The sequence below is a fragment of the Plectropomus leopardus genome, chromosome 5, assembly GCF_008729295.1.
Source record: "Plectropomus leopardus isolate mb chromosome 5, YSFRI_Pleo_2.0, whole genome shotgun sequence".
NCBI classification, from domain to species: Eukaryota; Metazoa; Chordata; class Actinopteri; order Perciformes; family Serranidae; genus Plectropomus; species Plectropomus leopardus.
In genome coordinates this window covers 3178019-3250107 of record NC_056467.1, presented here as the reverse complement: position 1 = coordinate 3250107, position 72089 = coordinate 3178019, and the positions used below count along the sequence as shown (strand labels likewise).

The 72089-nt window shown below is 37.9% G+C and overlaps 3 protein-coding genes across 3 annotated transcripts in view; all 3 read right to left on the bottom strand.

Moving 5' to 3' along the window:
• Positions 1-9492, bottom strand: part of LOC121943616 (tubulin-specific chaperone cofactor E-like protein) — a 13560-nt gene extending 4068 nt beyond the window's left edge. The window contains 8 exon segments of the mRNA XM_042487179.1: positions 407-663; positions 2871-3052; positions 3391-3452; positions 3455-3529; positions 4763-4936; positions 7651-7721; positions 7822-7948; positions 9439-9492. Coding sequence (XP_042343113.1) covers positions 407-663; positions 2871-3052; positions 3391-3452; positions 3455-3529; positions 4763-4904 — 718 coding nt within the window. The 5' untranslated portion in view covers positions 4905-4936; positions 7651-7721; positions 7822-7948; positions 9439-9492.
• A 2644-nt stretch (positions 9493-12136) lies between these two features.
• LOC121942809 (alpha-2-macroglobulin-like) lies at positions 12137-38765 on the bottom strand. Its single transcript, XM_042486074.1, is given in 37 exon segments — positions 12137-12313; positions 12515-12556; positions 13986-14091; positions 15623-15691; positions 15776-15866; positions 16510-16628; positions 17791-18003; positions 18219-18406; positions 18494-18656; positions 20350-20424; positions 20768-20924; positions 22122-22197; positions 22552-22728; positions 23374-23457; positions 23746-23797; positions 23881-24002; positions 24889-25015; positions 25672-25897; positions 26109-26301; positions 26427-26517; positions 26629-26769; positions 28074-28223; positions 28886-29031; positions 29142-29205; positions 30028-30255; positions 31142-31309; positions 31398-31507; positions 31635-31752; positions 32678-32828; positions 32941-33025; positions 33109-33274; positions 34156-34176; positions 34636-34688; positions 36640-36796; positions 38344-38436; positions 38438-38525; positions 38655-38765. Coding segments are annotated over 37 exon segments (4401 nt in total). The 5' UTR covers positions 38741-38765; the 3' UTR covers positions 12137-12308.
• A 4025-nt stretch (positions 38766-42790) lies between these two features.
• Positions 42791-71069, bottom strand: LOC121942810 (alpha-2-macroglobulin-like). The gene is given in 37 exon segments (XM_042486075.1): positions 42791-43258; positions 44112-44153; positions 44436-44541; positions 44625-44693; positions 44780-44870; positions 44962-45080; positions 46091-46303; positions 47007-47032; positions 47035-47193; positions 47281-47443; positions 48676-48750; positions 50119-50275; positions 50531-50606; positions 51645-51821; positions 52041-52124; positions 53225-53276; positions 53390-53511; positions 53728-53854; positions 55322-55547; positions 57247-57409; positions 57503-57563; positions 57692-57850; positions 59015-59164; positions 60215-60360; positions 60728-60794; positions 62002-62223; positions 63113-63280; positions 63364-63473; positions 63577-63715; positions 65180-65315; positions 65396-65480; positions 65561-65726; positions 66415-66435; positions 67869-67921; positions 68902-69058; positions 69139-69325; positions 70834-71069. Coding segments are annotated over 37 exon segments (4365 nt in total). The 5' UTR covers positions 70920-71069; the 3' UTR covers positions 42791-43253.
• Positions 71070-72089: the final 1020 nt, after the last annotated feature.

Below are 72089 nucleotides of genomic sequence, written 5' to 3'. Positions count from 1 at the left end.
GGGTAGGATGTTTTTCTGTGCCGAAGGCGAAGACGATGTGACAAAGTGATGCTTTGAAGTCAATTTGAAGACGTCTTTGGATATCGTTTCTGTCCCCTCGACTCTCAGCGGAGCTCTAAAAATAGATTCACCGCTGATACTCCCCAATATAGAAACAAGTGAGATGAAAGCAGACGAGGAGAAACAATCTGTTGCAATACTCTACAAATAACATTTTAGGATATAGTGACTCACTTGTGCTAATTTTATCAGCTGTTATGAAGTCATTACATCCAGACGCTGAAAATTAGAAGCAATTCAGCGCTTTCTCCCAGAATCAAACCATCATGGGGCACTAAAACACTTCATTTTAATGGTTTTAAATGTCTTATACCAAAACACACACACATAATTCAGCCCAGCTGACCTGAGTTGTGCAGGTTGATGCTGCGTAGGTTGGGGAAGAGCCGTCGCAGGATTTCCTTGCTGTCCTGAATGGAGGCCAAGTTGTTGTTTGCCATGACCAGAGTGTCCAGGCTGGGGAACATGGAGCCAAACTTGCGGACTTCGGCCCAGTCCTGGAGGCTGTTGTCGGTGATGTGAAGCAGGCGTAAGGTGGGGCAGGTCACACTGGAGGCACTCACATCACTGTACTCGTTAAGGCAGAGGAACAACTCCTCCAGTCTGCAGGGCGACAGCAGAGGAAGAGTGTACAATTCATTCATGAATGTTGTATATTGCATTTTTAATATTCTATCTTATTATTATCTTACTTATATTATAAAATATAGTATGTTACACTATAAATGGACAGCAAATGGTAAATGGACTGCACTTGTATTGCGCTTTTCCAGACTTTTGACGACTCAAAGCGCTTTCTCACTACGTCACATTCACACACACACACACACACACACACACAGGTGGCCGAAGGCTACCGTACATACCGTATACCCAGTAACCATTCACATGCACTCACAATTTGGGGTTCAGCTGCCCAAGGATACTTTGACATGTTGCCCGCTCTACCTCTGAGCCACAGTGCCCCATACTATATCCATATATTATATATATATATATATATATATATATATAACATTACATTATATTCCATAAACTATTTTTACTCTTATTATTACTTATAATATAATATAATATAGTATCGTATCGTATCGTATCGTATCGTATCAAATATATTCCATTGTCAGAGTGAGCTTTAAAGGGACAGTTCAACCCAAAATCAAAAACACATATTTGTATTTATAGTGCTATTCATCAGATTGTTTTGGTGTGAGCTGCCGAGTGTTGGGGTTATCAGCCGTAGAAATGTCTGATTTCTCTTCAGTTTAACTGAACTAAATGGTACTGTGCTTGTGTTGCTCAAAGCGCCAAAATAATCCAAGACCTTACTATGAGCAGTTTCATGTAGGAACTATTTTCTTTCTACTGAACTACAGCCACCAACTGTATCAATGCGCAGAAGAAAGCGTGCATCTACTGCTGGCTCACCAAGGACCACTGACCTCGCTGATGTTTCAGCCATTGGCCACATGTGCAGTATTTATACAGTGTGGGACGGAAGTGCCTGGGTCCTAAAATAAAGAGTAAAAAAACTGTTTGGGTTGATCTGCAGATCATGTTTTGGTTTTAGAAAATCTTGCATCTCACAGGCCCACCTAAATTAAAATGTCTGGTTATGTTACTGCCTACAACACTGCATTAGGGGGGATATAAAACCCAGAGCTCATCTCATCATAAATGCAGAAAGAAAGTACTTTCTCGTGAAACTGCTCACTACAAGGTCTGCGGATTATCTTGAGTAACTGGGTCATGATTTCTGGAAAGAGACATTGATGTTAAATATTTCAAATGTATTTGTTTTTTTGCGCTTTTGAGCACCACAAGCCGAGCGCCGTCTAATTCCATAACATTGGAGAGAGGGCAGACATCCCTACGACCGATATCTCCAACACTCAGCGATTCACACCAAAACTATCTTGATTAATTAATAACACAGGGATTTTCACACAGAAACCGAAAAAAACAGAAAAAACAGCTAAGAACATGATTCGCCATAATGAAACGCTGTGGCTGTCAAACACTCAGCCGTTCTAGAGTCAAAGTCGTTCACTTTTTTTACATGACTGATGAGCGGGCTGTCGGTCATGTCACCGTGCATATTGGTCGCGCGCGCAGTGACAGGTGTTTTGTTGGAAAACCTCGTTGGAGCGAGACAGTTTGGAGCGGTGAAGCGGGCTGTCGCACATGTCCACGCTGGAACGTGGTGTTTGACATTTTTAGGGCACTGGAGCTGGCTATCACTCATTTCCGTGCTGGAGTGGGCTGTTGGACATGTCCGCGCACTGAAATGGGATGTTGGACATTTCTGCACACTGGAGTGAACTGTCGGACATTTCCACGCACTGGAGGGGGCTGTCGGACATGGCCCCGCACTGGAGCAAGCTGTTGGACATTTCCGGACACTGGAGTGGGCTGTCGGACATGTCTCTGTGCATAAATTGGTTGCGCACAATGGCAGGTGTTTTGTTGGAAAAGCTTGCAGGAGCGAGACAGTTTATAAAACTGCTCCAGTTGGAGAGCGCTGTCGCACATGTCCACGCGCTGGAGTGGGCTGTTGGACATGTCCACCTCTGCCCTTACTATGTTTTGGCATGAGATTTTCCTCGGTGTCATGAGAGCGTGAGACAGAGCCCAAAAGCCTGAGATGCACGGCAGATGCGTGGGAGTTGGCAGCCCCGATGGAGAAAGGGTTTTTTAAATAACCAAAATACTGTTTAACCGAAACAGTTGGTGATGCCTGTACTGTGCTGTTACAATAGTTTGCCAGCCTGTGGAGAAATTAAGAAGCAGTGATCAATTCGGCTGCTTACTCAGTTATCTCCCTTGTGAGCAGCAGCACGGTCTCCCAGGACACCTGAGTGTTGTTGAGGACGAGCCGTCGGACCCGGGAAAAACCCTCAGCACAGCGCGGCTCGAGGGTGTTTCCTGCCAGCGGGTTAGAGCTCAGGTTCAGAAACTCCAGGTTGGGGATGTTGGACACGATTTTACTGATCTGAAACAAGACAATTATCACACATAATACATTATTAGAGTTTCTTTCCTTTTATATGTGTTTTAAATAAATTTCAATCAATCATGTTCAATTCAATTCAATTCAATTCAATTCAATTCAATTCAATTCAATTCAATTCAATTCAATTCAATTCAATTCAATTCAGTTCAGTTCAATTCAATTCAATTCCATTAGGAAACCACAAATTTAAACCAAAAACTAAAAGACTGATCTCACTTTTTGAACATTGTGATACAGGGTTTGTTGACAATAAATAAAACACAGATATAACCAGCCTTATCATGATTAAGTAATGTTAATAAACCCAGAGACGGCACCTCATGCCAGTCCTGCAGCTTGTTGTGAGACAGGTCCAGCTCCATGACATGGGCACAAAAGCAGCGATCTCAGCCTGCTCTCCTGCCCGGCTGATCCCACAGCTGTTCAACACCAAAATACTGGGCAGGTTGAGACGGTCTACAGGAGAGGTGGGAGAGGGCGGAAAGGAGGATTAATGAGGATTAGTCTGACAGAAGGGACGGCTCATACAGAAAAAAAAGAGGGTTTTCAAAGTTTTTTCATGTGAGTAAAATGGATTTGAGATTAAACATAATGAGTCACAGGAAGCTGGGATTTGTTAAAGTCGCCCTCCGGTGAAAATCAAGTTTTTACCCTTGTGAGCATGTCCAGATGGTGTTTTTTAATGTGCTTTGATACATATCATTGACAAAATTAGCAGTTAATACCATGTATATATACCAATTACAGTCTTAAAAACACAGATTCAGACTTCTAGGATTTGTTACGTCACAAAACTAAGGAACCAATCCCGTCAAAACGAGAGGTATGAGAGGAAAATCAGGAGTAGCTGTTGTGATGTACAGATTTATCTGCCAGACATCGGTGTTGGCCAATTTTCCCCTAGTTGACTGTTATCTGCAAATACGATGATATTCACCGATGGCTGATGATTTTCCATTGTGCAACATTAATTTGCGTAGACTGCAAAGCAAAACAAAAACAAAAAACCCTGGAACACTGTCGTAATGAAAGAACACAGTAAACTATTGACCCATCAGGGGTTAACCCTATTGTTTTGCTGTGACTGCCACACTGTCAACAAGTCAAGTCAATTTTATTTCTCATATTCATTATCACAAAACACAGTTTGCCTCAGAGGGATTTACAGCATTCGACATCCCTCTGCCCTCAGAGGGCCTCACATCATCTAAGGAAAAACTCCCCAAAAAATGCTGTATCAGGAGAAAAAGGACGGACAGACGTGCAATACATGTCGTAAATAAAAATTAAATTACAATAATGACAAAAAAGAAAGAGAAAGAGAGAGGGAGAGATGCACAGCAAAACCATGTTGAACTCAGCAGGAGAGCTAGTCAGCCATGAACCGACGATACAATATTATCACGATACATAAATCACGATACCTTTTCATTTGACTTCATTTAAAAAAAAAAAATGCTGCATTTGATGTTAAAAGTCTCAGTTTCGATTTGCTAGAGACATTTACACAAAGTTATGTGCTGGAGTTTATTATATTCCAAATTCTAAATATTTACATAAAGATTTTCATTTTTATTGTTAATGCATATCGGTTCCAAATATCAGTTATCGGCCTCATAAATTACTAATAATCTGTATCCTGTCAGCTTTGAAAAAACGATATCGGTCGACCCCTGCAGTGTGGCTCACCTTTCATAGGGGAGCCTTGAGAACCTGCAGTGGGAACCACCACCACTCCCATACCGGGCCCTCTGCGTAACGGGAAGTTCTCCGGGCTGTACTTTTCGGTCATCACCTCCACAAAGGTACGACCGTCCTCTGGTGGCTCCATGGCTCCGTAACGCTGGACAGCGTCCCCCTCAGCTGGGAGAGGACAGAGAGAGACATCCACAGTGATGAGCCGTCAACACGTGGACAACTCAACTCACTGGCTAACGTTACCTACAAGTTACAATAATGTTTTAAAGAAAACATTTTAATTTATTGTTCAAAGATCGTTTTAATGATGTTTATCATTTTAAATAATGTTCCTTTAAGGTTAAAAGATGACAAAGACGTAACATTTTAACTGCAACATTCTAGAATGTTATTTTTTAAACATTCCACAATGTTACACGAGAACAAAGGAGAACGTTTTCAAAGCAACATTCACAACATTTTTGAGATTACAGAACATTTTTTAAAATTAAAATGTAATGTGATATGTTAACAATAACATAAAAAAAAACATTTTTAACATTTTTTATGCTTATAGAGAATGTTACCTTAACTTTAAGAAGAATGTTTTGGGAACTAAAAGAAAACATTACTAAAACATTGCATTTGTTACATTGTACCATTCTCAAAACGTTTTTATAACCAAATATTGTTAGCTGAGTAGTTGTTTAACAAAAAAAGAAGAGTTTATACAAGGATTGCCACTAAAGATTTTTTCTTATTGCATATAAGTCTAATGTTTATTTTCATGAATGATAAATTAATCTTTGAGTTATAAAGTATCAGAAAATTGTGAAAATTGTCATTGACAATCACTCAGACACCAAGATAACGTCTAATCTTTTTTATTTTGTTTTTGCCTAAGTTTAATTAAGATGATATAAATCTAAAATAGGGAGCAAATCCACGATTGATCAAATAATCATCGCAAAAATACACGTTTCAAAGTCAAAAATTGAATGCTACTTTTGCCACACCAGTTAAAAATATAAATACTTTGAGCAAGTAGAAACAAATATATCTACACACATTTGGCATTAGCTGTAAAATGTTTCTGTCATAGTCTCAATTACTCCTAAAAGAGTTCCCACAGTCACCAAAAACCCAGGATATAAGTCATGAAATTTCAAATTTTTGTTTTACAGGACTGAAAAAAGTCATGCAAATAGTAAAACTGTCATTCATATAATTTTGTTTTTATGTGTAATGTTATTAACTGTAGCTCTAATATGCACCAATGTGTGTATGTATATATATATATATATATATATATATATATATATATATATATATATATATATATATGTACTGTTAAGTTATTTCTAGCACCACATTCTCAGAGTGCAACACGTACTCTGGGCACAGATGGAGCAGCAGAACATGAGGTGCAGTGAAAGTGAAACTTAACTGTTAAATCTATTGAGTCTAAAGTTTGCATTCACTCGCAGCAGCTGCCTCTCTCATCCATTGACCTGAACTGATCAACATGTCAATTATCAACCCCACGAATAACAAACTGCTGCTGAGGAAAAAAAAACATATAAATATATGGAGTGCTCCGCCTGTGCTCTGTTCACAAACCCAAAAAAACCTCAGAATTTAGAGAGGGGACACAGACCGATACAAAGGGACACATACGTATTTAATAGAAAAGAAAAATAAAACGAAAGTTTGCTGTCATCATCCCATTCCTACTTTGTATATTTACTGCAATTTCAGATGGAGCTATGTTTGTGAGAATGGTCATGAATATTGTGTTATGGGTCCTTAAAAATAATTGGAAAAAAATGAAATTTTGTCAATTAAAGTGTGTGGGAAGCCTGTAAAAAATGTTAACTGCAAAGACTTTACACTGTAGAAAGTAGGGGTCGACAGATTATCTGCCTGACTGATTATCATATTTCATCAATTTGAGAAGAAAAGTTGAATTATTAGAAAATTACCTCAACTTGTTGAGAAATTCAGTCAACTTAAAATGTTATGACAGACCAGACACTAGCTTTTTTAAGTTAAAAATAATGTTTGTTTTTTTTACAGTGTGGTGAATATTAACTAATATTCTCATTTTCTGTCTCTCACACACAAACACTGCGGCCTGGTGTTCGGTCTGGACCTGATTATGACACTAATCATTTATTTCATTTATTTACGTGCAATACCTTATTCAATCATTACTAAAATATTCAGCATAAAGCATATTTTTAAATAAACCATTGCACTTCCTCGTGTCCTGTCTGTATAAATCAGCCGACCATGCAGAAACACAAGAGTGGCCATGTCTGATAAAATACTGCATTTCTTTTTATGAGAGGTTCGGATGATAATGGGAGCAGACGGGGACACGAGGAAGTGTCCTCAGCTCTTTATCAGCAAACCGCAGGGACGCTGTCCCATCTAAACATCCCTGAATTTGCCTGAAGGACTGAAACAAGAAAGCTGTTTTTTATGCTTTTCAAAATAAAACGGCCCCTTTGACTTAACTTATCACTGAAGTTTCTATAAATACAATGATGCGTATCTGTGTGTGTTTTAAGATGCTGGGTGGGCAGAGCCTCGCTGTGGAATCTGCTGCAGGGAAGCATAAATTATGTAGTGGTTTTGCAGAAATAAAATAAAAGGATCCTGTTACAATATGTTATTTGACTAAAATGCGGCGCAGTAAATTGTGGTAATGTAAGAAAGCAATTTGTCACTCTTTTGCTAATAAATAAATAATTTTTACTCATATGAGACAAAAAAGAGCACAGATCCAATACAACATGCATGCCAAGTGTTTAATAGAAATCACCTTTTTCTTCTTTTTGTATAATTTCCAAGTGAATGTGGTTAAAGCACAAAAGACATGACAGAAAGTGTCTTACCTGGAGAGACGTTTCCCTTGACTTGACCAGTATCACTGCTCACTGTCTTCTTCTGTGTTTGTACTGACGGCCTGTCAAGGAAATGAAAGGAAATGTCATTTAACACAGGACAAAGCTGTCTATTTTGAAGATGAAAGGGACGCTCGATAGCGCTGTCAAACAGTGTCTTACTCCAGAGTGGCTGGTGGGGCGGACAGATGTCTCCAGTAGAAATGCTGGTCCCTCTTTGGTCAGTTGTCAGTGTTTGCTCTGGACAGACCAGAACAAGGAGGACTTGGACGCTGTTCACCACATGACACTGGAGGACAAAAAGTCAAAGATCAGTTTCTACCTTGTTATCCATTTGCCAGCATCAATATAATCCAAAGAGCATGGAAGCACATTTAAATTCCCAGAAGTAGAGCACAGTGCTACTGTGGACAGCCAGACTGTCTGCACAGCAAAGATAGAAACCACACAGAAATGTCCCCACAAGGGTTAACAAAACAGGACACAATTATCTGTCAGTGACAATATACTCAGTGACTGATGATTATTCAGTAAGACAGACGTTTGAATAAAAAAGAAGAGAAGTGAAGATAAGTGTTTCTGACGCCGAATATCCATTTGAATTCTGGCAATTTCATGTCTCCTAGCTTATCAGCACATGTAGACATTTTATAGTTTATAAAAGAATTATAATAATCGATTAAGCATGAAGTTCTCTTAAATTCGGCATATATCTTTTTTACCAAAACAATACTTATTTCAACGAAATGTCCGGTTTACAAGCTAGAGCCTCTCGCGGGGTAACGGCTATTGTGTGAAACAATCGCGGCGGCAACAGCCATACAGATTACAAAAGTTAATATTTTATTGCAATATTTTTGCTACTTATTATGTAAGATACACGCCGACCTGACGTCTAACTCCTGCTGTTTCGTAAAATATCTTAGGTGCTTTTGTCACATTGAAACTCAGCCGATAAAGTACGGGCATCTTTAAGGACGCAGATTTTTGAATGCAGTTCGGCTCCTTCTGTTTCACGGTGAGCCCGCTATACCAAATGCCCTTTGCATTTTCGTAATTTTATACATTTATACTTATCAGTAAGTGTATGAATCAAATAGGTTTTAAAAGCTGGCGATATGTGATTTAGCACAAATTTCTTGTAAATTCGGCATACATGTTTTTGATAAAACAATGATTATTTTGACAAAATGTATACTTTTATAGCTGATTTCCTAGCTATAGCACCTCACCAACTTCTATCAGTTCGAGGAAAAGTGGTCCTGGTAACAACAGGCAGAACGATAATAAAAGTTGATATTTTATTGTCGTAAGTCAGACTTTTTTTTAAAGAATCTGCGCCGAACTGATGAATAACTGCTGGTGATATGAAAAAGGCCTTAGATTTGTGTTTTTATTTTATAAATAGGCCGATGTGGCTCAAACACGTATAAATTCACAGATTTCTAAATTAAGTTTGGTTCTTTACTAAAAAACATAACGCTAACCCTGTTCAGACAGTTACAACACTTTTCCAAATTATACCCCCGCTTAAAGGAAACAACATTTAACAGCTGAATAAAAGGTGCAGGCTGCCGGGTGTTGACAGCCAGGGTGCAGACAGTGTCCAGTCCAGACTCAGCATCAGTGAGTGTGACCCCCAGCAGCAGCTCGATGGAGCCCGAGATGGATTTCAGATGGCAGCGATATAAATATACTTTCAATAACCAGCAGCTAATGACAATATGCTCAGAGGACGCCCGAAAAAGCGATAAAACAGAAGGTCGTCGCTCTACATACCTCTGATGTCTACTTTGAATTTTCCTTGTTGATGAAAACAACCAGCTGTCATTTTGCTCTGCCATACATCCCGGAAGTGACGTACCTCGTTAGCTGAACATCTTTTTTTCTCCCCGTTTTTAGTTAATGACTTCCTTTAAACTTGTAACATTTTAAAGTGACACTGTTTTTTTAGTCTCTATTTTTATGGGATTTTATCGAATCGTATAAAATAAAATAAAAATAAACAGTGATTCCCCCTGAGACAATGATGTCATTGTGTTGCTGGTGCTGATAAATTTAATAATTTCCAGGTATTCAGGTGTTGAAATGTCTTTCTGTGGGCAGGCTGATGAAACTTTAATCCATTATTTTTTTAAGTGTAAAATAATTTGTCTATTAGAATATATAATATGGTACATAAAAATATATTTTAAAAAGTCATATATGGTATATAAATGGTATATTGCACCTTTTTATTTACATTTTATGTCCTTTATATTCTATTTTCATAATTATTGCTTTTATATATTTTTTTAATCTTATATGTTCTTTGTAAAGTTTATATTTTTATTCTTCCTGCATGTTTTGCACCAAAACACCAAGTCAAATTCCTTGTATGTTCAAGTGTACTTGCAGTAAAACCTGATTTTGATGTCATGTTTTTAAAAACTGCAACGCTCATAATTTTACAATTAAATATATAATCTGTTATATTAATAGTAATATTTGAACTGTGTTGTTAATTTTTTTTAAATGGGATAATTTGTTATCCATAAACAAAAATTTTAGGTTCACACACACACACACACATATACTGTATATGTATTACAAAATATAATGAATAAAATATGGGACAAGGATATCTTGAGTGTGTGTGTGTGTGTGTGTGTGTGTGTGATTGAGACTCGGATGTCCGCATGATTTTAATTCAGTTGGCTTCAGAGAGAAAAAAAATAAAAATAAAACTAGACTTATACTGAAACTGATAAAAACTCAACTAAAAGTAGACATTTTTAAAAAGTTTAAACTAAAGTGAAATAAACACTGAAAACAAGCTGAAACACTGAAATGGAAAAAAAAGAAAAACAGATTAAAAATGGAAGAAAAAGAAAATTCAATCAAAAAAAAAAAAAATAATAATAATAACAATAATAATAATAATAATGAAAACTGTAGTAACTCCAGTTTTTAGTAGAGCCCCTGACTTATAGTTTAATTTGTCAGGAAATAAGTGGGTGATGTTTTGTATGACCTCAGCACCACCTACAGGAAATCCAGGAGAAAAATAACCAGCTAATCTAATTTAACATGAAAGAACTAAGTGAAAATTTGTTATTTATAAGAGAGGATAAGATGTGCAAAACAGGGAAAGGCACTTTAAATAATTTTTAGGCACAGAGGAGGGAGCTATGTTTTTGATTTGGCTTAAGGGAGGGACTTTCAAGTTTAAATTGTAATATTTTGCATTTATTTTAATTACTATCATGTTTTTTTCATGTTTTCTGCCAAGGTGCACACAGCTGTTGATGACGCGTTTTTGTTTTTTTGTGGAAGGTTTGCATTTTGCTTCAGAAATTAGCTGTTTGTTTTCGTGGTGACTCCTGTGCTGTTTGCTCATTGGCATCTGTATTTGCTATGAATATACAAAAAATACGAATATGTATGTTGGAGGGAGGGTCGTGCATTTTCTCTCAGTCACTTAGAAAAGCTAAAACATTCGTCGCTCCATTCACGCTAAAACTTAAAAAGCCCTTAGAGGCCGTACACAAACGTTTTCGCGAGATCTCGAGATAATTGTGGCGAGATAAAAAAAAAACTGTGTTAACAACTGCAGATTTTACAATTCATGACCGTCTGTAAAAATGAAAAATAATAATAATTAATATCGATATTCCATGTTTTTTCTGCATGTAAAACAGAAAAAAAAAGTGGAATATTTATTTTCATTGGTCGTGTAAACACCTTAGTGAGAATGTTTTGCTTTTTTTTTTTTTTTAAAAAAAACAACTTTAAATACTGCAGCCTCAGTAAAATACTATTCATTGTATATCCTCTTCTGCAGGTACAACAGAACTACAGAGGACTGATACCTGTGAGATCTGATATCGATCAACCAACAGGCGAACAGTTGACAAACAATTATTACACAAAAAAATAAACGTGAAATGGAAAAAAAGGGGAAATTAAATAAAAATGGGGAATTTATTCGCAAAGTGGAAAATAATACATAAAAGAAAATAAATATGAAAATGAATAAATTGATAAATAAAATGAAAATTAAATGTGAAAATTAATACATTGATAAGTAACATGGAAAATTAAATAAATATTGGCATTTTCATCTTTTTATTGAGACATTTCTGTATTTATTTTTGATTTTTGATGGTTTCAGTCCTTCATACGTGACAGCTGCAGCTACTACTGATAATAACAGTAACAATAAATGTGATTCGTATATCTCTAATATAACCTGGTTATATATAAAATGGAAAATGCTTGTACAATTATACCATTAAATCTATTTTATTTGCCCTGATAGAGTCCGTGCTCTTTAGTTTAATCACAACAGTCAAGGTTTCAGTGTTATCTACGCTATCTAACCTCAATGACGATTCCCAAAAAACGTTTTTGTATTTCCACGTTTTCACACTGAGCTAACCTGCACAACTTCGGGTCTATTAGATGAAACAGTGAAAAAAATCAACACAAGACGACGTTTGAGTGGAACATTGAGAGAACATTATTTTATTGTCCGCACACCTTTGACGTCTGAAACAGCTGTTACGAACGAGGGACGAACAAGCGAATCTTTTCTTCGGAGTCTTTTGAAGTCTTTTTAAATTATACAGGAATCAGTGACAGCTCGAGAACTGACCAGATTTCATTCTTCAACCTGCAAAACAAACAAAATAAACATTCACTGCAAAGACTTCATTTGATTTTATTGGTTTATTATAATAACTTTTTGACTGCGATCCAAATACTTGTGAGTGGTTCTGACAAATTTAAGACATAATTTTGTGGTTTAGGGGTTAAAATGTTTTTCGTCGTAAATATTGCCGTAGTGCGTCTTTGTGTTAATTAAGATTGTTACCTGAGACACAAGGGTAGGTGTATTCTGTATCATCCTGTTCACCTGAGAGGAGACAAAGAAGAAGATTGGAAAAGACAAAAGTGAGTCCAAACTTACTATAATATTCTGTCAACACGTACTACTGCAAAATCCCAGTTCCAATTAACTGCTCACGTTGTTTTACAGCTCTATATTCGAGAATGAGATGGATGCAAGGTCACGGTGCACTTGACCTTGACCTATGAACACCAAAACCTAATAATTTCACCCCAGAGTCCAAATGGACGTTTGTGCCAAATTTGAAGAAATTCTCTCAAGGTGTTCTTGAGATATCGTGTTCTCTAGAATGAGACAGACAATGTCACAGTGACCTTGACCTTTGACATATGACAATCAAAATATAATTGGTTCAATGATGAGTCCAGATGGACGTCTGTGCCAAATTTGAAAAAAATCTGTCAAGGTGTTCTTGAGATATCGTGTTCATGAGAATGACATGGATGCAAGGTCACGGTGTACTTGGCCTTGACCTATGAACACCAAAATCTAATCATTTCACCCTGGAGTCCAAATGAACGTTTTGTGCCAAATTTGAAAAAATATCTCAGGGTGCTCTTGAGATATCGTGTTCACTAGTATGAGACAGACAATGTCACAGTGACCTTGACCTTTGACATATGACCATCAAAATATAATTGGTTCAATGGTGAGTCTAGATGGACGTCTGTGCCAAATTTGAAAAATTCACACAAGGTATTCTTGAGATTTCATGTTCATGAGAATGAGATGGACGCAAGGCTACAGTGACCTTGACCTTTAACCTATGACCACAAAAATATTATCAGATCATCATTGAGTCCAAGTGATTTTTTTGGGCTGTATTTGAGGAACTTTTCTCTGAGATGTTGTTTACAAGAATGGGACGCACAGAAGGAGGAATGGACAACCCGAAAACGCAGAGGCATAAAAAACAGCATACAAACATTTAAAAAGTGGCTGATAACACACTAAAATGTAAGTAGATTTAATTTCAAATTTAAGTTGTCATAAATGTACAGTGTCTGTCATCATTTCAACTTCTAATTAGTCACATTTTATATTATTATGACTATTTTTACTGTTTTCATATTTTACTTTTATAAAGCAGCCTTCATTTCTATGTATCCACATGTTAATAAATACATCAATGAAGACACAAACCTGCGTACAACTACATTTTAGTTTCTAATAAAACCATTTGTTAAATGTTCATAAACTTTTCGCAAGGTTAAATATATAAATATTGGCTCATTTGTTTACGAGGTTGTCCGGCATGCTGTGTCTTTCTCAAAAACGAAATTTCATTCCTTCTTTTGGGTGTTAAAGTATTAGAATCTGACCCAGTGTACGCAAGACAAAAGCTTTAAAATTATACAAATACAAATTCAACTGAGTTTGTCGTACAGCTCTACGTTTGTGTGCGTGTTTGCACGAAGGGATTTAGAGTTTTTACTTGTCTGGTAGTAGTCGTAGATCTTGACCACGGCCGGCTTCAGGTTCTGCACCGGGAGCTCCTGTAAGAGCACTAAGCTGTAGTTGATGGGAATGTCCTTCGCCAACTGTTGGAAGAAAAAAAGACGATACAATCAGTAACAAAGTGATTAAGTGATCCGAAAATGTTGGGGGCGTGTCCACTGGAGCAGCGGAGGCCACGCCCAATCGCGGGAGTATGCTAATGAAGCGTCTCGTTTTTATACTGCTACATTATCAGGCGCGGGGTTATGCTCAGAGTCGCTCCAGAGCGTCATCGAGCTATGGTTTTAGGCCCGCCCAAAAATCTTAAAAACAGGAAAATGGTGAAAAAACGTTAAGTACTATACGTTAACGTTAAGTCAACGTTTAGTACTATATAGTAAAAGGTCTTTGTAACATGTTTTCAACAATCAGTTTCCAAAATTTATAATGTGTATTGAAACAAATCTCTCACTATAAGCAATATTTTCGAAATTTCGATAAAACACAATTGCAAGATGACTGCGTTTCCAGTGTGCGTTTGAGTGATGTTACACGTTTTCTTCATTCTAGTAACCATGGCGATGGATGTTCAAAACATTGGCAGGTTTATTTCTGTTGCAGCCTCTCAATAGAGCTAATCTAATATGGCCGTAATTTCTTTGCGAGTTTAGAAAGTCTCCGTCTCGTCCTCCGTCCACACACGTCACAATGTCATGTGACTTTGTCGTACTTTTTCTTTTTTTATTTGAGTTGAATGGCGGTTGGCATCCATAAAGTCACATTACCGCCGACTATCATATAAAAAGAGTTCCAGTTTTTCAAAATATGGCTTTTTTGAATCGCCCTAAAATGCCAGTTTTTTTCCAAACTGACTGTTTCCATTAGACTTATTTTGTATTCACAATTTCAGTTTGAGAATCAGCACCTCCAAATCCGAGGTCATGGTTCTCAGCCGGAAAAGGGTGGCGTGCCCTCTCCAGATCGGAGACGAGATCCTTCCCCGAGTGGAGGAGTTTAAGTACCTCGGGGTCTTGTTCATGAGTGAGGGAAGGATGGAGCGAGAGATCGACAGGCGGATCGGTGCAGCGTCTGCAGTAACGCGGACTCTGCACCGATCTGTCGTGGTGACGAAGGAGCTGAGCCGAAAGGCAAAGCTCTCGATCTACCGATCAATCTTCGTTCCTACCCTCACCTCTGGTCACGAGCTTTGGGTAGTGACCGAAAGAACGAGATCGCGGGTACAAGCGGCCGAAATGAGCTTCCTCCGTAGGGTGTCTGGGCTCTCCCTTAGAGATAGGGTGAGAAGCTCGGTCATCAGGGAGGAGCTCAGTAGAGCCGCTGCTCCTCCACGTTGAGAAGAGCCAGATGAGGTGGCTCGGGCATCTAATTAGGACGCCTCCCTGGTGAGGTGTTCAGGGCACGTCCCACCGGTAGGAGGCCCAGGACACGCTGGAGAGACTATGTCTCACAGCTGGCCAGGGGACGCCTCGGGATCCCCGGGAAGAGCTGGACGAAGTGGTCGGGGAGAGGGAAGTCTGGGCTTCCCTGCTTAGGCTGCTGCCCCCCGCGACCCGACCCCGGATAAGGAATTTCAGTTTGCACAATTCAAGTGTTAATGGAAACCTGCCGACTCACCTCCTGAATGTACACCAGAACGTGATCGTCCTTCTGTTCAACTCGATCCACCATCGGGGCAACTTTGAGCTGTGAGGAGACGATAATCAGCGGGAAAATTCTTCAACAACTACTCGATTTCCACTAAAGGTTAAAGATATTGTAATAACTCACGCTCTTTATGGACTCTGGGTCTGGGATAAATCCAGAGAGCATTTTGATATCCAGGATCACCATGTTTGTAGAACTTTGCCTTCCCCTGTATCTGTAAAGCAACCGCAAAAATGTGATGTTAATCTGGGGCTTTGGGAAGACTTCATTTACCGTGTGAGTGATTCTCACAAAGCAAATCAAAGCTACGTCTTTAAGGATTTTAGGGACATGCTCATGAAAACAGAAAAAATGAAACTTCTATCTGAAAGTCCACTCTGTGTATTATGTGGTACAGTTCATGGTTAAGTACCAAAATAGTATTTTTAAAATATTTTATAAACAGATTTTTTGAATAAATTACTGTAATGCATCCTTAGCATATAAATAATCAAGCAAATTCATTAAAATGACAGAAATGTGTTTAAAACTGGACAGTTTAATTGATATTAGTTATTATATCATGTTACGGTAATAGAAATGTGCACATGGATTATAATTTCAAATTGAATAGTGAAATTAGATCCTCTTTGATATATATAATAATATTGTACTGTAATAATACTTATTTTTTGCCATGCGTTGTACTATTTTCATGAGAATCACCCGTTTAAATTTGTTTGAGCTAAATTTTAACTCCAAAACTGTAAATACTTCTCCATCTACCATCAGTTTCTTGTTTTTGGATGATAGATGAAGAGGACTGTTGGTCAAAAATTTCAGTTATTTCTTTGCATGTGGGACTGCGGATTACTTACAGGGCGTTGAGCTTCAGAGTGAGTTTGGGCATCCTGCTGCTGCAGTCGGCCTCGGATTTAACCTCGACCCTGAAGGCTGTGAAATCTGTCGGAGTTGGGACGTTATAGTGAAGAGAAATCTAGGGAAGAGGCACACAAAAAAAGTTCAATATTCATAATCAGAAGAAAAAGAGAATCTCAAGACTTTCCTTCGTTTAGATTGTTCATATTGACAATCAGGGAGATGATGACTTTGAGGATAACGCTATTCACTCGGGAATAAATCATCTGTTTGTTTTAGGAGAAAGTCGGGTTAAACACCAAACAAAAGCCGTACTCAAGAAACACAACATCCCTGCCGGGCATCTCACTTTGCTAACTTCTTACAGCAACATTAGCTGCTCTCTTTCAACAATGTTAGACTGAAAAAATGTGCATGCAGACGGAAATTCATCCGTGCTGTTGTGTCCGGAGATGCGGTGACTTAAACAAGCAGTGAATAAGAAAAAGCAAAAATAATAATACATGTAAATTGGCTAAATTGTGAGTAGAGTGGAGTAGAACCGACCTACATAATACTGTGAAATGTAAACAGCCTTTGCTGTAACTGAAACCTTTGCTTTTTATGGACTAAATTTTCCAGAATAATTCCCATTTTTACACCTATGCACAAAAATCATTCTTATCTTTTAGTTTAGTAACAGTTGTAGTAGTTTAGTTTGGTAGTAGTAGTTAAGTAAGAAAAAATGTCAGCACCAAAGGTATTAATGCATTTTAAAGCAAAATATTTCCCTCTATGCAGATGACGTGCTGTTATATATATCTGACCCTGACTTTCCATAAGGAGGAGTTGTTGAATTGTCTGGTGAAATATTTGGATGCTATAAATCTTTAAAAGTGAACCAGTGCCAACTAAAGATATGTCAATAGGACTTCAACATGCTTCAAGATTAGTCTTAAAGATTAATATTAGTCTAGGAAATGGATCACACATCCTTAATGTACTTCATAAGGATAAAGATCCTCCATGAGTGGAATAATAAAACAAGTTAAAATAAATACATGTCCTAAATTTCTATATACCTGTTTCAGTATTGCCCTTTCACTACTTAATAACTTAATTAAAATTAGTTAAAATGATCTATTTAAAACGAGAAACAACCCCAAATTAAACAAAGCATAAGTAGAGGTGCATCGGAGGTATTGCACTTTCAAACTTTCTGTATTAACGAACTGCTCACACTGGGGCACAGTTATATTCGCAGTATTTGTGATGTAGAGGGAGCTGCAGTGACCACTGACCTGCATTGCAACACACGCAGTGCCCTGCACTGTCAGGTGGTGCTTTCCTGTAACGTCCTTCAGCACCTGCTCCTGGTAGAGCAGCTTGTTGTTCTGGTTCACCTTGAACGTCAGCTTGTCGTTGGGAGACTGGACCGTCACTGTGCTTGAACCCTCTGGACTGAACACCAGAGTGGAGTAAAGAGCCAGAGCCTGAAGAGCCACCACAGTGTCCTAAAACACACATTACAAAAAAGACTTTATGTGCCATCGACATTTCAGTTACCTTCGTTTTTCATCATATTTGTCCGAAAAAAAGAGAATTCTGAAAACCATAACACAAAAACGATGTGGCATAAGCCAAATTTGTCTTTTTTTAAAGTAAAACTTAACAACATATTGTTTAAAAATGTATCTTACAGTTCAGCTTAACGCTCTTCGTGCTGTACCTGTGTGGAGGAGAAGCCTCCGTAATAGTTCTGCTGGCTCGTCAGCCACCTGACGATGCGGCTGGCGTATCCCAGGTCTTCGGTGGTAGGAGAGGCGCCGAGTTTGGCCAGCATCACATAGGAGCTGATCTCCACAGACAGAGAGGCGACGTCTCCCGTTGCTGTCTGAGACCAGTGGAGGAGACCTCCTAAAAACATCCAAACAGACGACCAGCCACAAGGTGAGCTACAGTCACAGTAATGAAGCCATGATCTCCTTTAGGAGGGCGACTCACCTTCGTGTATGGCAACAGAGTCGAGGTGATTCAGGAGGTGAGCACGGGTCTCCATGTCTCCCGCCAGGGTGAAGACGTACGCCAGCAGAGCCGTAGTGTAGGTGTTGCTGAGGTCACCGATGGACTCTTTGAGGCAAGACAGGCTCTCTTTCACCTCAGGCGCCTAGAACAGATCGTAAAAATACATTTTAGTAAACGTTCTGAAGACATCACTGATTTTATTGACCAAAACACAAAAAGTTTATTCTATTTCATAATAATTTTCTCTTAGAAAAACTAAGTCGAAGAACTTCGATGAACAGAGGAATAATACAAACCAATAGCACAGCATGTGTTTCTCACAGGACACAGGAAACAGAAATAAGGCAGGAGTTAAGTCAAGTATTAACGCGTACCACTTACCTGAATACTTTAGTGGTAGCCAAAAAAAAAAAAATGGCATCAACAAAAACAAACCACCACTAACAAATATCAGCGTCACATGCGGTTTTTAATGCGGTTTTTAATGCGGTTTTTAATGCAGTCTTTAATCCTAACCAACAGAACAGAGCGAGTTTAAGGCCACGTTATAAAGAGAACGGCTCCACTAAAAACGGAAAGTCTTTCCTTTTAAAAAAAATCAGCGTTCTTGTGATAACACTGTGAAATAAATCCTTGTGTACACAGATCTGCAAAAAAAAACCCGCATGCCAGGCCACTAGTTAGCGGACACCGTTCTCACAGCATCCGCTCACTGCCAGTTCACACGCTGACGGACAAGGTGGCGTTTTCAAATAATTATACTCTGGAACATGGTTTCAAAAGTTTACATTTTCAGGCCCCTAAAACGAAAACGAAAACGAAAGCCGAACCACAACAAAAGCTGAACGTTTAATGCAAGAACATACCGCTGTGTAAAATGGTGTTAACTCTTTACATTTTTTTTTTTAAAACAAAACTTTGCTTTGGATGTTGTTTGTTTTCTATTGTCTGTGCTGCCGTTGATTGTTTGACAGTCCTGTTACTACTGTGTGTTGGTTTGTGTTATCTCATGTTCTGGCACATATAAAAAGATTCTAAAAAGTTAATTTGTCAGTATTTTATAACTGTACTTTATAGGTGGTGCCATGCTGTAAAAATTTAAATATAATGCTCCTTTTAAGCCTTTAACACTCAAACTAAGAAATGCCTTTGCAAAATAAATATACAATGTTATAGACTATAGAATATGTTAACAAAAATAAAAAAAAAATCGAAATTTAAAGTGACTTCACACAATAATGAAAAAAATAAATAAAAATATAAAGATTACAAATAAAAAAGAATCTACTAAAAAAATTGTATAAAATATACAGTAAAGACAAAGTATCAAAGTTATAAAATAAAAATCAGAAAACGAAAGTAACATAAATCATAAAATAAATATACAAAATAAATATTAAAAATACACAAATAAAAATAAATACAAATAATAATGAATCTGAAATCTGTTTTGAAATGTAAAAAAATAGTCAATTTAATATGATAAAAATGGAACTGAATAGAATTACAGTATTATGAAATAACTAAAATGCATTATATGAAAAGATCTAAATAAAATGAAATTGGGTTTCATTTTTAGTAAAGGAATTTGATTGCAAAAAATGTCAACCACGCGGCTGCAATGCCTAAAGGGATACACATTTCAAGCAAATAAACAAACAAGATTTACATTTATCTAAAAACGGTCATTAAATATATCCAAAAGTGTACCAACTTTTGTCTGTGTAAAAGTTATTGATTTGTATTCATCTTGTAAAGATGTTTTTTCCATCCAGCATTTTACACTTTAAAAATAAAAAATATATATATTTTTTTACTGCAAAGAGTCCACTCACTTCCACAGACGTATTCATCTCCAGGAAGGCAGCAGTGATGTAGGCACTGAGCGTCACTTCATCAGAAACGCCACCCTGGAAAAAATCACACAGACATTATCATCGCTCCACTTCCAGCACAGGGTTCAACTCACAAAAGTCATTTCTAATCAGCTGTGACTCCCAAAAGCTCATGCATGAGTTGCATGTCAAATTTTCCCATGTTGTAAATTGCTGCTTGCATGTTGCAACTTTCCTGAAATTGGCCCCTGGCTGGTTTTAGTTACAACTGAGCAATAAATGAAAGTCATGATGGTCTGTTTGTGTTTAACTGCTGCTACAGAAAGATGTTACTCGGTGAAAATTAACATGTCTGACTGATTTAAGGTTCAGTTATGATTAGTCATTTTAAGTCTCTAGACTTGGGGACTTATCTTACCTTCATTCTGTTGTTAAAGAGGCTTCCTGATGGTTCAAAACAGCCACTTTTCCTTTGTCTGTTTTTCAGCCACTCCACAGACTTCTCAATCTTTGTTGGGTCGATGAAGATGAAAGACTGGGCTTTGGCAAACGATCTCACCACAAAAGCAGTCAACCTGAGCGTATTAAAAGACAGTTAGACAGAGTGCCTCGGCGGTTTTTCTGTAGGTCCGTGCGGAGGTTCTCTCGTCAAAAAGCCTTTAGGATTTTTCTGTTGGATTTTCGATTATTTGCAGGAAATAAACTCTGTGGCGAACAAAGGTTTGATACTTACACTTTTTATTCAGCAAGATAAATTTCACAAATTTACACCACTTTTAGGATTTTTGAGGCCTAAATGCAATCGCCAGAAGAAGAAAGCTACCACTCAGCTATAAACAAACTACACTACGGTCGCGTCGCCACCGCTTCGAGGCTGTAAAGTCGTGTTTGACACGGTTCAGCGTGATCACGCTTTGAAGTCTCATTCAGCCATTTGTTAACAACTGCCTTTTTTAAGATGCTTAAAAGTTTCAAAGTTTGTGAGTGGGGTGTTTATTGATGTATTTTACGTTGTAGAACAAAATGTGAAAGTCTCTTCAGCTTGTCTTAAACGCCAACCTTATTCCTACAGTGTAAGGAGAGTTAGATTCAAGAGTTTTAAAGACTGAAGTTTCAGACCAGTGTCACAATAATCAAAATTTCAGGGGAAAAAAACAATTACAGGAGGTTGGGGACAATGTTGGCCAAATTTCTACTGTAACCTAAAACAGGATTTTTTTTGTCCAATAGTGTAAACCGTGGCGTAACAGAATTCAAAGTGGTTTTCTTGGTGATTTTGTGCCTCTCACTGTAGTGAAATTCCTCTGCAGTCATTCCTATTCTGGTGAGTTTGTAAAATCTTTCTGCATAAAATATGTATTTTCTTGTACTGGTTTCAGTTATGATGCAAAATCTTAGTTAAAGTGGATTGAATTTGTACTTTCCCATGTATGCAAGGGTGACATCAAATGTAAGTGGCATTTCGTTTGTTTTTTAAAGAGATGTTACCATTCTAAGATTTAACATAAAACTGATTCATAAAATCCCATGCAATCCCATTCCCATTTTAAGACCATATAAATATTGATTTAAAGCATTTCAATACCAATTAAGGCCTTATTTTTAGATAAATACATTCAATGCCTTTTAAAACTTTTTAAGGATCCATGGGATAATAGGGTGAAGGACTGGCTAAAAACATGTTTTTCATAGCATGCTGATGACTGTAGCAGTGTGATCTACAGTACAATCACATTATCTACTCGGATGACGGAGATCAGTGATGCTCTTACCAGGTATTTCCCGCTCCTGTTCCAAATGTGCTGTAAGCGCCATCATGGTGCTTGTAGTTCAGCTGCCTCTGGTAGCCTGTATTTCAACAGAAACATGCTCATTATGGCATTTATGATACACACATTATGACATTTGACAGTTCCTGATCGCAAGTAAATCTGTTTACGATGTAAGCGTGAATGTACGTAAAGAAAAACAACATTTTTGGTGAATTTTATGCCTTTACTGAACAGCTGACAGTAGAGAGAATGACATGTGGGCCTATAGTGTGTTTCCTGTTGTCGGCACACAGGGGGCCCCTGATGTGTAATCTTTAATTGAGACAATTATACACATTGTCTGTTTTTTGTGCCAACAACTCCAAACTGTTACACATGGTGGATTTGGCATATTCAGGTTTGTTTTTATATGAAACCAGCAGAGACTCACCACTGGTCAGGAAGTTGGTGGCCTTTTCCTTGATGGCTGGAGTCAGCTGCTGTGTGTTTCTCAGGTACTGGAGGATGTAGATGTTGGGGGCCAGCAGCGCCATGTTCTGCTCGCCACATCCATACGGCATCCTCAGCAGCCCGTCCAGGTTCTGCAGAGCTCGGCCCAGAATATCACCTGCACAAAAACAGACTTTCTAAGCCTGATCACATCACTAACTAACCTGACATTTATTTCTAAATGGGCGTGAAAGACACAGAGTTTATATTATGTCATTACACCAACTGAAAAGATTTTTGTGTCACCATAATCAGATTTAATATGGCATTTTGATACGGCATTTTTTATATTTTGATCTGAAAAAAAACAAACAAAAAAAAACAATTTAATTTCTAATTTGGTAATATTATTAACAGAAAAACCATATGGATTTCACATGTGAAAAACATGCAAAGCACATGTTCCATATATTTTAATATGGAATTTCCATGTGGTTTCATTAAAATGTTCAAATTTGGATTAAAGTTTACTACGTCCAATAGTGTTTTAGCCAGCAAGTAGGCTATTTCCAAATTAATCTACTACGGGAGGGGGGATTTTCTCTGTGTACACTTTGTATCTCAGTTTATGGTGAAAACATGAGGATTCAAAATCGTTCAACAACACTGATATTAATGAAAACATAATATCTCCAAAAGGCGATTTTAGCCACAGATGTCTATTTTTGTTATTATTGCCTAAATTAACAAGAGAGTTAAGCCTGCTGTCATGTCAGAATTTGTTTGGTTAAAGAAACTCAATGAAAATGATTCATTTGTTTACCCAGGACTGATAGTACAGCGCGGGCAGATCCTTCAATAACGTTCTCAGGAAGTTGTACATCTGCCTCCTCAGTCAGAGCATTTCCTGTGTACAGATAGAAAACAAACAAATGCTTACTGGATCATGAATATAAACAGGTCAGACTGAAAATCTGACCCATGCCATACAAAGAACAGTGTCACAAAATTAGGTGGTTTTCCTTTTGGTTGATTAAATGTATTCAAGCGTTTACATTAAATGAATCTATGGTATCTGAAAGTGGTGAATCTCTATAAAATTGTTTACATGCGATCTCCCCAAAACTCCTCCGAACGTATACTATCCTTCTTGTCCGATGTTTGACGGGCCTTGCTTGGTATAAACCACACTTACCTTTTGGACAGAACAGCCAGTTGTAGGTCCTTGTCTTCTCAATTCCTTCAGCCTGAGAGAAACAGAAATATTGTGAGCGTCATACTTTGATCCGGTTGATGGAGAAACTTTTTCTCTCGTTTTTGAGTCACCAACCTTTATTATAAGAGATCGTGTGACCTTGTCGATGCGACCTCTGTCTGGCACGTTCACAATCTCATTGCCACACATAGTCTGGGATGTCACAGCCTCAGCAGTCACTGACACGTTCACAACCCCTGAGAAAGATCAACAAACACAGTGTATCTTAACGGGTAGAGCACCAAATATTAAGGCTGAGTCCTCAGCACAGCGGCCCTGCTTGGAGTCCAGACTGGGACCTTTGCTTCATGTCTTCTGCCCTCTGTCTTCCTTGCCTTTCTCGCTGAGTATCATTATATGCCGCCCCCCACCAAAGAAAAAACAATTTCACCAAAATTAATGAGTGCACGCATGTTTTTTTAATACTAGAAAACACACTAAAAATAAGCAATAGACTGCTTTCCCATTGCCAGTAGACCAGAGTTGTGTACACCGCTGTGCAGCAGAGGAGTGTGCTTCTGTGTGTGTGTGTGTGTGTGTGTGTGTGTGTTGTTTTTTTATTGGTGTGTCATGTTCTATGTCACGGACAGGCCAGAAAACAGGTTAGTAAACAGAAGAAAGCAGCATGGAGGCCAGTGAAAACTTTACGGCGGTTACTTAGTTTTTGTATCTCTTCAACAGTCTCTCTTGCAAACTTTATGCAGACTAATTTCGATCAATGTTTGAGCGCTGCTTGGGCGGACGGACTGTATTTTGGAGTGGCCCCATCATTTCGTCTCGCCAGCAAAGGGGCTAAATTTAGCACGTTCACCCAGGTGTTGTGTTCCCATCACTGCCAGTCAGAGCCAGGTCCAATAAATGCCTGTGACTACTGCAGAGTCATGTGACATGTGCTTGAATACCAATTGTAACCTTTCCCATTACATCCAAAAGTTTAATGTTAACAGGTGTTAGTGGGTTTTTTAATGCAGTGGGAAAAAGGCTTTTGATAGATCTCACTGATTTCGTAGAGATGAAAAAGGTTTCCCCACTTTGACAGCCTTCAACTTTTCATATTAGTGTGGATGAAAGCTTGACTCTCACCCAAAGCTGAAGGGGCCATGGTCCAGCTGAGGGTCTTGCGCTCATTGTCGCACAAACAGGATGTGTACTGGTCACCAGAGAGGGGGGTGAGGTTGTAATCTAAGGAGGGGGCTGGAGCCACATTGACCTGTTCAAGAGAGACAACAATATATTTTGAATCTGGAGATGTATAGCAATCACAGACAATTGTCCAGGATGCAGCATGAGATTGGATAACTGACCTTTTGAAGGTTCATCTTGTTAAAATTTTTTGTTTCAATTTTAATTTTTTTAGTTTTCAATTAAAAGCAAAACCTCAAATTATCAAGCAATTTGAAAACTCACCAATATTTCGAAAATGCAAATATTTACATGAACATAGGTAACCCTGTCACTGTGACAGAGACGGCAGGACCAGCAAGAACGTTCACCAGCGATCAATTACAGGCGTCAACAATGATTTAAAAGTGCTTTTTATACGTATTGATTCCACATTAAAAAGGGGAGTGGGTACACTCTGTTACAATCAGTTTAATGAGAAGATGACTTTGTTTTTTAGTTCCACTTACAGCCCAAACAATTAGAGTCTGTTATGCATCTATGTTTGGATTCATTTGGGTCAGAAATATAAAAAAGGAGATCATCAGCATATAAAGACAATTTGTGTTTCTCGGAGAAGAAAGAGCACAAGAGTCTAACTTGGTTACAAATTTTCAGAACAGGTATTATAAAACTATTTTCTGCACAAATATTGGATGAACAGAAAGTATTTTACAGCATTTGGTACATTTTCATTTTCATTACCATGATGCAGTTGGGCAGGTAGTTGAAGACGGTTGCCTTCAGTTCAAAGTGCTCCCCTCGGATGATGGAGTAGGGCAGGCTGAGCTCGAGGAAGAAAGGCTGGAAGACGGTGATCTCTTTACGAGGAGCCAAGCCAAATCCCTCAGAGGACAGACAGAAAGCCTCCGTCTCCCAGGTGGTGATGGTGTCTGGGACAGTTAAGGGCACGTCCTTTGTTCCAGTCTCCCTGGATCAGCAGATACACGCAAACACATTTTGGGAACTTGCAAAAACATACTTACACGATTCAGATATATCAACAATACACAATCATTCAGATCATGACTGTAAAATGATAAAGACTTTTTTCCTTAGCATTACAAATGACATAAAATGACTTTCTGAGCCATTAGGTTCAAGTCTTTGGGTCAAAAATTCACTTTTCACAACTCACTCACCCAACTTCCACCAGGTCCCATATCCAGGTTTCAGGGAAGAAAGTGCGGACTGTCTCTATTGGTGGAGGATCAGGAGAGCCTCCACCTGAACCTCCTGCAGACCCCGCCTCACCATACACTCTGCTTGACATCACTTGTACCCTTGTTCTGGCAACTCCAGGAGCAGGCATAGCGTCATATGCTAAAGAAATACCTGAAAAAAAAAACAGAAATATTTTATCTCAAGAGGATGAAAGCAATGGCACGGTGACCTGTTTTAACGCTGGAAAATCTTCTGCATGTGTCACTTGATAGAGAGAGAAAAAAAAGCTACCATACCTCTGCGGCCCTGGTGGTACTCTCTTCCTTTATACTTGAGGCATGCAGGCACCTGGATAACCAGGTTAGTTGCCATCTTCAGCCCTACATTCTAGATAATCCAACAACACACAGGTATTACGGAAAAGTTGATTATATGTCAAACAACTAATCTTACAAGTAGAAACTCTATGTAGCACATTGATTTTTGTGCAGGAATTACCTGGAGAACTGTAAAAGCATCATCTCTAGCTTCAGGGTGTGGCAAAACGTATCTTCTTGGTCTCACATGCAAGCACTCTACAGGATCTCGAGCTTCATATGGAATATAGGATACTTTTCTGACGGGCAGCAAGTTAAATATCTGAAAAGAAAGGTGTGGTTCAAAACTGTAAACTGACATATATGTTTTTCTATGTACATCTGACAGTTGGGGAACTCTTAGGCCGTAGATAAACCTGTTGTTAACTACGTGTACATGCACGCACGATGCTGCCATGCGTCCCCTGCGTTGGTTTGGCACCTCGGTGGTGTGCATCCTCAAAAATTAACCTGACATGGAAACGAGATGTAGTATAATATCCCAGAAACGGACACTACCATCTTGCGCTGGTGACGTCAGTAGCGATAGTCTGCCCAGTAGAAAGACTGATCAACCACTCCCCTGTCTGCCCAGTAGCAATATCCGCTGTGGGGACACCTGTGGGACCAATCGCAAGCAGCTCTACTGAATGCAAGCGCATGGATTGGCTGTCACAACTGTCAGTCATGGCGGAAAATCCCCTTTTTGTATCATCAATGACTCATTAAAACCGAACTTATAAGAACGATCACTTGAACTAACATCAGGGCGATGAGAACAAACTTCAGTGACAGAAAACAACTTTCAGAAAAATTTATTTGGCGTGCAATTAGAGTTTTTAGTTTGCCCTGTGTCCCATTCATAGAGGGGCGGGCTTTATGACCTATACTGCAGCGAGACACCAGGGGGCGATCCAGGTCCATCTCTTCAATGACATGAACAGCAGCACTGGTGGTATATTTAGTCTGGTTTACAGTTTTACTACTTTCTTTATTATTTTTACAGGTTTATTCATTTTAATTTCTGTTTTTATCCTTAGTTTCCCTCTTTTTTTAACAGTTTGCACATTTTACTAATTACTCATCTACTTATTTATATAGCTATTATGATGTTATTTATTAATCATTTTATCTGTTTCCTTACTTATTTACTTGTTCATCTTTTGTCTAGTAGTCCAGGTATCCTCCCGTAACGCGCGTTGCGTATAGACAAGTATATATACAAAAACGCTCATGGCGCGGCTGGACACGTACGGTTAAACAGCAAGTATATCTCCGGCCTTAGGATTTAGGGTCTACTCTTTTATCTTAAAGCATATAGCGTATATTTGTCAGAACAGTGCCTTTATCTATCAGGCAGATACACCTCACATATGTGATCTTAACTCCTGCAGCATTTTCACAACAACATGCTTAAATCTGGGTAAAAATAACAACAAAATCAGCATTCAACTGCACTGAACAGCTAAACTGGTAGAAGTAGTAAAGATTAACAATGACACCAGGGGACAGCAGCAGAGTGAAAACTGTAACTACTGAGGTACTGATGATGTATGGCATCTTTTTCTGTTTGGTAATAGCAGTTACCTTGTCTGTATCCAGAGTCTTTTCCGGCTCTTTGATGAGGACGCTCTGGTCGACGGCGCTCACACCACACAGGGAGTCTGGCTGAGCCTTCACCTGCAGGGTGATCTCCTCTCCTGGGACAGCTGAGGGCGGAGAAAACTCCAGGGACACCTGACACACACAGAAAAGACACGTCCCATCATCTGGACTTTGGTATGAGAACCTATGATGTTTTCAGCCTGATACGAATGTGAATTTTTGCCTAAAAATGTAATTATGTAATTAAATCAGTGACCTGTAATTGAGCTGACAGCATTATATTGGTGTCCTGAAGTACAGAGTGGGGAAACAGCCTCACACAGACACTTTTTTCACATTTACATTAAAATCTGTCTCATGAGAATTTGCTATGGGGCGCTAAACGTAAAGATTTCATACAATTCACATTGAAGACAGAGAATCACGTAAAGCAACATGTTTTATGTATTTATTAACAATAGGCTATGCTGCCAAAAACCCACTGTCCTAAAGTTTTTTTATTTATAATTTCAGGGATACATAGAGGGATGGAGAATGGCTCTGAGTGGAGCCTGAGTGCAGTTTGCTGCTAGTTTGTCATCATCCCTTTCAAGCTTTAAAATTGTATTTTCTTGTCCAAATTTGGCAAAAGGAGTTTCATATTGTAAGATTTTGGTATAAATCCATGTTTATTTAGAAATGAGCTTTTTCGACATCCTTCTTATTCTGATGACACCACATGCGAGGTACATTTTGATTCTACACTCACATCTGACGAGGACGGATGTGGCCACACATTTTCTCTTCATACTCACCTTGTGACCGAAGCATTTCTCAACGGAGAAGTCGGCGCTGTGGGCGATCACGTTCTCACTGGGGAGGATGGCGTATGCCACAACCTGAAGTTCTGGCGCCATCTCTGGAGTCACTGTCAGCTTGAAGGACACCTCACCCTCATTCACTGAAACAACACAGCAACTGTTATTGATGACGGTCATCATTTACATGCCTTCATAGATCAATAAGTTCGATATTTTCTGGCTACGCTGATTTAAAGACCTTATTCTTCACCTGATTTATCTTGAATCTCAACATCTTGATCTCCTTGTGTGACAATTGCTCCTCTGGATAAGACCTGGGGAAAAGAAAATGAGAACGATAATAAATCATATGTTCCCTTTAAGAGCAGATTACAACGTTATCGGGAAGGGTTAAAGGGTCTTATTAGTATAAATGGAATTAAAAAGTTGAACAATACCAATGATATTCGATGTGGAATACTATTTTTTGTTTTTAAATGCTGAAGTTTCACTGCGTTGCTGGTTCTAATGTGTAAGACTACGGTGAAATTGTAGGAATTGAAAAAGTGGGAAAAACTAGAATGTCACAGAAAAGTGAATTATACTAATTTATGAAAGATGAGCAATCTTTTGTATTAAAAAAATAGAGATAACGTGCTTTTACAGAGCCTGCTTTCAGCATTCACACCCAATAAAAAAGACTATATCTCTGCTTCTGCTGCATAGATTTGATATTTTCTTTCCTAAAACTCGGTCAGGATTCTGCATCGGTTTAATCACACCGGACTGGATATTTAATGCTGCCAAGTATTAATTCTGATGCGCTCACCTCTTAATATTAACACACAATAATACAGTTTTCTTTAGCAGATTTGTTTCTCAGTGTTTCCAGTCCAGTGTACACAACTAACAAGCACTAATGATACTTGATAAAAGTTGCGTACTATTACTCTACATAGTCCAAGCTAAAATATTTAAATGTACCACTGAAAAACAAAAGCTTCTGTGGATCATGTTTTATATCTCCAGTGTCACTGAGTAAATTGCTAAATGGCATTAAGCATTAAAGGCCAGACATCCCTAATCTGAAGTAAAGGTTATTTTAAAAACAACTTCCCTGGAAGACAAACCGAAAAATAGATGGCCTTAGCACTCACAAGATAGATAAGATCCATGGAGCCTTGAGCCTCTCCGACGACAGTGTATTGGATGGAGATGTCTTGTTCTTTGTCACAGGGGAGTGTTTTATCAATCGTCTTCACCTCCAGGAAGCTGACTGTTTTAGTATCAGGAGAAGAAGTTTGGACCATGGACACTTTGTGATCTGCATCCTCATAGTATGGCACTCTATAACCGGCGTAGGCCAGCGTCGGGTTGCTGCTAATCTAGATAGTAGAGAAAAAAAAACACAATAAATGAGCTCATTGTGGCTGAATTGGAAGAAAGGTTCGGTTTTTGTTCAGATTCAGTTCTAATATGGCGGCTGCAGCTTAAGGACCGTGTCAAGACTGCCAAGCTGCAGACACAAGGACCTCTGTAAGAATATGCGCAGGAAGATCTCCGTTAGATAGTAGATCCGTAAGATCTCAGCACTTACAAGGGAATCATGTTTGTTTTATTTGAGAGAAAAAAAAGCCAATTTGGAAATAATAATTTGCTAAATTTGGTATAGTATTTTATTCAAAATTGTTGTTTTCTTAAGACTTCTCCCATATTTATATTTTTTTCTAAATGGTATAAAAATATCATATATATAATAAAATATCACTGAAATATTGCAGATCCCTAGCCCCCATGATGCCTTGCGTGATGGGCAAGATTTCCAGTGTTGAGCCGGAAGTCTGCATTTTCCAATCAAGCCCCCAGGAAGTGCGCATGCAAATTTCACATAGTGGCAAAAAGTGAATTACACCATCTGGGTCGGTCATGTGATGCCCACAGGCCCAAAAAGACTTTTCCCCATTGACTTACATCAGGAAACAGACTGATTTAGACAGATTTAAACCAACCAGCTCAAAAACATCTGGGAAGTCTGGCGAAAGTTACCCGCTCAAGCGCACTCAGCTGCTGTGAGTCTATAGCATGCACGCTCTGTGCGCCTGTAGATCCAAGTATTTTACGCTGATTCTGCACCCAGAAATAGAGCTTCATCTGCTGATGATGAGCAGCTCTCGTAGGGATGAACGAGGCCTCGCCACATCCACATTCTGCAGCCAGGTGCCTCTCAAAAATGTTGAATTACAGACTGTCGCAGGTCTATTTCTTACTTACGTGGAGTTCAATGTCCCGGTCAAAGTCAGCAGTGTTAACAGAGAAAGTGGCGACACCATCGCTGTTAGTTGTGAGATTCTGGAGCCGACTTGCTGACCACCTTTCACCCTCAAACAGGTACAGAGGCATGTCGGGAATGGGCGTATCATTGTAATGAACCGCTTTAACCTGTTGGAAACACAAATATGCATCACTGGGAATGCACATTGGTCCAGCTGTGTAGAATCACACTGAAGAAGTGTTATATTTTTCTTACTTTTCCTTCCAAATTTGATCCTTGGTTATAAATCTTTGGCGTGTCAACGAACGACAGCTTTCCAATAACGTATGAAATCCCTATACCCTTCTCCTGTGGGCGTGAAATACCTGCACAAGAAGCCTTCATGTTACAACAACGCGCAGGCCATATTATTTCACATGGCATTGTAATTCTGCTAATATACTGATTTCGATGACTCATTAAAGATGAAATCTAAAATATTTGAAGACTTACCTGTCCCCTCCTCTTCCACTTTGACCTTGAGTTCGAGTGTATCTCGTAACACCTTCTGCGCAAGTTTTGTGAACTTAGCCATTGGGACGGTAAAAGTGGCACAGCCTTTCTTGTCCGTCTAGAAAGCACAATAAAAAAAATTAGGTGCAATTAAAAAAAACCTGAATTTTCAAACTTCCCGTTTTTTTTGTTTTTTTACCTTTATTACCCCTTCATACATTCATTTTAAAGTGTAATTTAATCTTTAAACTGGTCACAACACTCTGAAATTCTGTAAATTTGTTCACCTTTTCAGCACTAAAGTTACAAAAACAATTCAAATGCAAACACTGTTAAATCTAATGAGATGGTTTCACCTAAAAAAAAAAAAAGAAAGGTAACCGACTGCCTTAAAAAATGTAACTAAATATAACTGCTGGTTTAAAATTGTCCACACTGGAGCGGGGTTTTTGGACTGTTTTTTTCTGCGTGCCGTGCATGACATTCGGCAGAAATACAGTAGAAATGTTGTTTTGCTAATTATACTGACTCGACTTTTAATACAGTGTCAATGTCTTTATCTGTCTCAGAGATGAGGAGCAGAGATAACAATGCACTCTGACGTCAAAAACAAAGGAGGCAAGCCAAAAAACTGTGCTGTCTAAACTTAAACACTGAAAACGGAGTTTCTGAATATCTCCACCCTGGCCAGGGTTTTCCAAAATGTCGTTTTCAGTGACCAAAAACTCTGTTTGTGTGTGTACGAAAGACAAAAACATGTAGAAAAAGTTGTTAAAAAGCATCTAATACTAGACTAATGTGCGCTCTCCTGTTACTTCTGGTTAACAACCGAGCTACAGGATTTTGGGTCAACGGTACTGAACATCAAACGAGTCATTTTTCACTGTCAAAGACCAGATCTGAACTGGGACAGAACATTATAAACGTAGTCGAACGTTGTGTTAAAGCTGCACCGTATGTTACATGTACAGCACATACAGTCTGTTGACCCTTGTATGCACCTTATTTCAGTGGATATGAGACCGTTGCCATAGCAACTGTACCTGCTTTGTCTCCTTGTGGCATGGGGCAGTTATATCAGGGATTCCCTCCGGATGTTCGGGGGTGATAACACGGAATCTGGTACCATGGACACTAATAGGTCGGCACAGCTTAGCTTTAACACTGCCGGGCACGGGCTGTCCGTACGTATACCTGCGTAGATTCACAAAAAAAAAAAAAAAAACAGTGTTGTTGAAAGACATTCACTCACTGAACTGGTCCTACATTTAATTATTTCAGAAGACTAAAAAGAGCTTTTACTTACGTTGCGCATACTTCAGCTTTGATTACGCCCTGCTCAATGCTCACTTCGGAAGATGTATCTATTTTTACGTCAAATTTAGGCAAAACTGGGGACAAAATATGGTTATCAGCATTCTTTCTGCAGTACAAATGGACTGAAATGAAAGCCTAAAAATAAAAAACAGCTTACCATATTTCTCCACCTTGAAACTGTGATGTGCTGTCTCTAACTCCATCTTCACAGTTATTCGGTAGACTCCTTCACGGGCCTCAGAGTTCAAGGCGTAAGATCGCTGCAATATCTTCGAATTGGATGTTTCATTCACCCACTGTCCAATCCTGTTGCTGTTTGAATCCTGTTGATAACAGCAGGATGGTGGATGAAACTGGATGTTAAATTGTATTTGTTGACTCTAGTGTAAAAAAACTCTGTGTGTACTTCAATAAAAAGGCCAGTGCACACCTTCAAAAATTATGTGGACAGGTCCGTAGGAGAAAAAACACGCAGGTAAAAGAAGAGGGGTCCTGCACACTGTCCTGTACTTGCAAAGAAACAATTTTATTAAATACTCAGTACAACAGTTCGGTCCAATGGACGTTGTACCGAGTAAAATAAAATTGTTTTTTTACAGAGCAGTGTGCAGAAAAACTTTCACTAAATAGATCGTGATCACTGTACAGGCAAGCTAATAGTTACCAGTATGTTGATATCAGAGCATAATTGCAAATATACAAACGTAAATCACTGTAAAAATAAGTATATATATTTGCAAAATATCATTTTTTAATAAGTATAATGTAGTTCGAAAAAGAAATATGAAATAGATCTTAAAGTGAGGTTGTATGAGGTACTTATCATCATCAGTGTGTTACCGACCAAACCAAACCAAACCAAACCAAACCAAACCAAACCAAACCAAACCAAATCAAATCAAACCAAACCAAACCAAACCAAACCAAACCAGCCGAAAAATCACTTTAGCTCACTGAACACAGGCGCTCCTGCGATCTAATTAAAAGTCACACAACAACACAAACTGACCGAGGCAGCAGTAGCTCCTGTGTTCACTGAGGTAAAATTACAGTTCTTCTCCATAAAGTTTGGCTTTGAAGACAGTAATATACTTAAAAATACTATACTGTAATACTATATACTAACAAAAGAAGTAAAAAAAACTTTAAGTCTGATATTTTCAGATTTTCATGATAAGAGTGTGGATATTCTCGTCAGGCTTACCTCAAGTTCGATGATATTGTACTGCAAAGAAAAATAAAGGAGATTTGTTAAAAGAAAATTTGTTTTATTTGCAGTGGAAGGTGACGACTGCCTGTCATTTTAAATTAGGAAATCAATAACTCTGGTAAAAAATATGAAATGTGTGACACATTAACATAAAAAGGAACAGCTCTGTTTTACAGTTTCTATTATTTGATAGTTATTTTCAATTCAAATGAGATTATTTGCAATAATATTTGTGAAAAAAGGGTGATGGGTTTATCACTGGGTCAACAGAAATGTTAGAAAGCCTTGAAAGCGGCACAGGCGGGTTTACCTAACGGGGCTGTAGTTGTACTATTGACCCCTGAGCTTCAACAGGAGCTGACTCAGCTCTGTTTAAAGAGCACCTTCATGACGTCATTATCACACGGTATTAAACGAATCATTGGAGTAACAAATTAAATTAAATCCAAACAGAAGAGGCTGTTAAACACTCACCAGCTGTTCGGCGGGTCTCAGTTTGCTGTCCAGTGTGACGACCCTGAAATTCACTGAGAGAAATGCAAAAAGATTTCAGATGACTTTTTTAGAATAGAAATACTTTATTAATCCAGAGTGACGGAAACTGTTTTGTTGCAGCAGCAAATAAGAGACAAGCAGCTGAATTAAATATTCATAATAATAATAAAGATATGTACATTTTGTACAGAGAACAAACAAACAAACAAACAACAAAATACAAAAAGATTAAAAAGAGCAATAAGAAAGAAAAAAGTGGAAAATAAGTGTGCAAAAGTGAAGACGGGAGTGTTTTGTGTGAAAGCAGCGTGAAACATCCTATAAGTTTAGTGAATGGGACCGTCTGTAGGCTCAGAAATTAGGCAACATCCTCACCGTCACACTTACATGACAAATTCCTGTTGCCATAATAATATACTATTAGCATTTACATTATTTTTGGGGTTTTTTTTGTATCTTTTTGCTCATGATTGCAGTCATTGTTTTAGACTGATGATGTTTCTGGGACGGAGTATTGTCCTCTTTGAGCAGCTGTGGCGTGTCGGTTCGTTATTATTATTATTTGGTTTATTCGCCAATTATTTCTCAATGTATAATGTTCAAGCAGAACAAAAGGAAAAGACATTTTATACATGCCAACTTTACTTCTTTCAGATATACCGGCATAACATTTTTCATAGTGGTACTTTTCCACCCCAAAGTGTCGTTTACAAGCTGCAACCTCTGATTCTTAAAAATGACGCCAACACTAAGAGCCAAAACCTGCAGTTGTTAAATGGCCACCTGAGGCTGCCTCCGAATCCCAGAGACGCCCGTGTTAAAATACTCAACGTCACAGCAGAAATAAACATGTTTACAGCCTCATGCAAGAAACTTTTTTTAGAATAATTTACATTTCTTTAAGGCTTAAAGTTACGCATAATCGAGTGCTGGGCTTTTTGCTGATCGTGTCCTCAGCTCCTCAGTCGTGCTGCTCTCCAAACAACTCGGAAAGATCCGACATCCAATCAACTCGGATGTCGGATCTTTCCGAGTTGAAAACTCTGATGTCCGACTCCAGAGCGCTCCAGACGTACCATGTCGGAGGTATCATAAAAGTATCATAAAAATGGCGGCAAGAAAATTAAACGGCCTTTATATATTTAATTTTACTTTGTATTTGTACTCTCAAACAAACTGCCTTCTACTAGTACTATATATAGCTATATACTACAATATATATAGCTTACGAACGCTACTGTAGCATTGCTGTGCGAACACATGATGTTTAGTGAATTCTTCCATTCGTTATATTTAATAAAAATATTTTGCTGTCACGCTTTTAGATTTCATAATTTACAGTTTACTGTTCACGTGCGGCTTTTCAGCGGATGCTGTCATTGTTGTGTGACGTCAGATGAGCGAATCTCGGTGAAGTCGGGCTAGATTTTTTTCTCTGACTTTCCGAGTCGGCGCACCGACTTCAGTGTCCGCTCCAGTGCACTTTTTCAAATCGGAAGTCGTAAAGATCCGACTTCCGAGTAGATTCGAACGCAGCGTCAGATCCACTCCTGGCTCCTCCACAGCTCCACCCTCTCGCCCAAATATGGTCACTTCTGGCTTCAAAATAACAAAATGGCGATGGCCCAAATGCCAAACTTAAGGCCTTAAAACAGGAGCCCAAAAACCACTACATCACAGTAGCCACGTCCATTATTTTTAGTCTGTGGGTGTTTGTGCGATTTTAACCTCGAAATGCACTTTTTCACTAACTGCGAGAGCTCATGTCAGTCAGCCAGCTACATGTTTGTGCTGTACATGGTTGCACACGATTTAATTTCAAATGCTAAAAAAATGTCTTTCTATAGGACATGATGACATAGTAAATTTTGAAAAAACCCATTTCTGCAGGCACATCTGCATTTATTTGTAAAAGAGGAAATTTTGTTTATAATATCGTATTGTGTAAGCCTAAAACATCACAGATCATCACCTCAGGGTTACCTGTTTGTCCAGGGAGGTAGAGCGGTTTGTCTGTCTGGATGAACGTCATTGGTTTATAGACTCTGATCAAGACTTTCCTGACCTCTTTGGAGTAAAATGTGTCGCCTCGTACCTCCACATCGAATTGCTGAACCACTTGTTTTTGCACCAAAGGAACCTGTGACAGAAAAACAAAAAGAGCTATGGCCTCTGACTTTATAATTTTTAATTTTTATTTAGGAAAAGCATTAATTTCACATTCATTCACAGTACATAGTTACTGTATTATTGCGACTGTGTTCACATTACGGTTGCAAATTGGAAGCACATTTTTAATTTATTATTCTGTAAAATTAATGATTGATTATTTGATTAATTATTTTTGAAAAAACATAAAAACAATGCTTATTTTTAACAACACAAAATGCATTATATCCTGAGTCAACGCTCACAGCAACATAATGCATATATTTTATTGCATATTTTAAATTAGATTTAATTTCACACATTCAATTAAATTCTTAACAACCAATTAATCGATCATCGATTAATTGTTATCATCCCTAGTTCACACTGCACTGTGCAAACAAGGAAAAAAATTGCAAAGATATCCATTATACAGTCTTAAATTACCTGAAAATTGTTTTAAAAAAAAGAAAATCACTGAAATGACCAGGAAAAGTGCTTAAAATTACAATATTTTTTTTTAACATAATTCTAAATATGTAATGTGCTAATTATATAATTATTTTCAAATGCACAAATGGAAAGCTGATATATTTTTGGAACCGATTAATCAATAATCGATTGATTGTTTTCATCCCCAGTTCACATAACATTGTGCAAACGCAAAATGAGTAAAAAGAAATTGCAAAGTGTCAAATATCCATTATACAGTCTAGCTCCTCCAAAGGTTTTTTGTTTTCTGGCATTAATCCAAGTTTTGAAACAACTGAAACTTGGGAAGCTTTCATATAAGAAACTACACTGTATAAAAGAAAAATAACAAATAAATCATAGTATATCATAGTACAACACCGATATAATATAATAATAATATATATATATAATATATTTCTCACTCCTCCTTTATCATTTATTATTATTTATTCCACAGTTTGCTAAAATCCGACCTTGTACTCAGTCCACATGGTCCAAATCTGGAAAAAACTTCTCTTTCTGGAGTTTTGGGGAAATGACATCTTTTCCATTGTATATATTCAATATATAATTTCTATCCATCCTTTAATGGTTGGTAGCTCTGATTTTAACCATTTCCTTGTGACAGCCTTTTCTGCTTGTTGCCAGAAGAAGTAATAAAGTGTTTGCACCAGTTTCTTATTATTCATGTTCCACCCTTCAAATAACCGTGTATACAGTGTGTTGACCCCAAAACATTGTTGATATGTTTATTAATTTCCTGCCAATAGGGCACAGTGGTTTGGAAATTTGGAGATTTTGGATTTTAACTTACAAAAATATTCATGATTATTATTAAAAATATTCTTTATGAGGTGATCTGTTTTCCCTTGATTTGTTAAAAAGATAATATCACAAATGTGTGCTGTATTACTAAAAGCATCTGATGATTTATACTGTGACTTTGCACCACTCTGTGTTACTGTATGTGTTTAGACATCCCATTTACACTTAAAAAATATTGTTTTTTTTAATCATCACATTTGGTGTGGACATTAGAGGATGAATGAGAGCTGGAGAGCTGACCTGAAACTCAGTGCAGGTGTGAAATTCTTTACTGGACGTCTGCTTGAGGAGGATCGTTTGCGCATCCTCGGACAACAGAGTGACGGTCATTTTCCAGAGTCTCGTTGGGCTGCCGGAGACTCGCGCAGAATTTGGTCTGAGCTCCGGCTTCAAGAATTGCGGGAACGGTGACCATGTAGTGCCTGCAGCCAGAGAACAATACACACACAGTATCATTGGATCTGACAGGAGAGAAACTCTAAAATTAAGCAGTGAAAAATACCCAATTCATGCTCAAATCAGCCACATTTTGACAATACGGGTAAACTCACGGTCCTGACGCTGCTTGACCTGCAGACGTCCAACTCAAGAAGACGCACAGTGTCCATGGCCAAATCTGAATCCCAGGACGACCCATGACTGACTGAGATGTGAGGTGATCTTGAATCAGCATCTGTTAAATAGCCTCTGACAGAGAGACCCACCCCCGCTTCACACACACTCTCACACACACACACGCACGCATACATACACCCACACACACACAAACACACACACACCCACACACTCATCATGCAACCCTCTGTTGGATTTCCAGGTAGCCCCATAAGTCAATCATTTATGGACTTCATGTTGTTTAATATAATGTGTAAAGCTGACTGCAATTTTTACAGTATAACCCCTTAAAACATGAGGAAATTGGTTTGATTTCTATCAAAAACACTAGAAAACTGCAGTGAACGACAAATGAGAAAGACTCACAAATAAGCAGTAAATATTCTTTTTTTAAAAAGTCCCCAAAAATTTATATGAAAATTGAAAAATTAAAAATAAACACAGAAACAACCAGGGAAAGTGCTTTAAAAATAATTAAAAAATAAAATATAAAATAATAATAAATATGTAATCATGATAATTACATAATAATTATGCCCAAATGGAAAGCTGATATATTTTCATTATATTTTATTATATATATTATTTTACTATAATTTGAGCACCTGTAAAAAAAAAAAATAAACATTGCAATTTTTTTTTCTTTTATTTTTTTTTACCTAGACATTTTTCCTAGCAAACTAATTTTTTAATCTCCTCATTTATTGCCAAGCTGCTTATTGCCTTTTTTTGCACATTTTTCTCTGTGTTCAAAGGTATAAATATTTCGGAAAGGCATCTGAAAGTGATGTTGCTCCTGGTTTCAAAGGGTTAATCAGGCAAAGGCCAGGTTCAAAACTTTTTTTTTCCAACTATAAAAATTAAAATGTATCAGGACAAAAACTGATGAAAAGTTCAAAAACATCTAAATAATTTCAAGTCAGGTGTAAATGGATTCTGCAACTTGTCCACCCACCACTTTATTCAGTTTGTACAAAACTGAAAAAAAATATTCTCGAGTTCATTCATTATATCGTAAAGTTTGTGCTCTTTTTTAGGATGTTAAGCTTTTGTTCTGTGCTCTCCTTTCATGGCGAAAACGCCAGGATGTTTGTTGGACTGCAGTCAACTGTTTTCGTAAATCAGTTGGATCATTGTTACTGTAAGTTCTGCTACGTTGCCCTTTTACCCAGCCTGGGATGATTGATTTTGTCATGCAAACAGTTCGTAACCTGATTACTCGGGCCAAAGTAGACCATTTCTTTTCCAATAAGTCAACATTTGTGAACTGATTAAGTCCTCAAATACTGGTCATGAGTTACATCACAGTGAGAGATGTGCTCAATGTGAACGGAGCAGCAATAAAACCATTATATCACATATGACTTTACAAAATATAGGCAACTAACTCTCACGTTACATTTATGCAAATAATGCATTTTTAAATGATTCTCTATGCTTTGGATCACAGCAGCTGGAGTTGCAAAGGAAAGCAATAATGTGACTTAAACCTTTGAAACCTGAAGCAAATAGGCTTTCTTTTTTTCTTTAAAAAAAAAAAAACCAAAAAGTAATGATATGAAAGAAGAAATTACTCAAAAATTGGCAAGATTTTACTAAAAAGTCTGACAATTATTTAAAAAAACTGAAATAAAACAACAACAAAAATAAATGACCTGGAATAAATTCTTAAAATTATAATAATAACTCTAACATAACTCTAAATATGTGAATATTCTAACTCCCCTTAACATTTTAATTCTAATTATTATTATTCTAATTATTTTTTATTACTAATTTTTTGTCATTTGTGGAACAAGTTGCTCATTGCCTCACTACATGTTTTTGAAAAAAATAAAACCTCTTTGTTCAGGGGTCGAAGGTGACTGAAAGCAGCTCGGGAAATATGTCGCGCCAGGTTTTAAAGGGTTAACTTTCACTGAAGGGCTCAAAAATATCTGTAATTTAAATCTCTGAACTTGTTGCATTTCACCTATAATATCCGTGATGTGACAGTGATAATGTAATGTAATTTCATTTTTTAAACTTTGCTTAAAAAATAAATCGAGATTCTTAATCATCTGAAACAAGCCGATGAGCAAAACTGAAGTCACGCTCGTTACAAAGAGAATAAAGATATGGGGGACATATTTTTTGTTTTGTGGTGACAGAATCAGCTGTTTAAGACCCCTGAGTGACTCTTTAGGATTCCCACTCAGAGACAAACGGGACATCAGCATTCCTGGCATTACCCCCGTGTACTTTTGTTTAGTTTTTGGCTTCTTTGGTGCTAGAAAAAGCCAAGTTTGTACCCCCCGCCTCTTTCGAAGTGTAATAATTAACAGCATGTTTAAACACAAGAATGTGCATAATCTGTATATGCTTAGGCCGCGTGTCAAAAAAGGTTTGTTGATCAGGTCTGAATCCATCATTGCGACACTCAGGTGGTGAGAGAGTTTGAACTTTTGCTCAGCATAAAATGTAACAGGAAGGTTGGCCGGGGATGGCTGTGAGGAGCCTCCGACAGGAACGCGCTTTCAGCTCTAAAGCACCAAACAGCCAACATGTTAGCATTAATGCTGTGTCAGCATGTTAGGATGCTGATGTCAGCATATAATTTACAGTAGCCGACTGTGGAGGAGGACAAACAGGGTGAAATTGGGGATTTACGCTACAAAATACACGACAGAGTACCTACTGACACAACAAGAGACTTAAGGTGCTTATTTATGTGACCCTGAGGCTCTGGTTTAAATTGTTTTGAAAAAGAGGCAAATTTACTGTATTTCATTGGATATCTTTCGATAAACACAGACAGAAGCCACTGAGCGAAGGAATTGGCCAAATAGCAGCAAGATTTAAGTAAAAAGTTACAAAAAAGTGAATATTATCAACAAAAAAAAAAGCCTGAAAAAGGGACAAAATACAACAAAAAATATATAATAGAAATACATATTTTAATTATCTTTTTTTTCTGTAAGCTATTTTTAAATATAAAAGTACATAATTTTAAATATAATTTCTGGATATATTTTTCTTACTATTTTTATGATAATTTTCTAGTGTTTTTAAAGGTTATTTGGGGGAAATTTTCTATTCACCCTTCATAAATTAGTGCAATTTGCAGAACATGTTATGCCAATTTACTGATTTCCTGCTTTTTAAAGAAATAAAACCAGTCTTTTCAGTTTTCACAGGTATTAAAGCTTGTGAAAGGTTTTGAAATGCAGCACAAGAGAACTGATGATGATCCAGGTTTCAAAGGGTTAAGAGGACACAAGTTTAAGGTGGTGCTGATAATGCCCTGCAAGCCCGGGCTCAATAATATTTAGGCATATGCTGCATTGTAAACACTACACAGAGGCAATGGGAGAAACTGTTAATGGTCTTAAAGGCTCCTAAATTTTAGTTTTCAGTTTTTTAATGGGTCTATAATACACAAAACACAGAAATTTACGACCACTTAAGGCCATTCAGGACAAGAATGTCCACTTCCAAAACCTTTAAGAAAAATATTATATATACATATTTTTTTTTTCCCTGCTTTTTTGGATTAAATCTTAAAATCAACTTCAGTCCTAAATTTTAAATCTGGCAGTGCACAAAAACTAAAAATGCATAAAAATCAATGTTGTTGCTAATCTTTGAACTATCCAAGACTGTGACAAAAAAAAATCCTCCAGCCGCTCCATTATTTATTATATGGAAAATAATATTTTATTTTCATAAAAAAAAGCAATGGTGACATAATGTAATGGCATTTATAGGGTTAAAATCCCAATTTTATATACATATATATATATATATATAGTAGTATTGATCAGGACTGGAGTTGATTTTAAGATTTAATAAAAAAAAATATGTATATATAATATTTATATTGAAGTTATAATGGCCTCATTGGCCTCAAGTGGTTGTAAATTTCCGTGTTTCTGTGTATTATAGACTCATTAGAAAAACTGAAACTTTAAAATAATAAAAAATATCTGTCATATGCAGTAACATAGCCAAAATGCTTGCCATAACAAAAGTAAAAAATGACCCATTTTGACAAAAATGTCCAAATGGGGTTTAATAGGAGCCCAGCAGCTAATTTGAGTTCCTCAAGCAGGTTTATTTGGCTTTTGTTGACAATTTGGGCTTCACAGAACTGTAACAGTCACACATAAAAGCAGGAGCACAGAGAAATATAACAATCTGAACAAAATGTAGTACGTGTTCACCACTGACCTCATCTGGAGATTCTGCCGAAAGGAGGCAGGAAACTCCTCCCCTGCTCAGACTCACAGTTTGCATTAAAGAAATATATGAGAAAAAGTGCGATAGATAGATACATAAATTGATTAATGGTTATTGTTTGATAAAATCGTCATAACGCAGCAAAAGGAGAAAGATGCGTCGGTAAATATAAGCAAAACATTATATGTGAACTGCATTTACAACAGTCTGCAGTCATATTTAACTTCAATTAATCTCCAATAAAATCCAATTTTTTTTCCCCGTTATGGTTGAATCATTGAGGCCCACGGGTCTGAGCGGAGACCACACTTCATTCTTCAAGCTGCCAATGAAAGAAAAAAAATTCAATAGACTATTCTAAGGAATTTTGATTTTTTTTGTTGACAAAACGATTAATAAATCCACAATGTAAGTTATTGTAAACATTTGTAATTTACTATATTTAATTACATGTTTAATAGTTTGTTATTTTATTGTTTTTGTCCCCTTACGTCTACTAGTTATATGAGTAAAATAAAAAAAAAAATCTGACAATATTTCAGAAATTAATCAGTATTTAAAAATCATTCTAATAAATAATCTTAAGAATTTTTAACAATTTTAAGTGGGTTATTAGAGCCAGCTAAACCAATGCAATGTACTGGTCTGTACATCTAAGACCTGGAATTTCACTGTTTAAAGGAATAGTTCACCCAAAAACAACATTAACTGAATACAGTAGTCACCACCTGGATTAAGGCTGAAAAAAAAGAAACCAAAAAAGATTTTTTTTTTTAAGTCTTTCTGAAAATTCCTGTGCAGTTTGGTGTCTTGTGGGATCACGAAAATCCAAACTGTTTTCACTAAACTATTGCTAAAAAAAAATATTTCTCAATTTTGTTGTGCTCATTTGGACAATGATATCTTAAGGCTGCACTTTGATTTTTTAGAATATTTCTGAAAATTTTCTAACCGTTTTTTGCTGTCCTGTCAAAACGTGTTTGCACTAATTCGCTTTCATTTTTTGGGCACTTTGCTCTCCTTAACACCCTTTGATAGAAAACGTTCTCTGGGACCAAAGAAAGCCGAGGGGGTGAGTGTTATTTACAGTTTATTTTGCTTTTGAGTGAACTCTTCCTTTGATGGGATTGCACAAACGTCAGTGTACCTGTACAGTATGTTTTACAGACTGTTACCTGCAGCACACGGGTAGTTGTATTCTGTCTCATCCTGATCACCTGAAAGGAAAAAACAAAAATCAGAGACTGAACAAACAACTCTGTCAGACACTGTAACACTGTGACTGTTGCAGATAAAAACATAACACCATAGAAACAACAACTGACATTAAACTGCTGCCTCTCAAAAGTGAAATTTCACTCCTTCTTTGATGGTGTTGAAGTGTCAGAAACTGACCAAGTGTACATCAGATAAAAGGGACACTGATTTAGTTCAGTTTGTTGTGCAGCTCTACTAAAAAGCAGAGTTTGTGCGTGTGTGGTTTCTGTAAAGAGATTTACTTGGCTGGTAGTAGTCGTAGATTTTAACAATGGCCGGCTTCAGGTTCTGCACCGGGAGCTCCTGTATGAGCGCTAAGCTGTGGTTGATGGGAATGTCCTTCGTCAACTGTTGATAGAAAAACAGACGACACGATCAGTCACAAATCTGGAGAGTATGATCTATCGTTCCCAGCTGTGAATCCCTCTCACCTCCTGAATGTACACCATAACGTGATCGTCCTTCTGTTCAACTCGATCCACCATCGAGGCAACTTTGAGCTGTGAGGAGACGATAATCAGCGGGACAATTCTTCAACAAAACTTTTACATTTCCACTAAAGGTTAAAGATATTGTAATAACTCACGCTCTTTATAGACTCTGAGTCTGGGATAAATCCAGAGAGCATTTTGATATCCAGGATCACCATGTTTGTAGTGCTCTCTTTTCCATTATATCTGTTAGTGGATACACAAGATTGTCTGTTCAGAACTTCTGTAATTTTGTATTATTGCTGTTAACAGAGATCTATTGTTGTTGATTACTTACAGGGACGTTAGCGTCAGAGTGAGTTTGTGTGTTGTGCTTTTGCAGTCGGCCTCTGGTTTAACCTCGACGCTGAAAGTTGTGACATCAGTCGGAGTTGGGATGTTATAGTGAAGAGAAATCTGGGGAACAGATATATCAGGATCATTTAACAGGTCCATGTGCAATAAGTGCATGTGTATTTAGGGCATGTCTGACAACTTTTGCTACTTAAATGGTGCAGAATTTGGACGCAAACTAAGATGCGAGGTGAAAAGGAATTTTGTTTTTGTTTTATCTTCATATTATAAGCGTGTTTTGGACTTAATATGATTTCTAACAATCAAAGTGCCCCAATCCTGTTCTTTACATTGCAGAATCGGCAAATTGGGCCTGCGAGCAGTTTTCTGCAGAGCTAACCATCAGTGGCGCTACGCTGTTCCTCAGGCTTAACTGTGCACAGCAGCTCTGCTCTGATCTCTGCTATGTTCACATTTACAGAGTATCATTAAAGAAGTATTAGTATTAGTAGTAAACTAATGACACGATATAAGAAGCGCGAGGGCGCCTACAGGGCAGAGGGGTCCAACAAACCGAGGAATCACCCGAACTACGGGGTTTGCTTCCCTTCTGCATGTAATGCTTTTTTTCTCCGCCTTAGTGCGTCCTTCCTCTAACCCTAATTATCTGACGTGTTGACGTCCAAGCATTTGTTGCCATGTGCTTGTGTTGCTCAAACATAACCACGTGAAGCATATTCCCACCATGGAAGCGGCATCCCGAAACATAAACAGTGGACGTGGAAGGATAACTACAGCGTACTATGCAGATATAGAAGTCAACTGCGAAGCAGCAATATGTGATGACTTGGGATGAGAACATGTCGCCTGACCACACCTCATTTTAAGATCTAAAAGCCCATAGGCGCACAGATTAAAAAACATATTTGCTACCCAGACAACTCGGCCTGAAACTAGCAGGAACAGCTGTGCTGCACTGTGTGCAGCTTTGCATCAGATTTAAAATACGGCCCATAATATTTGTAAAAATTAACAAATATAATTTTTTTCCATAGGCAGCAATTAGTTACACAAGTAATCTAATTTGGGGTTAATGAATTTGCCAGTATGAGGTATTTTTATTTACAGTTTACCTGTATTGCAGCACACGCAGTGCCCTTCACCTCCAGGTTGTAGTTTCCTGTCACATCCTGCAGCGCCTCCTCCTGGTAGAGCAGTTTGTTGTTATAATTCACATCAAACGTCAGCTGGCCACTAGGAGACCGGACCGTCACTGTGCTTGAACCCTCTGGACTGAACACCAGAGTGGAGTAAAGAGCCAGAGCCTGAAGAGCCACCACAGTGTCCTAAAACACACACACACACTGTAGTAAACACACTGGTAATGCATCATACCAGTAACTTCGTATGGCATCACTCTATTTCAAGACTGCAAATGAAAACTTAATCTTGTTTTCTGTAATTAGCTAATTATGTATTTTTTGGATCAATGCATTGAGATTTAAAGGGCCACTTCACTGACCATGAAACACAGACATGTCTCATTAGTGCTCAACATTAGATGCAGATACAGACGGAGTCTTCTGTCTGTGCTCTGCGTTCATTTTGTCCGTATTTAAGCACATTTTCTGAAAACTTACAGATATGGACGAAACAGAACAACTAGACAACATGGAGGCAGTGTAGCATAGTTCATGGGAGACACGACTGCAGTGAAATAAAAAATGGCAAACACATTGAATATTGTGATGAATTCTCTGTTGCTGTGTATTTAACGCCTACAATGCCACCTCCCTTAAAAGATAAATTATAACAAACTGCTCCACTGTCACCATATTTGTTATTCTGTGAAACCATGAATATATTTTTTGATTCTTTCCTCTGGTGTCATCTATTGGTTGTATTTATTCCACCATAAAGGGCACATGAACGTATGAACATTTTAAACAGACGTATGTGCTTTCTTACAGAAAAGGGAATACAAATTAGCCTTAAAATTGTCTGTCTGTACAACATCAGGGAGAGTAAATTTCCGTGTTTGTGCTGTACCTGTGTGGAGGAGAAGCCTCCGTAATGGTTTGCTGGCTCGTCAGCCACCTGACGATGCGGCTGGCGTATCCCAGGTCTTCGGTGGTAGGAGAGGCGCCGAGTTTGGCCAGCATCACATAGGAGCTGATCTCCACAGACAGAGAGGCTGACGTCTCTGTTGCTGTCTGAGACCAGTGGAGGAGACCTCCTAAAAACATCCAAACAGACGACCAGCCACAAGGTGAGCTACAGTCACAGCAATGAAGCCATGATCTCCTTTAGGAGGACGACTCACCTTCGTGTATGGAAACAGAGTCGAGGTGATTCAGGAGGTGAGCACGGGTCTCCATGTCTCCCGCCAGGGTGTAGACGTACGCCAGCAGAGCCGTAGTGTAGGTGTTGCTTAGTACATTTTCGGACTCTCTGAGGCAAGACAGGCTCCTCCTCATAACATGATCCTAGAGCAGATTAAAACATAATTTTATCAGCATATATGGAACAGACTGCTGGATCAAACTGTCTCAGCAGCTTCCTGAAAGATGCCACTCACACCTATCACCATCTCCTCTCTCTGCTGCTGTCTGGAGGGCTCTACAGCACATTAAAGACCTTCACCTCCAGGCTCAAAACATATCTATCCCCGAGGTTTAACTGAGAGGATCTTCACAAAACACTGCTTCTCAACATCACCACAGTGGGACTAACTCTAACCCAGACCGTCCTCTTTCTCTGACCACTGAAGAGACAAAACATCCCTCTGACAGTCGACAGGCACTTCAGGAGTTTCTGCTTTGCTTGATTCAGCTGTGCCTTCGTCTGAAGAAGACCCATACAGATCGAAATGTTGTGCATATAGGCCCAAAGTTAAAAAAAAAAAAATCCAAAATAATTGTAGCTATATCATTTACTTAAAAAATAATTTTCATTCATTTGATCTATTTTATTCAAATTTAACTTTATATAAAAATAACAATTAATGTCAATTTCGGTCAAGTGACGGGCACGAAGCCCTGGAGGGCAAAACAACGTTACAACGTGGTGACTAACAGTGAACTCTCCATTGAACTGCAGCACAAACCCATCAAATTTCCATTTTTTCATTCCATAGAAATTTGGACCACATCGCCAAAAACATACTGGCAGGCAGCAGCAGAAGGCATTGTTTTGCTCTATGAATCTATGAAAACTATGAATCAGACCCTGGCGAGCCATGGGAGAAGGCGCCAATGAACAACTTATATCAGAGGAGATCAAAAACAATCTGCCTGCTGCAGGACAGAGAGATCTTACAGGGGAATGACTGCGCACCTCCCAGGTCCGGTTTGGTTTCCTAACCCCAAAAAAGGAAAATCGGCAATAATTGCATCCTATGTGCAATAAAATCTGTATAAGATTTTGCACAATATACAGCTAGTAGCTTCAGATATGTCACTTTTTTTGTCATTTTCCTTTCTTCACTATATTTTTTGTATTATTATTCACCTGTATGGCAGCTGTGTGTATTTGCATGTGCATGTTTAAAACCGTTTCAGGAGCTGCAGAGCAAATGTTTTTGCACAATATGCAATGCCAATAAAGGATCTTTAGATGTTGTTGGTTTTTGCAAGTCTAACTGAGGAATTTCCTCTAAACTGTGCAGCTGGAAGTAAAAACACAAGAGTGAATGCTGCTGCTGAACGGATCTACTCACTGATACTGATGTTTTCATCTCCAGGAAAGCAGCGGTGATATAAGCACTGAGAGTCACCTCATCAGACACACCACCCTGCAGAGAGGAAGCATGAGGAGTAAGTGATCAAATCCTAAATCTCTTCTGTTGACCATGAAGTGGAGCTGTTGGACTTTCAGTGGCTTTTAGCTCATTATTAGGATTTGGTGGTGAAGTCCTTATAAATGTAACTGACCACTTGCACCATAATACAAACCATAATAAGCTCTCAGCTCATTATCTCATAATAGATTATTGTACATTAGAAGTGGGCACAGTCATTTGAAATGCCTCCAAACTTTAGCACCAAAACATAATTGCAATAGGTGACACTTTTTTTTTAATGTGATATTTTTTGTGATTCTGCTTTTTTTATTGTTTCCTTAAAGAAATGTCTACAACAGCTTTAACCATAATAAAGCAATATATACATATAACAACAAAAAAAATGAACAGAAATAAATAAAATAATTGCATTATATATACTGTTTTAATAAAAGACGTATTTGTTGTCACAACGGGGGCAGGCCAGGGTCACAATGGAAACAAGTTATTATAACTTTTCATGTTCTTATACTGTGACATGTTAACACTTTATAGTTTGTATTATTTTGTTTGTTTGTGTTTCTACATGTTTTTTGTTAGACTGAATCTGTTTGTTTTCTTGGTGAATATGGAGAATACTATGTTATGAGACAGGTGTTTTCTGTCTGACACAAAAAAAACAAACCAATGTTTTGCAGTGGGCGACTTTGAAATATGTACTGTATTGTTGTACAGCAAAAATAACCAAAACTGTGGCCCATGTAAACACCCAGTGAGTCAAAGCCCCTCATCATCCCTGTACCTTGTGAAAGTTGTGTTTTTATATAGAATTTTGAACTGGTTAAAAAATATATATATTATTTAATTATTATATTTTTCAGTATTATTATTATTATTATTATTATTATTTATTATTATTATATTATTTATTATCATTATTATTATTATTATTTAGAAAAGATAATTATTTTGATTATTATATATTTTAATAATAATAATACTTATTATTATTATTATTATCATTATTAATTTATTTTTTATTTCTTATTATTAAATATTGGCTCCCCCTGCTGGGATGCACTGTATATGTTTTGATGTGCTGACTTATGATTAACCCCACCTGTAAGCTTCTTTTGTAAAATTGCCAAATCTACACGCTGAAGAAAGGCGTCCAGCCCATAACGTCCATGTGGCATTTAAAAATTATAACTGTAGTGCTGTCGTGAACTTTACCAAATTGATGTTCACTTTGAGGATTTAACACCAAGTCTCAAAAAGCTTAATCGTGAGTGAGCACGTTGAGAGAAAATGAAAATCCTAAACCAGGCTTCATTCATCAGGTCCCTGTTATCAGGTCCCCCATCAGCATTTGGCCCTTACCTTCATTCTGTTGTGAACGAGTTTTCCGATCTGTTGGAAACATCCATTTTGTTGCTGTTTGCTGATCAGCCAAGTTTTTGACTGTTCAGTGATGCTCGGGTCAATGTAGATGAACGACTGCGCTTTGGCAAACGTCCTCAGAACAAAAGCAGTGAGCCTGAGAAAACAGACACTTTGTATATTTTGCACGTCTCTCAAGGTTTAAATGAACATTTGAAAACATGTTTTTTGGCAAATATCTGTCCACGCACAAGCAAAATAAACAAAACCTTTTTTCTGAACTGAATAAACCACATTCCCTGTATGCTCTTCAGGTCAGAATTGCAAGTCTACATGAAGGAAGAGGTTATACCGTGATGAAATTATGCAAACTGCAGATATATCATGTTTTTAATGGTGTTTAGGCTCTCACCAAGTGTTTCCGTCTCCTTTTCCAAATGTGCTGTAAACGCCATTTAAATGCTTGTAGTTCAGCTGTCTCTGGTAGCCTGGAAAACAAAGGAAGCATAAGTTTAATCATTATTGAATTCTACTTTTTACTTTACAATAAATTACAGCTTTTATACGCTGCCCAATACAGCCACTGTAAAGGTTGGTAGGCTGCAATGGATAGTTTTAAGTCCAGTCATTGATTTTTCCTACTTTTCTTCAATATGTACTCTACTCAGTTAGTTATTATGCAAGATAATATTTCATTAAAGCTGGGGTATGCTTTTTTACACACACACACGCGCACACACACACATACACACACACACACACACACACACACACACACACAGAGCTCTGCAAAAAAATAGGTCAAGTGCAAACCATGGCCCTGATTTAATGCCAGATCAGCAAACATTTTGTTACTGGCAATATACAGGTAAGACAGCTGTGACGTCTGCTGCTGGTGAGTTTGCACTTGCCTAATTCCAGCTGATAAAGCCGCTGACAAAAGGTCCATCTCTGAGCTTTTCTCAATTTCTGCCCAATGCAGCTTTAATAATGATTTTTTTTTGTTATTTATTGCAAAAAAAACCCTAAATGTACATTATACTGCACAGCATACTTTCATCATTTTCCTTTTTTAAAATTAAAGTAAAAAGGCGGTTAAATAAATTTAAATTAAATTAGAACTAGAAGTATATGTTGTAAAATCACTCATGCAGGCAACAGTGATACTAATAATATGTTTTTAAGAGGAAATGAAATAATCAACTCAAAAAAAGGAAACAAACATAATAATTAAATAATAATAATTAAAACAGATGTGCAATAGATGTTGTAAATAACAACTAAATTACAATAATGACAAAAAGGAAAAGAGAGAGAAAAAGAAAAAGGGGAAGAAGAGGGAGAGAGGTGCAACAGCAATAATGGTAACAACAGCATGTCATAAAACAATAGTGAAATGTAATTTTCTGACTGCCCACTTTCTCTCTTTATCAGAAATGATCGTTTTATGTCTCATCTTCCAAATTGTGAATGTTTTTGTGTTTTGAATGTTTATTCCAATGCAATAAAAACCAGCAGAGACTCACCACTGGTCAGGAAGTTGGTGGCCTTTTCCTTGATGGCTGCAGTCAGCTGCTGTGTGTCCGTCAGGTACTGGAGGATGTAGATGTTGGGGGCCAGCAGCGCCATGTTCTGCTCCCCACATCCATACGGCATCCTCAGCAGCCCGTCCAGGTTCTTCAGAGCTCGGCCCAGAATATCACCTGCACAAAAACACATATCCGACATACGGCATGTTTAACCTGGGTGTATCATTTACTGTGTGGTGATACACAACTCTTTACTGCATGTCATCTCCCCTTAAGCTCATCTCTCCGCATGTTTCTTCATCTCCCTTTATCTCATTTTCACGCCGCCACACAGAGAGCAAAATAGCAAAACACTAAAAGCAAATGTGCAACTGTGAAGTGAAATCAGTTTACCCAGCACTGATACTGAAGCTCGGGCAGAACCAACAATCACATTCTCAGGAAGCTGCAGGTCTACTTCCTCCGTCAAAGCTTCTCCTGGATACACAGAAAAAGACATAACGGACCACAAACAACACTGGAGAAACACGGACTAACACATACTAGACTGCCAATTTAATTATTTTGAAACCCTTAAAAATGTTTAAATTTGCCATTTACCCTTAAGCATGTACCGCTTACAAGTTTTAAGTACGTCTTATAACAAAGGTTGCAATATTTTATACAACAGTTAGTTTTGAGCAAGCAATTTGGTTGGTTACAGCTGTTCGAAACTGTTAATTAGGCATAAATTAACAGCCGGTACTAATCTACCACTCAGGTAATGTTCGCACTGTAAACAAACATAGAAGTGCTTGTTTTTGTTCCTGATGGATTCAGATTTAATTGACAATGTTTTGGAAAGGATCCCTACAGCGATAGACCTTTTTGTTAAATCATAAGATTTTTTTTTCTTTTAAACAAAAACAGCTCCGAAATCATCAAACTCACAAGACTCAATAAAAAGTCATTTGAGCATCTATAGGCAGCATATTTTTATATCAAACTGGGCGAATTAAGGTTTATTTCACCCACACAAGAGTTGGTGATAGTTGAAACTACTGAAAGATGAACCAAGACAGTTTTGTGAGTTTTATTTTGTTTCTGTCAACGGTGAATGAAGTATGTTTTATAAAAGTAAAATTACGGTTTATTTAAATGGGGTCTGGAGGGAATAGTGATAGCAAATTTAAAGTGGCTCCTGGTTAAATGAGTTGTCAGACACTTAAAAAACTGTGCACATCAGAAACAAAAAACAAGTACTTTTATTAAACCGGCTGTGCAAACAGGCCCTGAGCGGTTACACTGCAGCCTGTTTCACTGCAGCTAGCTGCTGTGGTCTCGCTCAATATTTGACCAATTACAAACTTATGTTTCCAATAGTCAGACACAAAAACATGAGAAAACAGGGTCCTGGTGAGAAAATATCGACATTACACGTTAACTTTACACTGTCTGCTAACAACTGTCTTGCAATAAAAAGATGGTAAAAGTAAAGAAAGGAATATTTGTTAAACCAACATGCTTTCTAGTGAATGGACATAACAGTTTTTAAATTGGGCGCTGCAGTGAGCTACTGGGATCTAAACCACACTGACCTTTTGGACAGAGCAGCCAGTTGTAGGTGTTTGTCATCTCAGTTCCTTCAGCCTGAGAGGGAAGGAGGAGGGAAATCAAGTTTCTGTCATATCATGATTACAAACAAACAAGATATTGCTAAAAGATTTTACTTTTCTGTTTCATCTTGTTAGTAAGGGTCCTACCTTGACTATGAGAGACCGTGTGACCACATCAATGCGACCTCTCTCTGGCACGCTCACAAGCTCATTGTCACATAAAGTCTGGGATCCAAGAGCCTCCGCACGTACCGACACACTCACAACCCCTAAAAAATAAAAACACCAAACACACAATGTTTCTAAACAGTTCATAAGGATAAAAGGACATTATCTTAGGTGTGAAGACTGATACAAACTACAAGCACTGGTGTCTTTAACCACAAGTCATCTGCTGTTAATTTAATCTGATATTTTCTGACATGACATTGCAATTTTATCACACAGAAATCTGTACACAAGGATACAGGTGTGACCGTCCTTACCCAACACTGAGGGGGCCATTGACCAGCTGAGGGTCTTGCGCTCATTTTCGCACAAACAGGATGTGTACTGGTCAGCAGAGAGGGGGGTCAGGGTGTAATTCAGGGTGGGTTCTGGAGTCACAGCGACCTGTTCAAAACAAACAGTTGAAGAAATTTGTAATTATTCACTTTTATTCTAAGAGTTGGAGGATAGGATCAATACCACTCTCATGTTGAAGGCAGGAGGAGGTGATCGGCTCATAAAGACTGCAGGCACAGGTGAACAGCGAGCGCGGCTCTCACCGAGGATAAAACTAAAAACTACCGACACCACTAAAGCTCACTAATTCATATGTTATATCAGATTTTACAAAATGAAATAGAAATGTTTAAACCAAGCGTACAGAGTTACAATACATGACGTAACTATTTCATCACCTCAGGTTTTAACAAAGCGGAAACCTCCGCGGCTAAAATGTGACGCCAATGCAGAAGTATCAAAAACTGCAGTTCCTCTAACGACCACTTGAGGCTGACGCCAAAACAGAGTCCATCCAAACAGACCCTCATTATAACCTTAGCTGCTTTTACACGGAGATCACGCTGTAGAGCCGCAATGCAGTCACCCCAGCACCTCAACACCGACGGCAGCATCATTTCACTCCTGTGTGTGATCACACGCAGCATCATGGCGTCCCGCCATCAAAGGAGGCATGACAGGCGTGACGTTTAACTCGTGATCGTGCACCTCTAGTGTGACATAAACATGTGTCAGCAGTGCTTTTTAAACAATAATAAAGGCATAACATGTCAAGACAATCATTTACCATCTTTGACAAAAGTAAATTACACATTTTTAAACTTATACTTGCATCATTCCATAATTTGATCCCAATAATAGAAATACACGTCCTTTTAATTCCCCTTTTAGCTTTTTGTACAGTAAACTTAGACACACCTCTCAGATAAATTTGCTCTCTTGTATCAAAAAAAACTTTTGCACAGAGTCTGAGAGTGACACTGATTTTGCTTTAAAATGCTTTACATTATTTTATGATAAAACAAGTCATTGATTTTCATAAAACAGTGGATTTGTGTGTGCATAATAATCAGTTTTATTAATGATTTGTATGGCTCGTTTTTGTTGAGCAACTATTGAGTTTATAGTTGTATTAAAGGTCGATCCCAAAAGCTCTACACAGTAAGTCATGTATGGTAAAATAAGTGAGCAATAAATCATATGTAGGGCTTTACAATTTAATACATCCCATTGGTACTGACTTAGAGGTTATGTGTATATATATGTACTCTGTTTTTTTAAAGGGGGTATGTTTGTATTCACTTAAGTACTAAAAATGTCTGATGGGCATTCTGATGGCTTTTCTTGCTTATATTTTATCTTTGTGTCTTATCTTGGTTGCTATTTTCAAAATAAAGATCTAATTAAATACCTTTTTTTGAGTCAGTGCACAGGGTATTACATGGCTGGTCTGATGCTACTTAAATTACTAAAACTCAGCATGTTGCCTCACAATCAACCACTTGCATTTTAATAACTTGCAGCCCAACAGCTTCAGTAGCTCAGCAGTATTTTAAGAATAAGAGTATTCACTACCATGATGCAGCTGGGCATGTAGTTCAAGACGGTTGCCTTCAGTTCAAAGTGCTCCCCTCGGATGATGGAGTAGGGCAGGCTGAGCTCGAGGAAGAAAGGCTGGAAGACGGTGATTTCCTTACGAGGAGCCAAGCCAAAACCCTGAGGGGACAGACAGAAAGCCTCCGTCTCCCAGGTGGTGATGGTGTCTGGGACAGTGAGGGACACATCCTTCGTTCCTTTTTCTCTGAATAAGCAGATACACACAAACACACGGTGAGTTTGGTAAACTTTTACACAACTCAGATTATTCAGAGATGATGTGAGAAGGTGAAATAAAGAGAACATTTCGGAGAGTGTATTATAACAAAATGATATGTAAGAAAATAAATCACACTGTTCCTTTAAACTCATCAAAACCCATGTGTGGCACATACATTTCAAACATAGTCACATAAAGTTATGGAACGGCCCTAATTTTGACATTTTTTCTCACCTTTAGAAGACACTCAAACTCTGTTTTCTTACCTTAAAGGGATAGTTCAGATTTTTGTAATTGAGGTTTTATAGGGCGCTTATGTTTAAACAGCATATGACATACAGTAGACGTCAGTTGGTACGCCTCTAATTTCTAGAAGAAGGCTGGAGAACAAGAAAACTACTGCAATGTTTGCTGTGGAGGAGTTGGCAACAAAACGAATTTCAGCCATCTAAAGAAAAAAAATCAATATTGGTTTAAGTTTATTAGGGTTGCAAATTGTAAGCACTTTCCTTAATCTATTATTCGGTAAAATTAACAACTGATCGTTATTTGAAAAAACATAAAAACTTTGCTTATTTCACACAAACCTGTTTTTTCCTCAGTCAAAGCTCACAGCAACATATTACATATATTTTGACAGTATTTCAAAGCCTATTGATTAATAGATTAAATTTCACGTTTGATTACATTTTAATGATTGATTCATCAATCATCAATTAACTGTTATCATCACTAAAATGTGTCCTTTATCATTAGCTGGTCTACTGCTGCCTCAAAAATTATTTAATTTGCCTTATTTTGTGACTTCTGAGAGCAAAGTAAAGTGGTGAAAATGGAAATAAAGAAAATATCATACAAAAACAGACAGACAAAAAAGTAATAATTAAAGGCAATGAAAAACAAAGTTAAGAAATGGTTAAATACATTAGGACTTGCTTTACATATTTACATAAACCCAACCATTTAAAACTATACTGAAAGTAATTAAATATATACATACATCCGCATACTCAAAATTAAATTTGTCCAATTTTTCGTCATTATTTACAGAAAAATAGAAAGACAAAGCAGGCATAAATAAATAAATATTAAATAACCAAATAAATATACAGAAACCCTTGTAAACACCCAGTTTACAGGGGTTTCTGTAATTTAGATCTACATTTAAACTGTTCCATAGTTTAACTGCACAGATTGATTCACAAAAACTTTTCCTGGTTGACAGAAAACAATACAATTTGAAATTAAATTTTCCCTTCAAACTGATACAGATTTTTTTTAGGTGGCTAAAATGTTTTGTTTCCATCCGCTGTAGTTCATTGCTTGGCTTTAGTGTCGGACTCCAGCCTGCTTCTCCAAAGTGGAGTCATGCAAAATAGCATGTACTGTATTTAATACACCAACTATGAGTAAGAACCCCAAAGAACCCCAAAAATCCCTCTTAATACATCATCATGGTTCATAGTCAAATAAACTTTAAACATAAAGTCATGTAGTATTTTTACTGCACTGAATTGCTGACATGATGCAGAAAATACTATTTCTGTGAGTCACATCTTTATAGCAGTGAAAAAGGGTCAGTCATGGTAAAAAGAGCCACATTCTGGTGTCAAAGAGACCTTTTTGTTGGAGTGTGCGAGCCTACAAATCACATCGTGTAAGACGGCTTTCGATCAGCACTCACCCAACATCCACCAGGTCCCATATCCAAGTCTCAGGGAAGAAAGTGCGGACTGTCTCTATCGGTGGGGGAGCAGCTTGAGGACGGATCGGGCTTGAACTCACAATTCGCGGTGAACCGCGGGACATTTTATGACCCCTTGCATATTTCAGCAATGGAAAAGAATCTGAGGAAACCAAACACACAGAAAGAGTCATGATTTCGGCTCGTATTATCCTGATAAACAGTCACTATGGTTCACTTGGACCAAAAGTCTTACCAGGGATGTCTCTTTCACATGATGACATTCTCACATTTGTTGCTACGTTCAGTCCCAGACTCTAGATGAACCAGCAAGATTTTAATTTGACACTGCAGACCTGAGTGCATCATTGCATCAGTGATACTTATGAAGTTGTTTGTATTAAATTTAGCAAAAGCATGTTAGAAAATGCTGCATAAGAAGCACCTGGAAAATTGCGTAAGCATCTGTTTTGCTTTCATAATTCCACTCTCGTCTTCGGGAAAAGAACCTGTATCTCCTATGTCCCACACTGACGCATCTCGTAGGATCCTTAACCTCTCGTGGAACACTGGATGCTTTCTTGACAGGCAACAGGCTAAATATCTGAAATTATAGATGCCAACATTTAATTATTGCACTCTGGATGTTAAAAAGCATGCTCAGGTGGACACCAGCCCGCTCTGACAGCTCTCGCTGGCTTAGCAGTTTAGCTCTGGCTGAATTCAGCCGCCACAGCGAGTCCGTCTCCTCACGGCAAAAGCTGTCTCATAAGCCGAGGGTGAGGCAGAGCGAACCGCGAGGTGCAAGCCGGCTCGTATGAGCAACTACGGGTCACAACAAATTAAATTAAACATCAAAATCAAGTTTTGCACAAACGTATTTTAACTCCAGATTTCCATTCATAAGCACGTCAAAGAAAATCAGATAACAAGCTGTTTTTTTAAATGTTTTTATTGTCTGCCTATTTCGAAATGGGATAAGGGAAACAGCTTGTTTCCCAAATTTTGGTTTTCTCATTTCAAAAATCCGTTGGCCAGTTGACTGCGTGACACCAGGGACAGTGGTTGCCAAGGAGGCTGCCTGTGCTCTGCTTGTTTTATAGCTTATTATATTTTAAAGTTTATATATTTCATAGTATATATGTTTATTTCTGTAATATAATATCCTATTTCTCGTAAAATTCCAACTTTTTTGCTTGAAAACGTCTTTTTCCTTGTAAAATTACAACTTTTTATCATAAAACTGTCTTTACTCTCTGAATATTACGACTGATTTTCTCATATTACTCATTAATTCTAATTAACTCATTCTCAAAGTCTCAAAAACAAAAAATCCTTTAATGGCCCTTTAACTCGTATAATGCTTAATTGCTAAACTAAATGCATTCAGTGACTGACATCAGTGTAATTCTTTGGGAAAAAAGTCTTTTCGGGTCACATGTCATAACGTGAAAATCTGATAGTTGTAATTCAACAGTTTGGCCACTACTCCAATATTATATAAATGATATACTTCACTACATTATACTGCAGTAGTTGTGTGAGATATTGTTCTGATGTAGTTTTGTTAAGATGACCCCATTTACTACAAAGTTTTCTTTTCAAAATCAGCGTAACACGTGGTGTGTAACTGACACACAAAAGGTCGTTTAATAGGTGAAGTGTTCCTTTAAGCCGTCTGGGACTGACCTCATGTTTTGTTATTTTAACGTGTTCATCTTTTTATTATTACGATTATTTGTGTATTTGTGTAGATCCCGGCAGTTACCTTGTCTGCATCCAGAGTCTTCCCCGGCTCTTTGATGAGGACGCTCTGGTCGACGGCGCTCACACCACACAGAGCGTCTGGCTGAGCCGTCACCTGCAGGGTGGTCTCCTCTCCTGGGACAGCTGAGGACGGAGAAAACTCCAGGGACACCTGAGACACACACACACAGTTTAGCCCAATAATTAATTAAACACATGAGAAACTTTAACAAGTTAAACTAACTGCATACAGTTATTATAGTTTATTAACATAACACACATACAACCAAATTGGTTGAATTTCTTTGGTATTAATAGAAAATGATCAAATACAAAGGAAATATGTCCAGAAAATACACATTTATATTCATATATTTAAAATTCTGTTGCAAAAATAAAAAATATTTATCAGCACTTTTGTAAAGATAATTTCCTTGTTTCTAGTTTTTACTTTTCTGTTATTTTCATATAATTTTGTGTAATGTAAAAACTATGTTATTGGCTGGTGAGTAAAGCAAATCTAGCAGCCATTTGTATTTTTACCAGCATTTGGCGAGTGGCTGGTGCAAATTTCCATCTCTGGTTAAGACTACGATGTTCCAACAGAAAAACAGCAGTTTTGATCATTTGCACAATAAATACCAAATGTCATCGTGTAAAGCAGTAGTTTGCTAAAGTCACAGCCACGCATATGTATGCCTCCAAAAACCAGTCAAGCTGCAGCACCCAGGATTAGTGCCACCAATTCAGCATCAGACCTCCCTCTCAGATATGATGTTGAGTACTGGCCAAAAAAATGATTTTGCAAAACATTATGATGTAAAAGTTGACCTAATTTCTTGATATTATCCTTGTAGACATTTGTGTGAAATTTTAGCATCTGAATTCACGAGATGGAGTCAAAAAATCATGTTTTATGAGTCACACTGACCTTGAGCTTTGACCCTCAGTCACCAGATTCCCTATAATCATTGTGAAGTCTGAGTGGACGTTTGTGTCGAATTTGAAAAACATTTCCTCAAGGTGTTTTTAAGATATTGCTTTCACAAGACTGAAATGGATGCAAAGTCAGAGTGACCTTTAGACACCAAAAAGTGATTTTCACATGATTGGGCAGAACGAATGGACAAACAAACATGGATGGACGCAGGGACAATCCAAAAACACAATGTCTCCGGCTGTGGCTCACACAGCGGAGGCACATCACGTGTCTTTCTCTCACCTTGTGATTGAAGCATTTCTCAGTGGAGAAGTCGGCGCTGTTGGCGATCACAGTCTCACTGGAGAGGACGGCGTAAGCCACAACCTGAACGATTGGAGCCATGTCTGGAGACACTTTCAACTTAAAGGACACCTCACCCTCAGACACTGAAACAACACATCATTCAAATGTATCCATTGATCATTAAAACAGCAGTCTGAATCTTTTCAGCTATATACATATATATATATATATATATATATATATATATATATACACATAGGGCGAAGAGACAAGGATTTAAATCTTCTGCATTAAATTGTGGTTACATACTGGAATATTTTAGCAATTTCTTACACTTTCAACAAACACAAAGCTAGTATATTGATCATTATACAGCTTTGGGTGTATGTTTTATAATGTCGAGGGTAAATCAAATATAAAAGAGACAACAAAGTACTTGTACAAAGCAATCTGGACCTGAGTGGATACAAGTATACAGCTAAACTCATTAAAGCAGCAATCTTTACTCACCTTGTTCATTCTGCACAGCAAGCTTTTTAAATCCTTGAATCACAATGGCCTCTCCTCTGGATAACGCCTAGACAGTTAGTGACAAAAATAAATATTTTCAAGGAATAAAGCTGTGTAAAACCTCACAGCAGCGATTTCAAGTTATAAACAAATTATCTCGAAGTTAACGCTTAATAACCCTTTAAAAGCCATTGTAACCCCATGCTTGACATTTTTTTTTTTTTGGTTCACAATTATTTTTTTGATCCAGTTGCTAAAATTTCCTCCCAGCAAAGGTCCGAACCTAATACCTAAAATCAGAAACACGATTAATTGAACATTTTTACCTCAATTACGATTAACGTATGATTATTTGCTGTTGCTTTTTTGTGGTTTGTTTATTACCCTGATAGTTCACTGACACAGTTTCATTTGACCGTGGTGTGTTCGAGCGCACTGGAGCGGATTGTCGGACATGTCTACATGCTGGAGCGGGCTGTCGGGACATGTCATGTCTACATGCTGGAGCGGATGTCGGACATGTCTACATGCTGGAGCGGGCTGTCGGACATGTCTACATGCTGGAGCGGGCTGTCGCACACGACCACGCCCGGGAGCATGCTGTCCCACATGTCCACGCGCTGGAGCGACTGTTGGACATTTCCGTGCACTGGAGCAGACTGACGGACATGTCCGCGTGCTGTCGCACATGTCTGAGGTCGAGCGGGCTGTCCTACATGTCCATGTGCTGGAGTGGACTGTCGGACACGTCCGTGCTGAAGCGGGCTGTCGCACATGTCCATGCGCTGGAGCGGGCTGTTGGACATGTCCACCTCTGCCCTCGCTGTGTTCTGGCATGAGATTTTTCTCGGTGTCATGAGAGCGTGAGACAGAGCCCAAAAGCCTGAGACGCAGGGCAGATGCTTGGAGTTGGCAGCCCCGGTGAGAAAAGGGTTAACAGAATTTTCAAATAACCGAAATACCCAACATGCGCAAGATTATGTCGGTTTTGATTTTTGATTAATTTCCCAGCACAACTCCTTAAAATATATTGTTTTCATTCTTACATTTCATTGATTACAACTTGGCCACAGGTACAGATAGGACGAAATTTTGGTCTGGATCTGGACCGCGGTCCGCCAGTTGGTGATGCCTGGTCTATAACGTATAATTTTTTGCAAAAGTATTTCTTATCATGACTGTTAAAGGGTTAATAGATCACTGTCTCTTAAATGAACCAGAGCTACAGGATAGTTCAAGATATTTTAGGAACAGGCGACTCCACCAGGACTCACCACATACATCACATCCACAGTGTTCTGGTTATGTGTAACTATAGTGTACTGGATGGAGATGGTCTCTTCTTTGTCACAGCGAAGTGGTTTATTCTTCGTCTTCACTTTCAGGGAGCTGGCGGTTTTAGACTTAGAAGTTGACTGGATCGAAGACAAGGTGTGAACTGCAGCCTCGTAATGTGGAGTTAGAGGTGAGTGCTGTGGTGCTTTTGTAAGGCGAGCCTGCAGCGAAGAGAGGAGGCATCAAAATCAGAATCAGGCTTTTAATGCCAATTACATTTACACATACAAGTCATTTTACTTGGTGTTTTGTTGCAAAAAAATGTAGCTGAAAGATATTTTGCATAAGTTTGCAGAAGAATGGACTTTGTTTATTTTTTTGGCACCAAGTTTAAGAAATGCCAAAGATATTCTTATTCTTATAATTATCATTTTTAGCATTAGTAGTTAAGAAATAAGACAATCCTGTATTAGTCCCACAATGGGGAAATTTGCAGTGTTACAGCAGCTATGAGGTACAATATAAGCAGCAAAAGAACAATATAATAGTAAAAAATTATTACAAATATAAAAGATATTGAATAAGAAAAAACAAGGTGCCGAGTATAATAAGAAAACAAGGTGCAAAAATAGCAACATAAAGTTACAAGGTGCCAACAATTCAACAGTCTATAAATCAATATATATGAAATATATATTTTTATTTTTTTTATTAACTGTTTTATAATTCTTATCTTTTTCCTCATTTACTTACTTCTTCTTTTACTATATCTGTACATGATTATGTATGTAACTGTCTTTTCCAATACGTACTGCTTTGGTTTTGTTAATGTTTCCACTTATTCAATTGTACTATATTGTCCTTTTATTTTGATTATTATTCTACGGAGCAAGTGAGTGATTATCGAACAATATCAATGTTGCTGTTCCTGGTTTCTTAAAGAATCAATAAAAATCAAAATTGGAAAAAATAAATAAATGCCAACTAGTAAGATACATCAACACCAGCATTTTCAGCTCGTCACCAACGTGTATCTGAAGCGACAAAACCAAATGTAGCTTTATTAAACGGTACTAGTGTGACAGGAGACATTGGTTTACATTCATTTACCGTAAGTTTGATGTTTCCATTAAGGCCCGTTGTGTTTAATGAGAAAGCTGCGACGCCGTCACTGTCAGTGATGAGGGTCTGTAACAGGTGCGATGACCTCACGTCACCCTTGAACAGGTAGACCTCCGTGTCAGGAACGGGTGTATCAGTGAAGTCAACGACTTTAACCTATTGAGACAGCAAAGAGGTGTCACTAGGAAAAATCACTGTTTCAGTTTTACTGTGTACAGAATCACACCTTTTGCACTCACTTTTCCTTCCAAATTTGATCCTCGGTCATAAATCTTGGGTGTGTCGATGAAAGATAGCTTTCCGATGACATAAGAAATCTCTATCGTTTTTCCTTGTGGGTGTGAAATTCCTGCAAGAAAAGGCTCCCGGTTACAACACTGCGTGAAACATTTTAAAAACACACACATATATATTTAAAATATATGTGTTTCTGAAGATAACTGAAAACATACCTGTCCCATCCTCCTTCACCTTGGCTTTGAGAAACAGTTTATCTTCTGGCCGTAAAAAATGGCGGAACATGTTTTGGAAGTTTGGTTGTTGGAAAGCCGACATGCTGAAGATAAAAGTAGCACAGCCACTTTGGTCTGTCTAGAAAGTACGGCATAAATAACAAAAAGGGAATGAGAACAGAGTTTGTGATTGTGTGAGACAAAAGACACAAAAACAAACAAACTGCAAAACAAGTCAAAAGCGTTCTTTTTTTAAAAATGTGGTCTATGTAAAGGTTTAAAGTCAAAAGGTGTAACATTGAAAAACTTTGATTTTACATTAATCTGACATTATTTTTAAAGATCTACAATAGGGGTCGACCTATGTTAGTTTTTTCAGGGCCAATACTGATTACTAGTACTTTGATGAGACTGATAGCTGATATTTCAAACAGATATGCATTTACAATAAAAATAAAAATATTTTGAGAATTTGGAATATAACAAACTCCAACACAAAACTGAGACTTTCAACACGATATACAGCAAGTTCCTTTTTTTCAGCAACTTTTGTTTAAATCAATGAAAACTGAAATAAAAAATGAATAAATAAAAACAGCACCCTGAGGTTTTTCAAAGTAAAAGTTCCTCCCATGCTGACACTTTCTTTGCATGTATTGCAGACTGCAGTCTTCCCTGGTGTTGGCTGAGTGTAATACACACACTTTTTTTCATTAATTAATTTATCAGCGACCATTACAATAAAACTCAGATAAAGATAATCAACAAAATGCCAAATATCGGCTCCAATAATCAGCTGGGCCGATAATCTGTCGGCCCCCTAATCTAAAGTGTTACTTTTCCATGAGAGCGGCCAACCCATGACCAAGATTTAAAGCTTTGATGTGTAAACTTTGGTGGCATCTGGTGGTGACGATGCAGATGGCAACGGCCTGAACATCTTCTGTGCTCCAAGATGATGGAGAATATGGTGGCCTGTGTGTAAAGGCAAACAGCCTGATCTAGAGTCAGTGTACGTATGTAGACGTAAACAGCTCAAGGAAAACCAAAAAAAAAAAAAAACATATTTTAAAGTTATTACTATTATAAACACAGAAATATTTCTTTCCATTTCTGCTAAAATCCGTCCCTAAATTTTACACACTGGACCTTTAGAAATTACAATAACTATCATGTTATATTAGTTTAATTATGTCTTAATGTATTATGTTCCTTTTCTTTGTAACAAGCAAAATAAAAACAAAACCAGACAGTATGCTGTCTTGGTGACCAGCTAGTTAGAGACATTGTTATTGCGGATTTTTGCATAACACATGACACCATGATTTTGTTAGCTAAAGACAATACTGATTATACCACCATTACAAGAAAAAGTTATCAACCTGCTGAAATGAGGAGACAATTTATGCAAGAAAATATCATACAAAAAAAGTAAACAAAGGGAACTTTTGGCTCCATTTTCACAGTGTGGCTGCAGACGTGAAGTTGCATTTGAATCTTGCCTGATGTATTAATGTTTAAGTATTCAAGCATTTGATCACATGTGAGGCTGATATATTGATAACACTGTACAGATGACACTCAGTAGCTATAGCAACTATACCTGCAATGTTTGCTCGACACAACCAGACTTACGTTGGCCGTCCAGAGTCAATCTTTGATTAATATAAGAATTACTTATCAGCGGTCGACAAATCTCAAGTTCAGCGGTGCCAGGCACGGGCTGTCCATATGTATATCTGAGAGAAAAAGAGTTGTGTTTAAAAAGGCAAATTCATTTGTTTAGAAGCATATTTTGGCAGGAGTCAAGACTACTTACTTTGCGCATACTTGAACTTTGATTTTATCCTGTGCGATGCTTATTTTCTCCAGTGCTTTTATTGTTACGCCAAACTTGGGCAAAACTGTGGAGAAAAAAACACTGATGGTGTAATGAACATGAACAATGAACACTGAAAAAAAAACACACAAAAAAACAACTTACCGTATTTCTCCACCTTGAATGGATGAATAACATTTTTTCCATCGATTCCCACAATAACTCTGTAGGTTCCTTCACGAGCCTCAGAGTTCAAAGAGTAAGAAAGCTGCAGTATTTTGCCGTTGGATGTTTGATTCAGCCACTGTCCAATCCGGTTTCCCCTTACATCCTGTTAAATAAAAGAAATGGAAGAAAACACTGGGAGCCCATGATCCTCATATTCAGTATTAGTACAAACACATAAATACTGAAAACTATTAAAATTCCTTCACAGGCTGGGTCATTTTCAGATAATGTGATAATGAAATTGTATACCTTAAATCTGATGTCAAGGGAAAAAAAGCTTCCAAACTATGCTTCAAATTATTTAACCCTCTTGCATCATTATGGATATTTTTGTCCAATTGGGTCATATTTCACTTTCGTTTTTTCAATAATTTTGGCTGTGTAACTGCATATGGCATGATTTTTTTAAGGTTTTTTTCTCGAAAAATTCCAATTTCAGTTTTTCCAATTGGTCTATAATACACTGAGTACAAATGTACTACCACATAAGGCAAAATATGTCCAGTTCCAATAAATAAATAAATATCTAATAAATAAATAATAGATCAATAAATATTTTTTTTCCCCCACTTTTTGGGTTAAATCTTTTAATCAACTTTAGTCCTGATCAAAACTACCAAATATTTAAAATTTTCAGGATTTTAAGCATTTAAATGCACGTTTTATTACATGATGTCACAGTTGTTGGGATTTTTTTAAACACAAAAAATAGCATCATATTAGCTGCATACATTTATTCCAGTGTCTGGCCTGTCCTTTAATGTGAGTGCATGTTAGGATGTGATTCTTACCTGAACTTCAATGATGTTGTACTGAAAGAAGAAAACAAATGAGATTTCTTAATAAGTGAGTTGTGTTGTCTGTGACTCGTTAGTGCATGCAGTACATGCAGTTGTATTGAACGGTTCAGTATGAGGCTTTCGGGTCACTACACAGTACAAACCGAATGATTCTCTGAACTCATCCTGTTACATTACGAAAATAAAATATACAGCTTAAATAATGTTCAATACAATTGTCAATTTTCTGCATTCCTGGTCGCCTACTCATTTTCTGCTTGCCCAGTCACCAGTTCTCAGTATTTTTCCATTCACCCTGTTTTTTATATGCACCTCAGATCTAGCTATGCCCACCTCATCAAGGCAACTCAGTTCACCTGTTCCTTATTACTCACAGCAGCATATGCACCCCAGCCTTACTGTCAATAATTTTTAAGCATTATTTGGGTCATTTCTTTATTTATTTATTTATTTATTCATTTATTGTGCACATTTTCTCAAATTAATTATGTTGTTATCTTGGGAAAATATGGGGGGAAATATGTATGAATGTATAATTTAAGGAGCTCTTTTTATTTTATATGCTGCTAAGAAGACAAACCAGAAGATAGGTCACTCAGCTCCGTCATTATTTAAAAAGATCATGTTTTATGGTGTTGTTTTAATTCAATACATTAAAAATGTTTAAAAAATCAAAATAATTTTTCTGGAATTTACTAATTTTTTTAAAAAACGAACAGAAACATGTCGCACTGTGTTGTGGTGAACCGAATCATGATGAATCTTGATGATGAATGAAACACCGTGCTCATAAACCACTTCACTCACAATAGACTCAATAAAATGTTACTTTGCAACACGTCTCTTGATTGACAATCCAGTGTGTTAGTGTTGCTTTCCACATGTTACACTTCAAGTGACAAACAGTCATTCCTCCTTTTACGATGCACAGATCATCAGATCGGATGTTACTCAATGTACAATTGACTAAAATGACAGCTTTATATTTACCATTAAAGAACATTAAAAACAAGATAAAACAGAATTGTTTCCAAGCAAATAAGTTTTCTCATGTTGTAACCCTGTTTTTTGTTTGTTTGTTTTTTAAAATAAAATTGCAACTTTCTTCATATTTAAACATAGTCGGGAAGATCAGTATCCTAGTTTTAAATTGGATTCTTTGCTCCAAAATGTTGTAGATTGAGAAAGTTGACTCACGGGTTATTCACGACATTGACAAAAATATTTGACAAGCAAACTCAGGACAGGCAGGTTTACCTCGAGGGCTGGGATGTACTATTGACATTCAAGCTTCAAAAGAGCCCTATCAAGTTATCAATAAAAACTTTTTTTTCCTTTTATTATGTAAGTTTGAGTCCACTTTTCCAGCTGGTGTGCTGACTGAGTCACTAATAGTGTGTTTTTTTTGTGAGGTCTTGAAAAACACGGAGGTGTCAAATACTCACCTGCTGATTGACAGGTCTCAACTTGGTGTCCAGTGTGATGACTCTGAAATGCACTGAGAGAAACGCAGAGATCACATGAAGCTTTCTCATTCAACATCCCAACAGACGACGGAGAGCATTGACTGTAAAATAAAGCAGGATGGCATAACAGCTCCTCAAATATGAAGCCAAAATATCTCCGTCGCCCCCTGGTGGCTGGCTGCAGCAAAGGTCATAAATCCCGCCCCCTCCATATTAGTGTATGGGACATGGCCCAAACTAAAAACTCCTAGGACATGTCTAATAATGGTAAATAATGATTGACAGCTGTGTGTTTTTGTACAGTGGGAGGAAGTGGAGATGTATCATCCATCTTTATATATAGTCTGAGTGAAACTAACAACTGCTGTTAAATGAGGAATTACAATAATATCAGAGCACAGATTTTTGTTTAACCATTTGAATCTAGAGCAAATTGGTTTAATTTCTTTCAAAACAAAGGGAGAAAGCAATGAGCAACTTAGGTAGATACGGCCCAAAAGTCAACAAATTTTTAAAAAAAAAATAATTAAAAATGTGCCAAGAAAATTACCTGAAAATAAGCAAACAAAAAAGCTAAAAAAATAAATAAATAAAAAAAATAAACTAAAAAATAAATTCATTTATTTTATTATTATTTTTTCTATAACATGATTTTAGGAATAATAATATTTTAAGAAATAATAGAATTTTCAGACATTTTTCCTCATTTTTTGGAAAAATTTCGAATAATCCTCCTAATTATTTTCTTGCCAAGTTGGTCATCACCTATTTTACCATGGTATCATAAGAAATCAAACCAGTTTGCTTATGTTTCAAAGGGTCAAACAGCTTATGAAAGGCACCAGAATGCAGCACAAGAAAAGGGAGGACGATCCAGAATTCAAAGGGTTAAGCCTTATTTCGCTATTGAAATGGCATGTTTATATCATCAATCTTAAACTCAAGGTGACGAACTCGTTACAAACGGCTTTATTCACTCTGTGTGTATCATTTTCCTGCATCCCCTCGTTACCTGTTTGTCCAGGGAGGTACAGAGGTTTATCTGTTTGGACGAACGTCGTCGGTTGATAGTCTTTGAGTAGGACTTTTCTGACTTCTCTTGAGTAAAAAGTGTCGCCTCGTACCTCCACCTCAAGCTCCAGCACCATTTTATCCTGCACTGAAGGAGCCTGTGACAAAGAGATATATTTTATAAACCGAAATCTGTTTTGTATTCACATTTTAGATGTTCACAAAGAGTTTTTCTGACCTGAAACTCAATGTAAGCACAGATATGAAACTCTGTGTCGGATGTTTCCTCCAGCAGGGTTGTATTCATGGTTCGGGAAATCAGCTTGATGGTCATGACCAGAGTCTCGTTGGGCTGCAGGAGACTCGCACACAATTGGGACTTAGCTCCGACTTCCAAAACTGCAGGAGTGATGACCATGTAGTGCCTACAGCCACAGAAACATACACACATCAAAGGGAACGACGTCTAAATTAGGAATTCCTATCTGCTCTTTCCATGGTGGCTGTGACGGCCCCACAGTCGGGTCCTGTGGGTGGAGATACTGTTGTATGCTTTGTGTCTCCAGGTGCTGGGCTCGTTGGAGCCAACCATATAATTGGGAACACCTTCCAGTGCTCCTGGTTACCCAAGCCTCGCTCTGGATGCCCGTAAGTTGCTTCTGCCGTGCTGAGAAGCAGCCTCGACGCCCTGCATCAAGCTTTCTTTCTCCTTTTGCGTTGCACTCACAACATGCACCACACACCGATCACAGCATCCATTCACCTGCACCACAACACGACTCAAACCGCCACACCTCATCCTTATTTCTTACTTAAAGTCATAGTTTGATAAAGTTCCTTCTGAGTACATCTCCCTCATTTGGTGTGGCCTGCGAGACACAACTTTTTACAATTTGTCCTAAGAAAAACTGCTGAGAACCAATTTCTTTGGTTCGAAACCAATTTATTTGTGGTCAAAATGGTCAGAAACCGGAAGAGAACCGGTTCCATGTTGGTGGAAAAGAGCTATCAGAGGACACAACCAGTATATTCTTTGCCTCACTCAGTGTCCCACATCACAATGCACACTGTTTAGTTGGTGTGTTCAGACCTCGTTATCTCATTTAGGTCAGAGATATAGTTGCTGTTTATCGTTACATATGCGTCAGGCTGCGTCATGAGCGGTTTTGTATGCGTCGTGTGTTACTGGAGGATACCTCTAGAGGGCACATGAGAAAACCGAAGTCGCGTGCTGTGTGAAACGGGCCTTTGGGCTGGTTCATTAGGTGTGCTGTCATTTTGGGTCACTGTCACTGCATCCTGTTCTTAGTGCTGCTACAAGATGATTTTTTGGTTTAGAGAAATGCAAACAACCCAGAGCGTTTTTGCACCATGCCAGAATAATAATAATGGATGTTTCCGGACCTTTTTCTAGAGCTGATGCAACACTGTGGAGATACAGCATCAGACTACAAGAGACTAATGTGACAATCAACAGATCATTTTCAATGTCTTTTATTGGCAGTACAACTGTTTTTTGTTTGTTTTAACCAACGTGAAATGTAGCGTTTTAATACGATGGATAGCAAAGAATTCAATTAAGTACTTCTTCCAACACTGGAGGTGTAATAACTCGTACTGTACCGTGCTACTTTATTGTTAAAATTTGAGGGTAAACTGATTGAAAATGACTTTACAGATGGTTTTGATGGCTATGTGCCCAGATTGTCTTATTTAGGATGGAGGTGCAGGTTCAGCCTAAAGCTTTCAGGTCCTATAAAGGACCCCCGCCCCCCACAGTCCAAACAGGATCCAGAACCTGAACAACATAGCTTTGGATGCATCTCTGGATCTAACATGGAACAATACTCTGCATCCCTGCCATCGAAAGCTTTCAACTCAATGTCACAAAAATTGCTAATTGTAGATTTTTAGACGGTACAGGTGAACTTACGGTTCAGCCGACGCTTGTCCCACACCAATCCAACTCAGGTAGACAAAAAGTGTCCATGTCCATGTGGGAATCCCAGAGAGATCCATGACTGACTGGGATGAGTGTCAGGACTTTGTTGAACAGGCTCTGCTACAGAAACCCTGCCTTTATTTACCCACCAGATTCACACACACAGAAACACACCCACGCACACACATCATTTAACCCAATACTGACGGTGCTGATGCCAGATTATCTGTACCTACTCCATATGTCAGTTATAGATTTTTTGTTAATCAGTGCATACATTTAGTTAAAGCTTGGGTATCCCAAATCTGAAAAGGCAAAAAACAAGGCAGAATTAGTTGTAGTAAGTAAGTTAGTAAGTTCTAAGCGCCTCCCACCAAAAAAAAAAACAGAAGTGTATGAACAGGCTTCATGCAGTAACCCATCGTTTCCTGTACAATGATTTACTTAATCTTATCTCATTGTAGATCTACATCAGCCAGCAGACTGTATATACACATGGACAACACGCCCCCATTAACCCCCGCTATGCTTAAATGAAGCTTAAATATCCCACATCCAGGATATTTAAGCTTCTTGCATTGGCGACTGCATTTGGAGCCTGAATCTGTGCAGTAAAGATATTTGCGATGGGGGAGCTCTCACCAAAACACCAATCACACACACCCCCACTGAATGCAAATGCATGAATTGACTGTCAATCATGGCGGAAAATCCCCTTTTGATAGAACTGAATAACTCATTAAAACCAAACTTATCACTTTACAGAAACTATCTTTAGGAAAAATTTATCTGGCGTGTACTTTGAGTTTTAAGTTTGGCCACCATGTTGTCCAGCTGTAGCAACATCAATTGCACCAATTTTACACCAGTACCTGCTCCGAGTGTCACAGTGGGCTGGTTGCTGGAGTCAGGGCTGCACAACCCCCCAGATTTGGGGTTTGCATTGGTTGGATTTGGGTTGCTGCAGCCGCTGATTGGGGATCCGTCTCCAAAACTATTGCCCGCTCTCCTCTTCACGAGGCGTTCTTAAGAGACAGGGAGCGCGGCGGAGGAAACACTGTGATTTGATGCTCAAATTAACTTTAGCAATTAGTGATGGACAACCCACAGCCCATGGGTCCCCCAGGTTGACCCCTGGGACGTGAATTTGGGTGATCTTGTTAGAAAATATTGCGGATATTGGGCGGGGCAGGTCATAAAATGAGAAGCAATGACAAGTGTACTGAGTTTGGTGGTTTTAAATCTTG